Consider the following 65,383-nt stretch of genomic DNA (forward strand, 5'->3'; position numbering starts at 1 on the left):
CAGGAGGGAAAGGGAAAGGGAAAGAGATGTCAAAGACTAATTTTTCCATCTTCACCTCTCTGCCTCAGATGAGGCACCTTCTCCTGAGTCATTTACATGATATAACCACTATAAAATGTAGATCAAGACCCCTCTAGGAGGGAATGTTGAAACATAACTTGTGACCTGGCTCAGGACTTTACTAGACCAGTCCTCTCTCATACATATCTACAGCGTTCCCCCCCCACACACCTTTCACCCACCTCTGGTCTGTGAGAGAATCTTGCCAGAGGCCACAGGATGACAGATGGCCAGGATCTGGCTGTTGAAGCCCACATGTCCTCCTAGCTGGGTTGAGGTCATGACCCTAAGTGACTCCAAGTACCCCTGGGCAGCCAGCATGTAGGATGCTCTTTTCCATGGCAAAAAAGTTTAGAAATTAAAAAAAATTTCCATTACCCCCCCCCAATTGAATCTGGTAATCAAAGGAGTTCAAAGACCTAGAAGGGAAGGGACCACGTTTCTTTTTTTAAGGTAATAATAATGATGATGACTATTATTATTATATAGCATTTTATATATTTTTTCACTTTAATTAATCAATCAAGAAGCATTATTAAGTGCCTATTATGTTTCAAGCACATTGAGAGGTTCTTAAGATACAAATACAAAGAATGAAAAAAAATTCCCTCTTCACAATTAGCTTACATTCTCATGGAATTATTCAATTCTATTTCACTAATTTTCAGAAGTTCTGTTGTTTATTTGTTTGTTTTTTTAACTTCTTATGCTAAGCTGTTAATTCTCTTTCCAAGTCTTTCCTCCAGAACTCTCATTTCTTGTCCTATTCTTTCCTCTAGAACTCTCATTTCATTTATATCATTTTATAAACTCTAGCTTCATTTTTTCTAGGAATTCTAATTGATCTTATGGTCAAGCTGTATTTTTCTTTAAGGCTTTAATTGTATGTGTTTTAGAGTTGTTCTCCTTCTCTGGGTTTGTATCTTGGGGATACCTGGCATTATAATAGTTGTTTTTCTTTCTTCTCTTTTTTTTCTTTTGTTTATTCATTTTTCCAGCCTTACTTCCAAGATTAGGACTTTGTATTGGGGTCAAACTCTGCACCCTTCTAACACAACTGTAGTGGCCTTGTATGATAATGGTCTGTCTCATCTGGTATCCTGTTACTGGGGTCAGAGCCTCAGTGTGATAGCCTTCTTTAGCTCCTAAAGTCTAGCTCCACAATTCCAGCCCACAACCATTCCTCAGTTCCTTCCATGATCACTGGGTCAACTTTGTGAGCTTGAGCTAGAAAAATGACTCACTGTGCTTTCTCTTTAGATTTCTGATCACTACTTGGACTAGTATTCAGCTAACATCTTCTTTTGAATAGTTGTCAGGGGAGTTTGACTATATTGCTTTCACCTATACCACCAACTTGGCTGGTTTGCATTCTAATGAGGGAGGCAAGGACATATAAAAATATATACAACATAAATTCATAAATATAAATATATGCAAAGTAATTAAATACAAAGTTGTTTTTGAGGGGTGGCATATGTCCTTACAGCTACTCTATAAGATAGGTGCTATAATCATCCCCATTTTACAGATGAGGAAGTTGAGGTTCAGAGGGGTAAGTGATATGCCAAGGACCACACAGCTCGTAAACTACTGAGTCAGAATTATATCTTGGGTTTTGCTTACTCTTAGATGGGTATGCTAGCCACTATACCTTGTTTCCTCTCCTAGGAGCCTGACCATTGGGAGAAGCATCATAGCTAAGTATAACAATAACAACTGTCCTGTCACACCCTTTTCCCTCCTAGATCCTTCCCTCTGCCCTCATAGGGGCAGCTAGTTGGCACACTGGCCCTGGAGTCAGGAGGACCTGAGTTCAAAACTGCCCTGAGACACTTGATACTTACTAGCTGTGTGACCCTGGGCAAGTCACTTAACCCTGATTGCCTCTAAAATCCAAAGTTATCTCTAGTCATCCTAATGTATGAACCCAGATGGCTCTAGAGGAGTGAGGCTGGTGACTCTGCACAACCCTGCCTCAATTAAATCCAATTCATTGCAAGTCATGACATCACTCCAATGTCATGGCCCTGTGAGAAAATAATGGGGATCTTTGAGACCCAGAGAGCCTGGCTGACCTTTCTTAAGGAGAATTTCAAAGGAAATGTAGATTGAACTTCCTGAATACCTAAAGGAAGTTAGCTCATGGACCACCCTCCTCAGGTCCAGTAAACCAATAGATTTGATTGATGCTAGCCAATTAGCTTTGAGCAGTGTGGAAGGGCTGCCTCTCCTCCAGACCTACACAATACTTCCGCTCTAGCACATGCTCTTGTTTTTTAATGCTCAGGGAGGCAGGACACAGATTTTTTTCTGTCTCCTAGATCGGCCTTCTAATTTTTCAGAGCCATGTGCACTGTCTTTACTAATATTTAATATGCTTTAATAAATGCTTAATGCCCCAAAACTGGTGTAGTAGCCTCTAATTTATAAGTAGCTATATATTAGAACCCCAGCTAAGTTTCCTTAAAATTTGGGACAGAAATAGGGAAACCCCATATAATTTTAAATGCTGGGGCAACAAGGTGGCACAGTGGATGGAGCACTGGCCCTGGATTCTGGAGGATCTGAGTTCAAATCCAGGCTCAGACACTTGACACTTACTAGCTGTATGACCCTAAACAAGTCACTTAATCCTCATTGCCCAGCCCCCCCCAAAAAATGTTTTTTAAATGCCACAGACCTCTTTGAGAATGAAGGACAAACAACAAAAACAACAATCCATAGCCATTATACCAGGAACCAAAATGGGACTTGGGGGAGGAGAGCTGGAATAATTTGCTAATGCTGCTCTAACAATTGGATCTTCTCTAGAGAAAAGACCCCTGATGCTGCTCCATATGATCGGAATTCCCCAGCCCTCCCCTCCTAAAAAAGAAATAAACCCCCTCAACCTACCAGAAGCCCAGGATTTCCATACAATTCATTACTGAGGCATGGAAAACCCCAGTTAGAATGCACAAGTCCCCTGAGAGGATGTCTAGCTGTTCACACCTCATCCAGATGAATTTTCTCTCATTATGGTGGCACGAGAGAAAGAGTCCTGACCTGGGAATTAGGACCTGGTTTCTAATCCTTATTCTGCCAATTGTAAACTATGGGACTTTGGACAAATCTTTGACCTCCCTTGAGTCTTGCTTTTCCCATCTGTTAAGAGAATCGCATAAAATTAAAACATAAAGAAACCCTGGAAGTTATCTAATACCATCCCCCATCATTTTACACAAAATGTAGTAGGACTTATCCAAAGTCAAACAGCTGTCTCTGCCCTACCTCCAGGGTGGAGGTGTTGGAAATATCAAAGGTGTATGGAATGGAAAAGTCCTTTGTAAATTCCACCTTTTCCTCTCACCAAGACCCTCCCTACCCTCTCTGATAATGATATATTCATATGCAAAGGGAATTATATTATATTATATTATATTATATTATATTATATTATATTATATTATATTATATTATATTATATTATATTATATTATATTATATTATATTATATTATATTATATTATATTATATTATATTATATTATATTATATTATATTATATTATATTATATTAGCAAGGACAGAGACTAAAATAGTCAAAGACAAACACAGATAGACAAGCCAATGAATAGACAGATAGACAAAGGCAGATAAGAGACCTGTTAGAATTCACTTCAGGGCTATTCAGTAGGGAAACCACTTCCTGGTCTTGCTGGGGCAACTGAGAAGGAAAGGAATCCCCATTTCCAACTCAAACTAGTGCCACCCCAGGGCCTTGGGAGCAGAAGTTTTGGCACAGTTTCCATTCAGTTCCCTTATCTCTCAGACTAATTATCCTGAAAGAAAACAATAGAGACACACAGATACTATCTGCTCAAACCCAAATAGTTGGGAGCCACAGATGCTACCCTGACCTTCATAAATAACTATACAAGCATGCCAAGCTTATCAAAGGAAACCAAATGGATCATGGGAAGTGAAAAACAGTTTGTTCTTGATCGTTCCTGCCTTTGGGGGGGGGGGGGAAACCTTCTCTCCTGCCATTGTTCTATGCCAGCTCCCAGACTCAGGTTAGAAATTTACCTGCTCCAGGATAATTGACTGATATCCTCTTCCTGATTTCTCCCTCCCTAGGAAATAGAGAGAATGGTGGCATTTGAACAGAAAACAGTGGCTTTGTCCCAAAGAGTGAACTTGAGTGGTAGAGTTTCAAATCTAAGGGCTATATGAAATGTGTACAGAGCACTTCTGATGCCACCCATCCAAGGGAGACAGGCTAGGACACTTACTTCCCAGAAAGCCTGAATAGATCATCAGTACAGGGATTCTTCTGGCTAGCCACGTGGTGAATAGGAGGCTCATCACCTGTTCTACAACAGTCCCACACATGATCCTGTGGAAACTGTCAGTTAGGAGGTTTCCTGGGAGGCCTAATGAGAACAGGTCAATAGCAGGGTTTGTACAGAAGGGAGAAGATAGAGAGGAACATAGTGGCCAAAGAATGTGGAATCCTAGAATTCAGAGTAGCTTCCAGTATAAGTCAGGAGATCAGATCATTAGACACTTCCTCACTGAGGCAGAAATCCCTGTCATGCTTGACTCAGATCCTCAGCCTGGAGGCTCTTCTAAAAGAATAGTCCAGGGGCAGCTAGGTGGTGCAGTGGATGGAGCACTGGCCCAGGATTCAGGAGGACCTGAGTTCAAATCCGACCTCAGACACTTGACACTTACTAGCTGTGTGACCCTGGGCAAGTCACTTAATCCTCATTGCCCCACCTAAATAAATAAATGAATGAATGAATGAATAGATAGATAAATAAATAAATAAATTTTAAAAAGGATAGGACAGCTTTGGCCCTGATCTTAAACAAGTAAGTAGCAATAATAAAATTGTCTGAAGTAGGGGTTATGTTCAGAGTGTTTAGTGTGTTCAAAGGTCTTTGATGCAAGTAGATTTGTGTTTAAAAGGTTTGACTAAAGAAGGTGTGAGGGTTAGGGGTTTAGTGTTCTGAGGTTTTGCTGAGTGCTGCCTGTCCATACCAGTGCACAGCCTCAGAGGTCTCCACTATATTGGTGAATTAGCAGAGCCTGAGAGGAGCAGTAGCTACCATCACACCTTCACTGTGAATTCCAAATCATAAGTTCTGTTTCTATTGCATCTTTCTCAGAGTTTTATTCAAGAATCATGTGGCTAGGGGGCAGCTAGGTGGCACAGTGGATAAAGCACCAGCCCTGGATTCAGGAGGACCTGAGTTCAAATTCAGACTCAGACACTTGACACTTACTAGCTGTGTGACCTTGGGCAAGTCACTTAACCCTCATTGCCCCACCCAAAAAAAATCATGTGGTTAATTCTGGAGAGCAATCTGAAACCATGCCCAAAAGGCTATAAAACTGTGCATATGCTTTGACCCAGCAATACCCTTCTGAACTTAGTCTATATCCCAAAGAGATAAAAAAAAAGGGAAAAGGACCCAAATATACAAAAATATTTATAGCTGCTCTTTTTGTGGTGGCAAAGAATTGAAAACTGAGGGGATGCCCATCAATTGAGGAATGGCTGAACAAGTTGTGGTATATGAGTGTAATAGAATGCTATTGTGCTGTGATGAGCAGGCAGATTTCAGAAAATCCTGAAAAGACTTACATGAACTGATGCTGAGTAAAATGAGCAGAACCAAGAGGACATTGTACACAGTATCAGCAACATTGTGTGATGATCAACTGTAATCAACTTAGCTCTTCTCAGCAATACACTGAGCCAAGACAATGCTAAAAGACTAATGATGGAAAATGCTCTCCACATCCAGAAAATGAACTATGGAGTCTGAATACAGATTTAAGCATAGTATCTTCACTTTCTTGTTTTTTATTTGTTTCTTTTTTCTTGAGATTTTTCCCTTTTGATGTGACTCCTCTCATAACATGACATATGTGGGAATATGTTTAACATGATTGTAATATATAACCTATATCAGATTCCTTGCTGGCTTCAGGAGGGGCAAGGGAATCTTACAAAAATGAATGCTGAAAACTATCTTTACGTGTAATTGAAAAAAATAAAATACTATTGAAAAAGAATCATGTGGTTATCTGGCATAGGTAGATGGATTGAAAGGGCTTCATATAACTTCAGAAGGATGGAGGGGTTGCTTTTGAGGGGACCAATTTATTTTAAATGGGGATGAAAGGCTTTTCTATCATCTCCTCTTCTCTTTTAAGAGGAAGAAAATATGTCTACTTTCCTAAAAGACTATAGAGTTATATCGAGGGTAGTGAACCAAAAGCCCTCTAGCAAGTAGGAAGCCCTCTGGTGGAGAGAGAGTTGCCAATGGTTTGGATTTTAAGGTGGCCCAATTCCAAATCAGAACGGGTGGTCAGAAGACTAACATTCTGACTGGGGGAACACAAGTGTCCAAAGTTGCACACCTAGTAAATGTCAGAGCCAGGACTACACCTTAGGCTTCCTGACTTCAAATGAAATCTTTTTCAACATGAAGATACTCTTTCACCATCTGCCAAGCTAAGATAGGCATGAATTTCTACCTTCTTTTTAAAAATAAAAGTATTTTTTTATTTTCCAGTTACATGTAGTTAAATGTTTTCAACATTTGTTTATATAAGATTTCAAATTTCAAATTTTTCTCCCTCCTTCCCCTCCCTCTTCCCTTCCCCCAGACAGCAGGCAATCTGATATAGGTTATGTATATATATAATAACATTAAACATATTTCTGCATTAGTCATGTTATAAGAGAAGAATTAGAGCAAAAAGGAAAAACCTCAAAAAAGAAAAACAGCACCAAAAACAAAAGAAATAGTATGGCCCAATCAGCATCCATATTCCACAGTTCCTTTTTTTTCTGGACTTAGAGAGCCTTTTCATGAGTCCTTTGGAACTTTCTTGTTCCATTGGATTGGTGAGAAGAATCTAGTCTATCACAGTTGATCAGTATATAATGCTGATGATATTGTGTATAATGTTCTCCTGGTTCTGCTTATCTCATTCATCATCAGTTCATGCAAGTCCCTCCAGGTTTCTTTGAACTCCTCCTACTCATCGTTTCTTACAGCACAATAGAATTCCATTACATTCATATACCACAACTTGTTCAGCCATTCCCCAGTCGACAGGCAACCCCTCAATTTCCAATTCCTTGCCACCACAAAAAGAGCAGCTATAAATATTTTTGTACATGTGGCTCCTTTTCCCTTTTTTATGATCTCTTTGGGAAAATGACCCAAAAGTGGTATTGCTGGGTCAAAGGGCATGCACGGCTTTATAGCCCTTTGGGCATAATTCCAAACTGCTCTCCAGAATGTTTGGATCAGTTCACAGCTCCACCAACAATGCATTGGCGTTCCAATTTTCCCACAGCTTCTCCAACATTTATTATTTTCCTTTTTTGTCATATTAGCCAATCTGATAGGTGTCAGGTGGTACCTCAGAGTTGTTTTAATTTGTTTCTCTCTAATCAATAGTGATTTAGAGCATTTTTTCATATGGCAATAGATAGCTTTGATTTCTTCATCAGAAAACTGCCTGTTCATATCCTTTGACCATTTCTCAATTGGGGAATGACTTGGATTCATATAAATTTGATTTAGTTCCCTATATATTTTAGAAATGAAGCCTTTATCAGAAGTACTGGCCATAAAAATTGTTTCCCAGTTTTCTGCATCCCTTCTAATTTTGGATGCAATGCTTCTGTTTGTACAAAAACTTTTTAATTTAATGCAATCAAAATCATCCATTTTGCATTTCATAATATTCTTTATCTCTTGTTTGGTCATAAACTGTTCTCCTTTCCAAAGATCTGAAAGGTAGACTATTCCTTCCTCTCCTAATTTACCTATGGTATCACCTCTTATGTCTAAATCATGTACCCATTTTGACCTTATTTTAGTATTAGGTGTAAGATGTTGGTCTATGCCTAATTTCTGCCATATTATCTGGGACATCTTTTGGTAAAATTCAACCTAGAGTCATAGTCTTAGATGGTCTTAGACAAAAGGCCACTTGAAGACCCTGTATTACTCTTATTTCACTGTACAGACAAGAAAATGGGGACTCAGAGGAGAGAGGGGGAGGACCAGGGGACCACAGAGTTAATAGCAGAGCCAAGACTAAAATCCAAGGCTTCTAATTTCCCATTCAGGGATCTTTTCACTGAGTCTCAAAGCCTTGGGCGGCCAAACAGAAAGAAGCTACTGATGCCACATAGTGTGCCCTCTCTTGTTGTTGCTGAGTCGTTTCAGTCATGTGTGACTCTTCAGAATCCCATTTTGGGGTTGTCTTGGCAAAGATGCTGGAGTGGTTTTGCCATTTCCTTCTCCAGTTCATTTTACAGGTAAGGAGCTAAAGCAAATAGGGCTAAGTGACTTTCTCAGGGTCACATAGATAGTAAATATCTGAGGCCAGATTGGAACTCATGAGGATGTCTTCCTGATTCCAAGCCTAGTGCTCTATCCTCTTTATCACCTAGTTCTCCATGTCATCACCACAAAATCCATTATCCATTTTAAGAAAAAAGCACCTTGGAATCATAAAATTTCAAAGGTAGAAAGAACCTGGGGACAGCAGCAGATAAAGCACCAGCCCTGGATTCGGGAGAACCTGAGTTCAAATCCAGCCTCAGACACTTGATACTTACTAGCTGTGTGACCCTGGGCAAGTCACTTAACCCTCATGGCCCCACCCAAAAACAAAACAAACAAACAAAGATAAAAGGAACCTTATAGGTCATCTAGTTCAACCACTACTTAGAGCATTGATCCCTTCTACAACACCCATGAAAAGAGGTCATCCAGCCTCTGCTGAAAAATCTTCCTCCAGAGGTAGGGAAGCAGGGGAGAATCATCACCTCACAAAGCAATCCATTCCACTGATGAAAAACTCTAACTATTAGAAAATGGGGGCATGGTGGGGTGCATGAACCTAAAATCCTGCTTTCCTGTAAGTTCTTTGCAATGATCCTAGTGACTTCCTATTTCTTCTATGGAAAAATAATACCCACTCCCTTGGCCAGAGGCAACCAAAAGAAAATACATTCATTCCAGAGTAAGAGATGCAAACAGTTTAATAATATATAAGCAATGCCATGTAAACCAGCCTCTTTCTCTCTCTCTCCTTCTTTGTTCCACCCATTATTTCCTGAAATGACATGAGTGTCCACACAGAACAGAACCATGGAACATTGTAAGTCAGAAGAGTTCCATACAGAGGGGAAACTGAAACTCACAGGAGATGAAGGGACTCAACCAAGGTCACACAGTGAGTCAGTCAGTGACGGAGCAGAAAACCAGAAGCTAAGTATCCTGACTCCTAATTCAGGGCTCTTTGTTCTGTTTCGTGCAGCTTTTAAGGCACTTAGGGTGGCAGAAAAGGAGAGATGCCTCAGAGAAAGACGTATTTGAAGGAGAAGGCAGCATGAGTCCAGTGTGACGGGGAGGATTAAGGAATAGTTTGATGGGTTTCCCAGCAGATATGGAGGCTGGTGTTATGACTGGAGGTGATGATGTGATGAAAAAAGAGGAGAAATTGGGCCAGAAGGTCACTGGATGTGCTGGTTGATCCAATCCACAAAGGCTGTGACACGAGTGTAGACTCCAGGTCTGTGGAAACCACCACAAAATTCTCCCCAACTCACTATTCCAGCCTGGAGCCAGGAGCCCTGCACTTTACAGGCCAGGGCTCCCCCAGAGTCACCCTGGAAGACAAGAGAGAGTCTGTTAGCATGGCTCAAGGAACAGAGAAGGTACAAGAGGATGGGACTCCTAAACTCAATCTAGAGTTAGGGGAAGGACCACGGACAGGAGCAAACCCAGAGAGCCTCTCACCTGGCAGGGATTTTTGCCAGCTCTACCAGCACAGATCATGTTATCAAGGATGATCCTCTGAGATTCAGGAACGGAGGAATCCAGATGGTATTGGTGGTCACAGGTAAGGGCATCCATCACAGGGACCTGCACCTTTTTCAGGGTGTAGGGAGAAGGCAGATGCACTAAAGAGGGAAGAAATAATGAAGATTTACTGCTGGCTTAAAGTAGAGGGTGGGATAGTTCTGGGCACAATGTCTACCCTGTGAGACTATGGGTGTATGAACCAAGATGAGGGTGCAGAAGAGTCTTGGAGCTAACACCTGCACTCTAAGAGAAACTGATGATTGGACACCAGGGTCCACGGAGAAGCATGGGCAGGGGTGGACTGTCAGTGAGGGGGGTAATCATTTAGAGCTGAGGGTTATTTTAGAGATCACCTAGTTCAAACCCTTCACTTTACAGAAGGGGAAACTGAGGTCCAAATGGGGAAAATTAAACACAGGAAATAGACATACAGGTAGAAAGCAGCGAAGTTTGGAGCCCAGGTGCTCTGATGCCAAATCCAGTGCTCTTTCCACTATAGCCTTTATCAATGACCTTAGACCTAGTGCTCATGAAGCCAAGCACTCAGACACAGGGGCTTCTGCAGAGAACCAAGACTCATCAAAATATTTTTCATTAATAAAGAAATCATGGAGGGCAGCTAGGCAGCGCAGTGGATAAGGCACCAGTCTTGCATTCAGGAGGACCTGGCTTCAGAGCCAACCTCAGACACTTGACACTTACTAGCTGTGTGACCCTTGGCAAGTCACTTAACCCCCATTGTCCCACAGAAAGAAAGGAAGGACAAGAGAGAGGGGGGGGAAGGAAAGAAGGAAGGAAAGAAGGAGGGAAGGAAGGAAGGAAGGAAGGAAGGAAGGAAGGAAGGAAGGAAGGAAGGAAGGAAGGAAGGAAGGAAGGAAGGAAGGAAGGAAGGAAGGAAGGAAGGAAGGAAGGAAGGAAGGAAGGAAGGAAGGAGGGAGGGAGGGAGGGAAGGAAGGGAGGAAGGAAGAAAGGAAGAAAGGAAGAAAGGAAGAAAGGAAGAAAGGAAGAAAGGAAGAAAGGAAGAAAGGAAGAAAGGAAGAAAGGAAGAAAGGAAGAAAGGAAGAAAGGAAGAAAGGAAGAAAGGGAAATGTCATCTTGACAACTTTTTCTGCTCTCTTCACCACAGTCCCTGGAATGCCTAGTCTTGGCCTTAATCCTGGCCCTGTACCAACTCTGGGAAACCCCAGGACCCCACTTCCCCCTGCCCCAGTGCTCACCTCCAGATTCAATGTTCCCCCAGCCAGTCACCCAGCATTCCATGTCTGGGGTGAAGGTCTGGAAGGCTTCAGGGAGTCTGATGATTTGGATAGTCTTGTTCAGTTGTACAGGGGACTGGAGCTTTAGCAGGGCCATGTCAAAGCCTTCCAAGTGATTATTATAGTTAGGGTGAATGATGATCTCTTCCAGGGGCAACAGGTGGTCATTTTCATATAGATTCTGTTGTCTCAATTGGATCATAAAGTCTGAAGGTTCATTTTTAGATCTAGAAGAAGGAAAACAATATTCCTTAGAGGGGCTACATATGTCCCAGTCCAAGAATCCCAAGTCTCCTCTGTGCCCTCTAGCTCTCATCCATGGAACTAGTAACTTGAACCCTCCTGGAACTCCCATGACCTCCCACCACCATAATAAAGGAAATTTCTCTAGCTCTCCTGCCGACTCTCCTTCTCTTTCTTCTGCATGTCCCATCTAATACTAGGAATAGTACCATACATCTGTTAGGTACTTTGCAGATGAGGAGATTTTTCATCCAATAGCCTACTGAAGAAGTCAAGGTAGGGACTGGTATCCCCATTTTTTAAAAAAGAGACAACTGAGGCCCAGAGAGGGGAAGTGACTTGCCCAGAGTCATACAGTGAGCTAGCATGCGGCACAGTCCGAACTACAATCTAGCTCTCCTTTCTCTGAACCCTGAGGTTCTCTCTGTCCCACCCCCAATTCATGCCCCGCTGCATGAGAGGGAGGAAGGTGACTCACGTAACAATGCAGTGTGCGGCAGTCAGAATCCAACTGGGGTGAATGAGAGAACCCCCACACGAGTGTCTCCAGAAACCATTCCAATTCTTCCTCAGACTGATCTGCCATGGCCATTCTCCTTCCTGGGCATCACTGCCCCCAACAATCTTAACCTCTTTCTTTACTGGATGGAGAAATGGGTGCTTGTGTAAGAAGACACATAAATGCTGTTAACCCAGTCCTTCCCCCCAGGCCTCGTACAAATGCCAGTGATCACCCCTGACTCTGAGACGCTCTGCCATAGGCTGATCAGTGGCTCACCTCCCAGTACACAAAATAACAGTAGCCAACATTCCTAAAGTATATTAATCCTCTCAATTGCCCTTTCTAGAAGTTCTGTCCATTGATGATACCATTTGATCCTTACAACAACTCTATGGAGATATATATTACAGGTATTATCTATCATTTTACAGATGAAGAAACTTAGGCTGAATGGTTAAATATCACAATCAAAATTTTTTTAATTTTAAAAATAAAAAGAAATAAAAAAGTTAAAATAAAAATAAATAAATAAATATCACGAGCAGAAAAAAGATTGAAGATAGGTCTTTCCTTACCCACAGTCTAGCACTCTCCACTACCACTTTCTGCCAATGCTTCAAGAAGTATTTATTAATCACCCACTATTTGCCAGGTACTGTGCCATTTGCTGGGAATGCAAGGGCAAAGAATGAAACTATCCCAACTTGGAATGAGCTCACATTCACACAGTAAGAAGCCAGAGAGCCTATCACCTAGCAATTAGTCCTGCTGTAAACAAACTACCCCATCCCTAGGAAAGAGATGAACCATTCTCCCTTGGTACCCAGGAGATATTCTCCATGAGATCGCCAAAGGGCTAAGCACTGGAAACAGGAATCCCAATGGTCGGATGGGGCTATAATTCACCTTGATTCAGAGGGACTGAGTTTCCCAGGAGGGGAAGGGTCAGAAGTAGCAGGCAAATCATCTGGAGGGAGAGAAAAGGGAGAGGGCTCAGGTTAACAGAGAAGGGCCCTGGGTGCTGGAGTCTGGGGTGGAAGAAGAGTCCTCCAGCCCAACGTCTCCATCTGATTGAGCCTGAGCCTGGTAGCCAAGGTTTGAAAAAGGAGCAGGGTCCTTACCTTGATCAACTTCTCCAGTTCAGTGCTTCCCCCTTGGTCAGCACCCTACTTGAGACACTGACAACCCAATATTTAAAAGAAAGAGGAAAAAGACTGCCCAATGAGGCACTTGGCCCTCTGGGGATTGGAGTGATGGGGAGGGAGGTAGAGCAAGCTAATGCTCAGTGAGATTCTTGGTGTTCCCATCTCCTCCTTTTCCATCCCCGCCCCTCTCCTGCTCCTCTGACCCTCTCCCCCATTTTCTGGATGCTTCAAAGTCTTGGCCTCTGGCACTGATCATGACTAGGTCAAAAGTATTTAGGGATTCCTAACTGTTCTGCTCAGGCCTCCCCTAGCTCTATGTTGTGTTCTCTGTTTTTAATTTTTTTAATTTTTTAAAGTAATAAACATTTTTATTTGTAGTTTTGAGTTCCGACTTTTATCTCTCCTTCCCTCTCTCCCCTCCCCCCCGCAGGTGGTAAGCAATCAGATATAGGTTATACATGTACAATTATGTAAAACATTATAATATTAGTCATTTTGTACAAGAAAACTTGAATAAAAGAAAAAATGAAAGAAAGTGAAAAATAGCATACTTCAGTCTATGTTCCATCAACATCAGTTCTTCCTTTGGAGGTGGATAGTATGTTTCAACAATTCTTTGGGATTGTCTTGGATAATTGTATTGTTTAGAATAGTTAAGTCATTCACCATTCTTCATCAAACAATATTGCTGTCTCTGTTCACAACATTCATTTGGTTCTGCTTACTTCACTATACATCAGTTCATACAAGTCTTTCCAGGCCTTTCTGAAATCATCCTGTTTGTCATTTCTTTCTTTCTTTTTTTTTTTTTGCTTGTCATTTCTTATAGTACAATAATATTCCATTACTATCATATGCCAGAATTTGTTTAACCATTCCCTAATTGATGGGCATTCCTTTGATTTCCAATTCTTAACCACCACAAAAAGAGCTGCTATAAATATTTTTGTACAGATAGGCCTTTTTCTCTTTTGAGGGATGTCTTTGGGATATAAACCTAGCAGTGGTATTGTTGGATCAAAGGGTTTTCACAGTTCTATAGTCCTTTGGGCATAGTTCCAAATTGCTCTCCAGAATGGTTGGATCTTTTCACATGCATTCTTCTCTCAAAGCACTTGTTATAGATATGTATAATTAGGAAAGTTATCTATGAGAAGCATATCATGTTGGATAGACAGTTCTTGGAGCGTAGGGAGCCTTGTTTCAAAATCCACATTTCACTCCTATTCACTGTAGCCCCACCCCCAGAAGTTACTTGATCTCAGTAGAATGCACAGTATAGTACAGTGTCCCAGGCATTCTCCAAAACCAGAAATTACAGAGTAACAGCCAATCTATGATGCAGGGGGGTGATTCACTTTGCAACTTCCCGAATAGAACAATTCATAAAGCCAAAGAGTTTGTTAAGTAGACATCTGTGTTTGTGTCTTAGTCCCCTACCTAAGACTGTGAGCTCCATGAAGACAACAGCTCTCTCTTATCTACATTTTGAATATTCCCCAGTTACCATCACATACATACTCTGTATGTGATGCCCATAATAAACACTAATGAAATAAGTATTGAATGAGTAAGCAAATGAAGGAATAGGATCATACAATTTCAGAATTTAGAGTTGGAAGGGACCTGAACATTCTTTTATTCCAGGCTCATTTTACAGAGAAGGAAACTGGGGCCCAGAGAGAGAAGGTGGCTTGCCTACGGTCACAGCAGTAATAAGCCAGCATCTAAACTCAGCACCTCTAACTCAATGCACTCTCTCCACTATACCTGGCTGCCTCCATATCCAGTCTCACCATTTTGCAGAACAGAAAACTGAGCCCCAAGGATACTAATTGCCCTACCCACAGTCATCAAAGTTTGAAAGAGCCTGTGAAATCCCTTTATCCCTATTTTGGCCCATCATGATTCTCATCTACTCCTTCCAATGCCCTATGGGTATCTCAACATGTCAGAAATAGAACTCGCCTTAAGAAATGAAATCTGCTGTGTGACCCTGGGCAAGTCACTTAACCCTCACTGCCAGAGAGAGAGAGAGAGAGAAGAAAATGAGATCTGTCTAACCAAGCCTTTTTGCATATCTGTCCATAGGGAGCTAGAAGAGCTCCAAGATGGCCAGCCTACAGAAAACACTTAATAAATCCTTTTTCATTCATTCATTGATACATTTGTATATTTATTCATTCATTCCAACAATGCTAATCATAACCCAGCGGTGCTAGACCATGAGCCTCTTTCCCATGTCCTTTCCTCTGTTCACTATTATAATCTACCCAAGGTACTGAGGTCCTTCTTAGCTTTCTTTTGACATTTCAAAAGTATCAACTGAGAATGCAGACTTTCCATCAGTTACAATAACAATAATGTATTTATATAGCACTTTAAAGTGTGCAAAGCATTTTACCATTATCTCTTTTGATCTTCACAACATGTCTATGTAAAAAAAATTATTATTAGCAACTATATCTAATCTGGAAAAATTATAATAATTGGATTTACATGAAAAATTATGATTATATGAAAAATGTTAAGTTTAGAAAAATTACAATTGGGCCATAAGTCCTGCTGCGGTCACCATTAAAATGTAGAAATATTTTGACTGACTAGGGCTAATTTGGGGGGCTAATCTGACTGGAGGACTAATCTGGGGACTTTTGACTGTTTGGTTATCTGATTGCTATTAATTTAATATGGGCCATTTATAAAGTTCCACCATACTGCTCTACTCCCAAATTGATAAACTAAAGATTAAGAAGGCTCTTAACAAAATAATCAAAGCAGAGTTTATTTATGAGATACTATTTCAAATTAAGAATACAGGGAAATAAAATGTACAACCTGACTGCATTGCGGTGCATCTCTTTCCACTGCCTCTCTTTCCCACCTGCTGCACTTCAAACTTTTTGAATACAATAAGGGCCTTAGCCGCAAGAGGTCCTTTATTCTAACTCTGAGCCCCTTTCACTTTGTAAATCCCCCTGCTTCTAACTTTCCTCTCCTTACTGCCACCATTGAACCCCTGTGTTTCTCTTTCACCGACCTTCTGTCTGTCTGCTCCGTCAGCCTGCCCTCTGCTGCCTTTGCCGCCCCTCTAATCTTGTCCACCTCTCTTAATCTTGTCTGCCGGCCTTTCCTCCTTGCTCCTAGTCCTTACTGTTCATCTCGTCCCCCCTTCTCCTTTCTAATCTCATCAGCCGCCCTCTTGAGCTCTTCTCAGCCTCCTATTTCCTTGTCCAATCGAACCCTTTCTCTGCCTCTCTCAACCGCCCCAATCTCTCTAATCTCCTCAGCAAACCCCCTCCCCCCCCCCCAATCTAACTCCCAGGTCTATATATACCTTTTCTTCTCTCCACTCAACTCTCAGGGCTTCCTGCGCCCCCACAGACCAAGCTAATCTACCAACCAGAGCTGCAGCTGGTGGGGGAGGGGGTGGGTGCTCCAGCTTCACGTGCCTCAGCACAGGCTACGCCAGAGCCCAGCATCTCTCAGATACCTCCTCTCAGGTCAGAGAGAATTGGGTTTTTTTTCCCCCCAGCTGTCTGACCTGGCATCTTGTACAGCCCATGGGGCTTTATGGCTCAGCTGAAGCTGAGGAGGAGGGGCACCAGACCCTCCCACACAGAAGAGACCCTGAGGGCCTAAGGCTTTCCAATCTCAGCCCAAAGGTAGGGTCCCCAAATCAAAATAAATTTCCACATCTAGAAGGTAGGTACTGTTAATATGTATATATGGATCACCTGGCTTTGATAGAAGTACCTTATTATCCAAGGGGAGTTTTATGAAACCCTGGATTAATAAGATTAATAGGAGCAAAATGTCCTTCAACTGAACTCTAAACCTGAACCCAGATAGCTAGAAGATGAAAGACCCTACCTAGTAACTTCTTTTCCCTCAGGATAGTAAGTCCCTATCTTATGGTAACATCTGGGCATCCTCAAACTTGCCAAACCCTTTTTTGGAATCCTGTAGTCTTATCATGATGCTTCTGTATTCCCTCCATACTTGTTATAACTGAAATTGTTAAATGGCTTTTTGTTTCTGGGTTAATTTCTGTATCATATTATTGAAATTTACAATGCCCTATAATCAGTGGACTAAAACCATATATACCCTCAGAAATGGGGAGTCCCCCGAGCTTCTCTCTTAGAAAGGGAGTCTCCACATGATCATGTTGTAAGTTATCTTTCTTCTTGGGACAACAAAATATTAAATTGATATTATGTTTTTCTGTCTGTCTCTGATATGTTTCATAGGAGGACAGGTATCATGTTCTCTGACCTGATTCATTTGTAGGAGATATTATAAGATATTATAATTTCTCTGATCTGTTTTATTAATTTTGTAGGAGAGATTAAACATTATTTCTCTGACCTGTTTGTAGGAGACAGGCAGATACAAAAGCTATATTTTAATATTCAATAGTACTATTATAATCCCCATTTACAGATGAGAAAACTGAACCATACAGAAGTTAAGGCACACATCTCTTAAGTATCTGAGAGCAGGTCGTCCTCCTGACTACAGTTAAACCTCACTCTTGTCATGTTATCACCCTTTTTACTCAATTATATCATAGAGAGAGAGGTAGAAGAGACCTCAGAAACATCTGGTTGAATACCATCATTTTACAGATAAAGAAACTGTGGCCAAAATTATGCAACAATTAAGAGTAATTGGATTTCTTGTCATTCTTTGTCATTCCTTTCTTTGTGTTTAATAGTCCACTCATATCCAACATGAGGTTCTCTTCCCATTTGGGTGATGCTCAATTTAAATTCTTCAGAGACTACTATGGACCATGGCTCCCGAATATACAACAGTACTAGAAGGATATTAACATTGAAAGGATGGGCCTTTATTACAGAGAGAAACTTGAGGTTATTTAAAAAAAAAAAAACTTTGTGATATCTCAAAGGCAATTCAGCCCACTCTTGTCCTTCTGGTCAATTTGGGACCCAATTCACTATCCATGATCAATGCCTGTCCAAGATATAAGTAATAATGAAGAAGACCTATAGGTCATTCATTCAAATACGAGTCATTATCTGGAAAATAGGCCAATTCTTCATCCATTTGTCCTTGCTGTATGAATAATTAGGCCAAATTCTGAAATAATTATGTCTCTTATTTCAGAGACTTTGCAATGTTCAAGGTCTTGTTCGAATCAGTACAATGTCATTGAGAAACAAGTGTGTCTGGAGGATCTCACCATCAAGATAGAGTCCCTCCTCAATGTGGCTTCTAGGTTGCATCTCCTTCACAAAAGTGTGCAACACATTGGGCTAGCTCACATCCTCCTGTTGGATGTTTCACTGGATATTAATGATCAGAAGAGAGAGTCAAGTCATCTGTTATATTTTTCAAAGAATCTTGAAACTCTATCCATATTACTATATAAGCACTTAACTGATGAGATATGCTCCTTTCTCTCAATCAAAGAAAAATTGGGAAATGCCAAAGACAGAATATTCATCACCTAAAAAAATTAGAATAATTTTAAAAATAATGATTATGGCTAATAGTTTACCAAGAAAATCTCCAATAACCTGTAAGGGAAGTATTACAGATATAGAGAGGACAGTGAGGTTGGAGCTTGGCAGAACTAACATAAAATTCAGTTATTCCATTACTGACAAATATTTACACTGAAGACTGAAGTAAAGCCAGCTTCACCTAGCCTTTCTTTTTTTCACCCTAAATTTATTTCATTCCCATAAGGAAACATTATAAGAGCTGAGGAAAACTTTATTGCCTTAGCCTTCACCTAACTCCTGTGGGAGTTTTTGGGTGGGTTCTCCAAACTGGTTAGGGGACACAGACTGATCATTGGGAATTGCACAGGGGTTAAAAAGAAGGGAGAGAAGGGACTTAACAAGAAGCTTCACATATTATAAATTCTCAGTTACTCCATGTGACATTTTATTTAAAATGCAATTATCTGAAACTTATTTAATTCAAGTAGTGATAGTTCAAAAAGCCTCTCTGAATTTTCTGGAACCTCTAGACACCCAAAAGTTTCAGTTACAACATTTGCCCTTCCTTTCTGATTCTCTACTAAACTTTTCTGGAAACTTCTATGCCCTATACTTGCTTTCCCTATTTGATTTCCTGGTTGGTCCTTAGTGTATCCTTGATGTCAAGGATGAGAAATTGGTCTGATTTGCCTAAGCAGAAACTTGGACTTTTCATCAACTTTCTCTGATAAGGGTACAAGATACAGAAACAATAAAAATATGACTAGTAGCCATTCCCCAACAGATAAATGGCTAAAGGCTATGAACAAACAGTTCTCAAAAGAATTGCAAAGGATTCACAATCACATGAAAGAATGTTCCAATCACTAATCACTAAGAGAAATGAAAATCAAAACAAACCTGAGGTTTCATCTTATTAGCAAAAAAAAAAGAAGCAACACTCAATTTTGGAGGGCTTTGGAAAGATAGGCAGTGGTGATATTAGTGGTGGATCTATAAAAGCAATTTGGAATTATACTAATAAAGATACTAAAATATCCAGATGATTTGGGGTGTTTTATTGTTTGTTGTTTTTGTTTGTTTGTTGTTGGTTTTTGCAGGGCAATGAGGGTTAAGTGACTTGCCCAGGGTCACATAGCTACTAAGTGTCAAGTGTCTGAGGCTGGATTTGAACTCAGGTCCTCCTGAATCCAGGGTTGGTGCTCTATCCACTATGCCACCTAGCTGCCCCCCAATTTCTTTCAAAGAATGTGACCTTATTGCATGGCCTTTCTCTCTCAATTTGGTCCTCACCATACCCCCAGACTATACAAAGCCACCTTAAGATACAGGACAGATAATCTCAGTCATGTCTGTCTCTATCTTTGGTGTTTCAAGTCCCATTTCCATGAAGAGAGCATTAGGGAGAGTGGGAAACCTACATGTTCATTGTAAGGTAAGCAATGCCAAGAAGATACTGAACTGCCAATCAATCTATTCCCACTCCCAAAGCCTGGCATAGGATTTAAAAGTCAAGTTTTGTTTGTTTGAGATGAGATATAGTGCCCTGTTCAAATGCAAGTCCCATTCAGAAGGGCAGAAGGTGAGCCCATCTTCTCATTGGGTTGTGTTTCTATATGCCTGGCTGTCCCTGATGCCACTTGAAAGCCCCTTCCGTCTGCTTGCATCCCAGCTTGTCCCAGAAAATTCTTGCTATTTAGCCACTTATCCCTGAACTTTCCTGGTTCTCTGAAACATTTATACAACTTCCTGGAGGATCCATGTGGTTACCTGGAGCATATAATTCCCTAGGGTTACTGCTGGCTGTTTCAAAGAGAGCAGAATCTGTGGACAAATAGTAGCCCCACCAGGTTCTCTGGTAGACCATTTCCTCTCTCCCCAGTGGTGCTCAGGTGTAAGAATTTGTTGTAAATCATCAATCCTCTTTTTTTTTCTTTTTTTTTCTGGGCAATGGGGGTTAAGTGACTTGCCCAGGGTCACACAGCTAGTAAGTCAAGTGTCTGAGGCCAGATTTGAACTCAGGTACTCCTGAATCCAAGGCTGGTGCTTTATCTACTGTGCCACCTAGCCACCCCTATCAATCCTCAATCTTCAATGTGGTTTCTAAGGAGGGACAGGTACTCAGGACAAGGTTTAACTGAGCCATGAAAATGTCACACCTTATTAAGAAGATCAATGCCAAAAGAACCAGTCAAAGGAGCAACTACTACCCCATACAACAACTGAGCATAGCTAATACCAAGCAGAGTCCATATACTCACTCCCACCCTGGTTAGTTTCTGACTGCTTTCTCAGCCCACTTTACTCATTTTCATCCAAGTCATGCCTAATAGAAGTTTCCTCCCACCCCATTAAGGCTTTGTCATTGGACTTCTCTTTTTCTTTCATTATCATCTCACTTGGTAAGCTCATCAGTTCCCATAGGTTGAATTATCATCTTCAAAGATTGATTTGCAGATTTTTATATACAGAACCAATCTCTCTCTCTCTCTCTCTGTCTCTCTCTCTGTCTCTCTCTCTCTCTCTCTCTCTCTCTCTCTCTCTCTCTCTCTCTCTCTGTCTCTCTCTCTCTCTCCTGGTTCTGCTCACTTCACTCTGCATCAGTTCATGTAAGTCTTTCTAGGTTTTTCTGAGAGCATCCTGCTTGTCATTTCTTATAGCACAATAGTATTCCATTACAAGTGTAAGGGGCTAAAATTCTAGCTAGTCTGTCCAAAATACCTAATGAGTGGTCACCAATAAATCATAAGCTTTAGCAAGAATTTAGACTTTTAAGCATTTATTAAGGAGAATAAGAATTTGGTGAAGAGAAAGAGAAAGGCCTAGATTCATCTATCTATTAAAGGGAGAACACATTTCTAGCTCCACTCTCCATCAGTGTCCTGAGGAAAGAGAGCGAGAGAGCCAGCCTTGCCCCCTCTTCTTCCAACAAGCAAACCACTTCCTGACGCCAAAGAAAAGCTGTATGGCCTTGCCCTTAGAGGCTTTCTCCTCATGGTGGAGCTTTCCTAAAGTAAGTTTCCAGCAGGTGGCGTCATTCCAGTCGTTACACAAGCATATGTTTTTTCAACCCTTCACGAGTTAATGGGTATCCCCTCAATTTCTAATTCATAGCCCCCACAAAAAGATGGTATAAACATTTTGTGCAAATAGTTCCTTTCCCCTTTTTAAAATCTCTGTGATACGTATCTAATAGTGGTATTGCTGGATCAAAGAGTATCACAGTTTTATAGCCCTTTGGGCATAGTTTCAAATTCTGGCACCCTATTCTAAGCATGTTCTTTCATTCTGTTAAAGATTGTATCAAAGATATGACTTTTCTGTGACTGAGGGCATAATCATGAGCCACTGACTTGATTTATAATTACACTTCCAAGGGCAGAAAAACTGTGAATTTGTCCATGGCTGCCCTACCAGAATCATGTGACTACCCTGTAGTGACACCTCGTGTTCATCAGAAATCCACCTTCCTATAACTTCCACCCTTTAATACTAGCCCTTCTCTCTGGAACCAAGAAAAACAAATCTGAGTCCTCTTCCATATTTCAGCCAGTTAGACATTTGAAGATGGGGCCCTAGTCTCCATGTCAGACTTCTCAACCACCTTCTCTTGCCTCCGTTCTGCCCTGTATCTTGCAGTCCAGAACCTGTTCCCAGATCCCCTTGCTCTTAAGGGTCCCAAAGCAATCAGGAATAGAGAGGAAAAGCAGGGAAGGTCATGTTTAAAGTGTTTAACTCCTGTGAGTGTCATAGTCAGAGAATGTGGGTAGCAGCTGGAATGTATTTGGAGAATCTAGCTGCAGTAGAAGCTTGCTGTCTGCCTAGTGCCTGGGTGATGGAAGCAGATGGGGCTCCATCCTCCTCTTGAGTTAACAGAGCCTGATAAGAACTGGCAGTTCCAGCCCCTGACCTGTGAATCCCAGGCTCTGGGCCTGGTTTATACAGCAACTCTCCAGTGATTTTGCTCAAGGGCCTCTTAGTTTTCTGGAACAATGTGGTGTGAAGTGAGGGTTCATCTCTGTGCATTTTCAGAGGGTGCCCTCTCCTACTTTTGAGATGAAAAGATAAACTTTAACTGTGGGTTATTCCTTCTGTCACCTCTCTCTGTTACTATGCAGAGCACTTAGCACAGTGCATGATGCATACTAAGCACCTAATAAATAATCCAACAAGGGGGCAGCTAGGTGGCTCAGCGGATAAAGCACCAGCCCTGGATTCAGGAGGACCCGAGTTCAAATCTGACCTCAGACACTTGATACTTACTAGCTGTGTGACTCTGAGCAAGTCACTTAACCCTCATTGCCCCACAAAAAAAAAAGATTAAATAAAATTACTATTAATAAATAAATAAATGATCCAGCAAGTAGACTCCCTACCATTGGCTGGAAGGAAGGAAGATATCTAGTTCTTGAAGGTGTTGCATAGTAATATCTGCTGCTGTGGGTGTAACAATGTATTCTTGTACCCACATACATGGGAATTTTGCAGGATGTCTTGGAAATATAGTCTAAAAGGTTTTAAACTAAATGCATTGAGAATGGAAAAGATTGACTATATCAAAGCTTTAATAACTTAAAATTGTTTTCTCTATTGTCTTCCATCATTAGAAGAAAAACTTCTCAAGAGCAGAGATTGACTTTCTTATTGCTTCTGCTTGTATCTCTAGTGCATAAGACATTCTGTGGAACATGGCATGCACTGAATAAATTTTTGTAGTTTTGGCTTATTGATCTGAACTCTGACCTGGTCAGACCACATCAGGAAAATGATAACTAGTTCTGGGCACTACAATTTTAAGAAGTACATTAATAGGCTGGAGAGTATCCAAAGGACAATAATAAGGATTGGGAAGAGCCTCCACTCTATGTCATATAAGGATAAATGAAAAGGAAATGAAGGGGGCAGCGAGGTGCTGCAGTGGATAAAGTACCAGCCTAGATTCAGTAGGACCTGAGTTCAAATCTGACCTCAGACACTTGACAATTACTAGCTGTATGATCCGGGGCAAGTCATTTAACCATCATTGCCCTGCCCCTCCCCCAAATTAACCAGACCTCCTGTTCCAGGGGTTCTGAGATAATGGTTATGGAAGGCAGAAGATGGAGTGCCACAATGATAGTTCCAGGTGGGGCCAGGGTGATGGGCTGGATGTATTTGGAGAAAGGCACAGGTCATCTGATCTTCAACAATGCAATGTCTCTTCCATGAAGGGCATCCCCACCATAAATGGGGTGCAACCGTATCTGACTCACAGGAACTAAGATGGAATAGTAGGGCTTGGTATAGAGGAATTGCTCCCCCAGTTGGATCTGCAGGTCCTGGGGATTCAGGGAGCTGTCAGGAGGAGAGTAACGAAGTCAGGAAATAGTAGGCAGGCAAAAAAAAAAAAAAAAAAACCCAGGTCTGCGGTCACAAGGCTGGAGGTCAAGTCAAAGCCCTGATCTTTACTTGCTGTGCAACTTTAGCCAAGTGCCTTGCCCTGTAACCTGTAAAACACTGATAAATGACACTTGTGTGACCTACCTTACAGGTTGCTGAGGAAAGCACTTTGAAAACCTTCAGATGCTCTTGTCAGTGAAAATGATTATAATCATGACAAAGATGGTCTAACAAATGGACCAGAAACTTACCCTCTCTTGCTGCAGGCAGATTCCCAGAGTCACTCAATCAAGGCATTTTCAAGGGAAAAGATTCAGAGAATTTCAGGGCTAGAGGGCACCTAAGATATCACCAAATCTCACCCATTCACTTTACAGCTGGGGAGACTGAGACCCAGAGAGGCACAGTGACTCACTCAGGGTCACAGCAGGTCATTGGTGAAGCTTGGACAAGAATCCAGATATCCTGACTCCCAAGCCAGGGTTCTGTCCTGGTTGGACCTGGAACCACATGCAGGCAGTAGCACAAAGGACCTGGTAATGGGAAGAATACTGGGCTTGGAGTCAGATGATGTGGATCCAGATTCTAGCTGCCCCTTGTATTTCTTGTATGACCTTGGACAGGAGCCTTCACTTTTCTGGGTCAGTTTCCTTTTCTGTAAATGAGAGGGTTGGCCCAGGTGATGGTTTTGAGGTGCCCTTTTAAGCTCTGAGCCTCACCATGCCCAGCTCTTGGGAACTCTAGTAGGGATTGTGCATGTCTATAATGGAGAGCAGGATTGGCCCTTTTTTGTTTGTATTAAGGCAAGAAAAGATGGAATGGAATACTTATAGGCATGTGTGATCTTGAGGAAGTCACTAACCTGAGATTCTCACATTTCCCTGATGTAAAATGAGAAGGCTGGATTTGATTCTCTCAGTCCTGAGGTGTTTGTTTGTTTGTTTTGGCGTGGCAACAAGGGTTAAGTGACTTGCCCAGGGTCACACAGCTAGTAAGTGTCAAGTGTTTGAGGCCAAATTTGAACTCAGGTCCTCCTGAATCCAGGGCCAGTGCTTTAGCCACTGTGCCACCTAGGTGCCCCAAGTCCTGATGTTTCCTTATTCTATAATGTCATCCCCATCCCTCCTGTTCAGTGACAACTTCATCTGGGAAGGAGCAATTCCTGCTAAGGAGCATTAGCTCATGTCCATCCCCTCCCTCACCTTGCCTACTCTGCCTGGGAAAGGGGTGACTCACCTGGGCACACAGTGGGCAGCAGTCAGTACCCACTGGTGACTGATGAGGGAGCCACCACACACGTGCTGGCCTTGCTCCCGGAGGCTCACCTGCCATGGCCACTGCACCTTGCTGGCATCCCAGCCGCCCACAATACGAGGCTCTGGTGACATGCTGTTTGCTGCCAACAAACATGAGCAGCTGTGAGAGTACCCAAGAGGCTACCCACTCCCCTGATCCCTCTCAACCACCCTGTGTGCCCTGTCCTTGGAAGAGGATGCACAACAGGGCTTAGAGTCAGGAACCCTGGGTTCTACACTACTACTGAGTCATAGTATATACCCTTTGGCAAGTCACATCCCCATTCTCTAACTCAATTTTTAATCTGTCTTGTGGGGCAGCTAGGTGGTGCAGTGGATAAAGCACCTGTCCTGGATTCAGGAGGACCTGAGTTCAAATGCAGCCTCAGACACTTGACACTTACCAGCTGTGTGACCTGGGCAAGTCACATAACCCTCATTGCCCAACCAAAAAAAAAACCCACAAAAATCTGTCTTGCTTATTTCACAGGTAAGACACTGAATATTGAACACAGAATGTTAAGGCTAGCATCTATTCTAATCCCCTTATTTTACTCAAGGAAACTGAGCCCCAGAGAGGGGAATGAATGTCTTCGGGGTCACACAGCTAGTTGGGGACAAACCCAAGTCTTCTTATTTGGCAGTCCAACACATTTAGATGAGCATAAAAGTGGAAAACAAATGAGAGTGACCTGATTTCTCCACCTCCTCCCACTCTCCTCCCTCCCCCACCAAAGGGCAGATTCAGGATAGGTCAGCCTAAATACCCTAAATACCACTCTCTCCTGGATTCTGGACTCCCATGGGGCTATGTTCCCCATTCCACTCACTACCTGTTCCTCCCACCCTGCCATGATCTTGGGAAAAATCCCAGGGTTTAGGAGAATATCTGAGTCAGTTCCTAGGGCTTGAAGGAACAGGTGTTTAGAGGGCTGGAGGCAGGGTTAGGTGAGATGGGAATGGGTGAGGCAGGCCTGCTAGGTTCCAGGTGTGAAGCCTACCCCTATGAACAGGAGAGCAGGACTTACTCAGGTATACTCTGTCATCCCTCTTTCCCTTCAGCACAGGGCCTTCGACTTTGAGAGTTAACCTGACTGTCTGGAGTCACACTTACCCTTTTCCCCTAAGAGGAGAAGACCCAAGAGTAGTGAAGATAGCAGCATCTGGCAGGGGAGAGGGAGCAGACATTAGTGGGCCAGGATCTACTGTGTGGCCCTCTTCTGAAGTGCTGGTTTAATAGATTTGATCCATGACTTCCAAACCACCACCGCCAATGATCCCGCCAACTCTTGCTCTCTCTCCCAACCTACCACCCAAACACAACAGGTATGAGAAGCCCTATTGCCCTGGGTTCTCTCTTGGTGTCACAGCATATTGAGAGGACCAGAGCTGCAGAAAGGGCATCATTGAGTTATTGCTACCAGCAAACCATTGAACAGAGAACCCTATGGTTTTGTCTCCAAAGCCCCCTCCCACAACTCACACAGGTTCTTCAGAGTTTCTTGGGGAGAGGCAGGGGGGAGACCAGTTGAAAGCAGCTGGCTGGGATTTTGAGGTCTCATTTGTTATATAGACTGGGAGGCTGATGCCATATTCAGTCATTAGGACCCCGCCAGAATGGAGCCTTTGGAAAACCATGGGGGAGCTAGCTTGCTTCTGTGCCCCACAACCAGCCTTCACTGGTCTACCCATCACAAAAATTGCCCTTCCACTCCCTTTACCTGTCTGCGGAAAAGTCTTTTCCCAATAGGAATAGCCATCCGTGAGTCTCGCTAGAACTCTCAGGTCTTGTTCTGTACTCTCACTCAAAACAGCTCACTTTCATTGGGTTCCCTTGGGACCTTGACTTCCCCCTCCCACACCAGCTCTGTTATTGTTGGAAACAATCACTCTTTCCTCCTCCTTTTCTCACCACCTTCTCTTCCTTGACTGAGCAAATGAGACCAAAGGAGGAAGAGTCACAGCTCCCAGGGGGACTGGAAGTCTGGGACAGGGTTGGGGTGTGTTGAATTCCTAGGTTCCTTGGGAATTGGGGAGAACATTGTGAGTGGATCTGAAGAGAAGAGAATCTTCCCTGACTGGGAGTTCTGGGGAGAAGAACAGGCAATTTGAGGATCAAGACTCCTTTTAAACTAGGAGCTCCCTGAAGGCAAGAATAGTGGTATTTTTTAAAAGAATAGTGTTTTATCTAAACTTGTTCCCTCTGGTGCTTACTACTTGTGTGACCTTGGACAAGTTAGTTAAACTCCCATCAGCTTCAGTTTCTTCATTTGTAAAAGGAAGTGTTAGATTGGGTCAAGTGTTCTAAACCTATGGCTTGTGAACTTAAAAAAACTTCTTTTGGATAACTGCTTTAATGGAATTGGTTTCCTTTTTAGTCCTATGTATTTTATTTTATGTATTTAAAAACATTCTGAGCAGTCCATAGGCTTTACCAGACGAAGGGACAAAAAAAGTTAAAAACCCCCAGATTAGATTGTCTCTAAATCTGCAATCCTACATAAATATGCCCGAAGTAAGGTGTTTGTTTTTTTACAATATCCATAAAATAAATATAAGGTCATTTTGGAGGGTGAGATAGTAGTAGTTGAGAGGAAACAGTAAAGATCTTTTGCAGGAAGTGGCATTTGAATGGAAATTTGATGGTAACTAGGAGTTCTAAGAGACAAAGGTGAAGAGAGAGGGCATGCAAGGCATGGGGAAGAATCTGTGTAAAGGCACAGAGATAGGAGATGGAGGGTTGTGCCTGAGGGGCAGCAAGGAGGCCAGTTTGGCCCAACTGAAGAGTGAATGAAGGGGCTAATGTTTCAAGAAGATGAAAAATTAAGTTGGAACCAGGTTGTGAAGGGCTTTAAATCCAAATAGAGAAATTTGTATTTGAACCTAGAGGTCATAGGAAGTCATGGTCTAAGATCAATCTCTATTCCTCTCACTTCATCCATCTGAGTCCTGACAGCTCCATTAGAAAAAGAAGCTTCTGGTGGCCCCTGCTCTGGAAAGCAGGCCCTGGGTGCTTCCATTCTAAAGCAGAACCCCAGTCTGGGAGCTAGGAGAACTGGGTTCTCATCCCAGCTCCAGCCTTCAATTTCTGTATGACTTGAGACAGGATATGGCAGTTGTCTGAGTCCAGATCAAGGGATTGCATTCAGCTTCCATGGTGTTACATGAGTAATTGAGAAGGGAGGAGGATTAAAGAAGGTCCGGGAGCGTCTGAACAGAGTCCTAACCACTTCCTCCTCATTACCTCTGGCAAGTTCTGAGGGTTGGAAGGAAGCCAGCAGTGGAGAAGCCTTGCTGGCATTCTAGGAGAGGAAAAGAAGGAGAGAAGAGGAGAGGAGAGGACAAGACAGGAAAGGAGAGAAAAGGAGAGAAGTGGAGAAGGGAGAAGAGAGGGGAGAAGGAGAGGAGGAGAAAAAGAATAAGAGAAGAGAGAGAGGGAATGAGAGGAAGAGTGGAGAGGAGAGAAGAGAGGGCAGAAGAGAAGAAGAGAGGAGAGGAGGGAAGAAGAGAGGTGAGGTGGGGAGAGGAGAAGAAAGGAGAGCTTGATAGGGAGATACAGAGCCTAGACAGATTGCATCAGAGAATCTCATTTGGAGGATACCAGAAACTAGGGGATCCTCTTTTGTTGGGTCCTCCCCTATCTGACTTAAGAGATAAAGGTATAGGTCACCTGGGTGTCTATTCAACAGTTATAGCTTTGGGTAATCCAGAAGTGAAAACATTTCAAGCAAAACAAAATCACAGTTAGTTTAAACAGGAAGGGCAGCATACGCTGCTCCCATCCCTTTTTCTCCTCGGCCACTGCCACCATCCTGGTTCAGATTGTCTTCCTTTTAAGCCCAGTAACTGTTGCAATGGCCTTCTGGTTGGTTTCCCTGACTCAAACCTTTCTTCACTCCAATCCTTCCTCCCCTGAGCTGTCAAATTCTTCCTAAAGCAGAGGTCTGACCATGTTACCTCCCCCTTGCCTTCCCTTTCCTCATTCAATACACTCCAGCGAAACATCAAGGATAGTCAAACAGTAGCCTTCTCTAGTGCAGAGGGGAGAGGGAGGGAGCAAAAGAGAAACATGAAAGACATCAGGTTCACAGGAACATAGGATAAGGGGAGGGGAGTAGGCCATAAAAGATAGGAAAGGCAGGAAGGGGCCAGGTCATGAAAGACATTAATAGCCAAATAGAGGATTTTCTATTGGATTCTGGTGGTACTAGAGCTACTACAGTTTACTTAATAGTCACATTTGTATACCCACCTCCATAGGGCAGAAATGTGCTCCAACACAGATCCTCGTATCTGGGCAAGTGGTCACCAATGTCAGAGACACGGTGTCTCTGATAGCCCCTGTCAGAGCCCGGCGTCACCTCCCCAACCTTAGATTCAGTTTCAGGGCGACACTATCTCATCCATCCTTCCCAAATGAATCTACCCTTGCCCTTCATCATGAGGCAGCTACAGGATCCACGCTGGACACCTTTGCCTGTGATCAGGATTGCTTCAGAGGCACCTATTCCTCCCCATGCATGGGGACCATCCCGGAAGACTCCAACTGGATTCTCATTAGGTAACCAGCTAAGGGAAGCAGCTTGGCACAGCAGAAGGATCCCAGGACTGCTGATGTCCCTTTGAACCCTACAATATATGATTTGGCATCAGAGAACCTGAGTTTGAATTCTAATTCTTTCACTTACTATCTATGTGATTTGGGGCAAGTTACTTAACCTCTCTTGGCTGTACTTGGTGGACTTTGAGGTCCCTTTGAGCTCAATATCTAGGATACCACGAGTCCTTATAGCTCTAAGTCTATGATTCCAGGTCTCCTCTTTGAAACAAATTGGACCCAGGAGTTGTCTTCTCTGTTGTATGGCTGCCAGTGTCTCCAGGCAGGGGCTGAAGAACAAAAAGTTCCCAGGATGAGGTGGGAGCTGCTGTGATGGAAGTAGATAGAAGAGATCAGCGGTGGCAGAGGCAGAAAGGCTGACAGACGGGGGGCAGCCAGCTGGCGCAGTGGATAAAGCACCGGCCCTGGAATCAGGAGAACCTGAGTTCAAATCTGGCCTGAGACACTTGACACTTACTAGCTGTGTGACCTTGGGCAAGTCACTTAACCCCCTTGCCTGCCCCCCCCCCAAAAAAAAGAGAAAGGCCAACAGACTAAAATAGCCAAAGAGGTAGACAGATGGACAGATGCTCACCCTCCTCCCCTTGGAGTGGGGCTTCTATGGAACAGTCATCAAAAATGAGCAAGCATTTATTATTTTCAACCTCTTTTCTTCTCCCCATTTCTCCTCCCCTCTCTTTTCCTCTCTCATTCTTTTTTCCTTTCTCTGTTTTCCTCTCTTCTTCTCTTCTCTATTCTCCTTACTTCTCCTCTCCATTCCTTCTCTCCCTTCTCTTTTCCCCGTCCTCTCTTGTCTTCTTCTTTCCTCTTTGCTGTTCTCTTCTTCACTTTTCTTTTCTTCTCTCATCTCTTGTCTTCTCCTCTCCCCTCTCCTCTTCTCCTCTCCATTTTTCTCCTCTCTTCCTCTCCTTTCTCCTTCTCTTTTCTCCTCTCCTCTCTCCTCCTCTCCTCTTCTGTCCTGTCCTCCCTTGTTCTCTCCTCTTTTTTTTTGGCAGGGCAATGAGAGGTAAGTGGCTTGCCCAGGGTCACATGGCTAGTAAGTGTCAAGTGTCTGAAGTCGGATTTGAACTCAGGTCCTCCTGAATCCCGGGCTGGTGCTTTATCCACTGTGCCACCTAGCTGCCCCTCCCCTGATTCTTCTTCTTCTTTTTTTTTAGCGAGGCAATTGGGGTTAAGTGACTTGCCCAGGGTCACACAGTGAGTAAGTGTCAAGTGTCTGAAGTCAAATTTGAACTCAGGTCCTCCTGAATCCAGGGCTGGTGCTCTATCCACTGCGCCACCTAGCTGCCCCACCTGCTTCTTTTTTAATGTGGGTTCAACAGACTTCCCCCCCAATCCCCCAAAGGGGTCTATGGATTGATTTCAAGAGGTCCATGAATTTGACTGAGAAAAATTACATCTTTATTGTCACTAAACTTTAACTTAAATTTATCATTTCCTTCACTTACATATGTAGGCATCAAACCACAAAGAGTGTCCCTGACTTTTTCAATGCTGGAAATCATAAATATTTTCATATCACACTAGAATTGTTGGACATAAATGGAAATATTATTTATATTCATCACCACTTAGAAACTATTGTAGTTATCAGACCTGTAGCTATTATATTGTATGTAATAGCACTCTTTATGGCTATAGACTGTATTCAATGTAGCCCTATTTTATTTTATGCATTTAAAAGTATTCTTCTGAAATGGGAGTCCATAAACTTTGCTTGCCTCCCCAAAGGGGTCCATGCCACAAAAAAGGTTAGTCATCCCTACTGTATGTGGAAATGGAACTTTGAACACAAAGACAGAGTCAGACAGAGATAGACAGAGAACAGAAGTCTTGTAATTCCAGTAGAGAGATCTGTAGATTCTAGCATCTGGTAGGATTGGATTGAGACACCAGAAAGAGATGCCATTTCACAAGGGAATAGCCTTTCAAAATCTGGGATGACAGAGTTTCTCTTTGGTGACCTTTGAGGTGAATATTTTCCTTATCTGTCAATTCAAGATAATAACACCCGTATAGCAGTACTCAGTGCCCCCTTACATGTAGATGCTATAGATTCCAGTTACTTTCTGGGTCAGCACCAGGGTTATGCTGGTTAATGTTTAATAATCAGCTCCCTGCCAAAAAGTGCACATTAACAGACTTTTATTCTTCATCATTGATTAACATTTTCTCTATCTTTTAATTTTTTTTGCAGGGCAATGGGGGTTAAGTGACTTGCCCAGGGTCACACAGCTAGTAAGTGTCAAGTGTCTGAGGCTGGATTTGAGCTCAGGTCCTCCTGAATCCAGGGCTGGTGCTTTATCCACTGTGCCACCTAGCTGCCCCCTATCATTTTCTGAAGTCTTTATAATCAACAAAACAATAGACCAAGCCCTGGTTTATAGCATTTGCTGGTTACTGAGGTATAAATGCTTGCAGTGAAAATTTGGTTCTCTAGCTTGTAGCTAGCTGGTTTGAGTTGGCTCCAGAATACCTCTAGACTTTGAGTCCACATGAAACCTTGGGTCAGGCATCTCCACTAATGTATATACATTTACAAAGCTAACAGACCTATTAATCCAAAGTGGAAGACATTTAATTAAATAACAAAGCAAAATAAGTGATAAGTTAAAGTTGCCCATACACATGAGGCATGCCCAAACTGCAACGATTAGGGAACTCATACATATGTGAAAAAATGAATGAAAAAGTATTGAGCTGTGTGGCCCCGGGGAAGTCACTTAACCCCAACTGCCTCACCAAAAAAAGGAAGAAAAAGCATTAAACACTTAGTAGGCACTGTGCTAAGGGCCAGGATGCAAATTGCCATTTTCTTTCCAGGATCATGATGGATCAAGGTAGTCCTGGGAGAGTGAGATTTGCTAGAAATTTAAGGGCTATTTCATTCCTAAGTGACCTTGGATGGGTCTATCAGACTCTCCAGGTCTCCATTTTGTACCCTATAACATGACAGGATGAGTTAAGGAAGCAATATGGCCTAGTAGAAAGAGTGCATAGAGTCAGAACCCTTGGGTTTAAATTTTGGATGACCGCGTTGTGTGATCATGGGTCACACAGTCATTCATTCAGCCCCTAAGTACCGATGAAGGGCAGGGTGTTGTGGTGGACACCCGGGAACACAAAACGTTTAAATAAGACAGGGTCCTTGCCCTCATGGGGGTCATAGTTGAAGTAGGGGGCTGACACACAGACACCATATATCTACTTTTGGGGGTGGGGAGGAAGACTGAATCTGTGATTTCATCCATAGGCTAGAACTCCAGGTGTGCCAACTCCTTCCACCAGTACAGCTTGGTACCCGCTCTACAATTTGTGGTCTGGGAAAACTCCCTGAACATTGGGCTGAGGAGTTATGTGGGCATGGCTAGGGTCATGCAGTAGCATTTGCCAAGGGCAGGTCTTGGACGTTGGTCTTACTGATTTTGAGGTCACTGTGCTATCGTTCTCATGGATAATTATGTTACACAAAATTACATAGAAGAATGCAAAACAAGCCGGTAGATGAGATCTGAGCAGGACAGACATAGGATTACCTTTGGCCCAGCCCTAGTGGGTCCCAGAAGCTGAGACTTTGAATCATGCAGGAAAATAGGGGTGAGGGTCAGAGGAGCAGGTAGGGGTTGTGTATAGGAGAAAATGGAAATACAGGAATCTAATTGGACCTGACCTCTCAGGGGGTGTCCTGGCTCCACCCGCTTGCCCTTTCTCATGTCTCTAACTCCTGAGGAAACTCTCCTCTATTTCTTCCGTCTGGTCCTGGGTGTTTAAATAGGAGACTGACTGAAGGAGAGGACTGAGCTGGAGAGACTGGTCATGGTAAGGATCCTGTTCCCCTCCCAGACCTTGAAAATTGGGCTGAAAGAGTCCAGGTTTCAGCCCATCAGAGCAGAGATGCTGCATTGGGGGCGGGGTGGGGGGGGTCCATCCCAGATCCTGGAACCCAGGGCCCGAGTATTGTTGACTCGAGCCTTCTCCTCTTTCTCCCCCTCCAGATGTTTTACCTGCTGCTCTTGACCCTTCCCCTCCTGGGAAACTCTGTCCCTCTTATTCAAGGTAAGTTATGGCTCTATCCAACCCCTACCTGCCCCCTGGGATTCTTGTCTCTGGTGTCCAGACCTGTGATGGATGGCCTCATGGGGAATGTCTCCTGCGAGTCAGGGGCGATGGTTCAGCTCTTCCCTAGAGATGGGCAGGTTGTATAGGGCAGAGCGTGTTGTTACAGTACAGGACGTGTGGTTTCTTCCCATGGGAATGGGAGCCCATTGCAAATTGGGATAGTTTCATTTTGCACTTACATTCTCAATATCTAGCATGGTGTCTGACACACAGTAGGTACTTCGAAAATACTTCTTAACTGATTGGCAGAAAGATATTAGGGAAAGAATGTTGGACTTGAGATCAAGAAAGATCCAACTTTAAATCCTGCCTTTGATGCGGAGTGGCCCTAGGCACTTAACCCTCTTGAGTCCCAACTTCCTCATCTGGAAAAGAATAACATTTGTAGCACTTATCCCTGTAGGGTTGTTGTAAGGCTCAGATGAGATAATGTGTGGCCAGAGCTCATGGAAATGGTACCACAAGGGTCAACGTGCTTAAGAAATGTCAGCTACCATTCTTTTGATTCCTGGAAGATGGGCGACACCTCAGTTGCCAACCAGTTCACAGCAGAGAGTCTCAGAGCCAGGGGTGATCACTGGCATTTGTATGAGGCCTGGGGGAAGCACTTATGTGTCTTCTTACACAATCACCCATTTCTCCATCCAGAAAAGAGCGAGGTTAAGATTGTTGGGGGCAGTGACGCCCAGGAAGGAGAATGGCCGTGGCAGATCAGTCTGAGGACGAATTTGAGTAATTCCTGGAAACACTTGTGTGGAGGCTCTCTCATCCACCCCAGTTGGATTCTGACTGCTGCACACTGCTTTTATTTGTGAGTCACCTTCCTCCCTCTCATGCAGCGGGGCGTGAATTGGGGGTGGGACAGAGAGAACCTCGAGGCTCAGAGAAAGGAGAGCTGGATTGTAGTTCAGACTGTGCCACATACTAGCCCACTGTATGACTCTGGGCAAGTCACTTCCCCTCTCTGGGCCTCAGTTATCTCTTTTTTTTAAATGGGGATACCAGCCTCTACCCTGACTTCCTCGGTTGGCTACTGGATGAAAAATCCCTTTCTCATCTCATACCTGGCAGATAGATGTATGATTAGATGAGGAATGCAGAAGAAAGAGGAGAGCTGGCAGGAGAGTTAGAGAACTTCTCTTTATTATGGTGGTGGAGGCTGCGGGAATTCCAGGGAGGTTCAAGTTCCTCGTTCCATGGTTGAGAGCTGGAGGGTACAGATGATCGTGATTGAGTCTCGAGATCCTTGGACTGGGACATATGTAGCCCCTCTAAGGAATATTGTTCTTCTTCCTTCAGATTTGGAAATGATACTGCAAGTTACATGATTCAATTGAGGCAACAGAATCTATATGAAAATGACAACCTGCTGCCCCTGGAAGAGATCATTATCCACCCCAAATACGTTTATGCCAATGAAGGCTTTGACATCACCCTGCTAAAGCTTCAGTCCCCTGTACAGCTGAACAAGACCATCCAGACCATCAAACTCCCTGAAGCTTCACAGACCTTCACCCCAGACATGGAATGCTGGGTGACTGGCTGGGGGGACATTGAAACTGGAGGTGAGCACTGTAGGGGCTGGGGATGGGAGAGGTGGGGGCCTCTGGGATTTCCCAGGGTTGGGACAGGCCCAGGGCTAAAGCTAAGACTAGACAGTCCAAGGACTGTGGTGAGGATATCAGAAAAGGTTGTCAAGATGACATTTCCCTTGGTTCTTTATTAATGAAAAATATTTAGAATATTCCAGGTTCTCTCCTCTCCTACACAGAGCAGAAATGGTGTGTCCTAGATTCCCCATCTCTGTCCCCAGATTCCTGTGCCTTGATGGTCAGACCTATGGGCAGAGGCACTAAGTGTTTTGAGACAGGTCTTGTGGAAAGAGTGTTGGGTTTGGAATCAGAGGCACTAATCCAAACTTGGCTGCTTGCTACTACCTGTGTGACCATAGATAGACAAGTCATTTCCCCTAAAGAGGGGGGAAAGGGGTCCCAAAGGGGCCTCGGTTTCTTCCCTTAAAAATGAAAGGTGATCTCTAAAATATCTCTCGGCTCAAAGCGACTGTCCCATGCTAAAAGATAGTCTGCCTTTCTCTATGCTCTCTGTGGAAGCTGGTGTCCAGGCATCAGAACCCTCCAGGGCACACATTTTACCTTATTTCATTTTTAATTTTTTTCTTATTAGAATCAATTTATTTATTTAGACTTTTCCCCGAGTTACGTGTAAAAACAAATTTTCACATTGATTTTTTAAAACTTTGTGTTCCAAATTCTCTTCCTCCCTCCCTCTCCACCCCTCCCTAAGAAATCAAGCAATTCAATATAAGTTATACCTCAGAGCACACATTTTCTCCTTCCAGACTACCATACCCTTGTCCTGATGTAGAGGCTCCTTGTCCCACAAGGTAGAAACACTACTCCCAGACCCATTTGGTTCTCCTCTCTGAGCCAGCTGAAACATTCTACTATCTCTTCCCTCTCCAGTAAATCTGCCCTATCCCTACACCCTGAGAAAGGTGCGGGTCCCCGTGATGGATGCCCTTACCTGTGACCAGGAATACCATCTGGATTCCTTCACTCCTCAATCTCAGAGGATCATCCTTGATAGCATGATCTGTGCTGGTGAAACTGGCAAAGATTCCTGCCAGGTGAGAAGCTCTGTGTACCTTCTCCTCCATGTGGTGTCTTCTCTGAGTCTAGACGGAACCTAGGGGTCTTGTTCTCTTGTGTATTCTCTGCCGCTTGGACCATGCTAACAGACTCTCTCTTGTCTTCCAGGGTGACTCTGGGGGAGCCCTGACCTGTAAGGTGCAAGGCTCCTGGCTCCAGGCTGGAATAGTGAGTTGGGGAGATCTTTGTGGTATTCTCCACAGGCCTGGAGTCTACACTCGTGTCACAGCCTTTGTGGATTGGATCAACCAGCACATCCAGTGAACTTCTGTTCTAGTCTCTCCCTCTCTTCCTTCATCACATCATCACCCCCAGCCATAATTCCAGCCTCCATGTCTGCTGGGAAACCAATCAAACTGTTCCTTAATCTTCCTCATCAAGCTGGATTCATGCTGCCTTCTCCTTCAAATGCCTCCTTCCCTGATGTCTCTCTCTGGGCCACCCTGAGTGCCCTGAAAGCTACAGGGAATAGAGTAAAGAGCCCTGGATTGGGAGTCAGGACACCTGACTTTTGGTTTTCTGCTCCACCACTGATTCACTGTGTGATCTTGGTTGAGTCACTTCCTCTCTGGGAGTTTTCGTTTCTCCCTATGTAAACTGTATGAGGATGGAACTCTTCTGACTTATAATGTTCCATGGTTTGGTGAGTCTGCTCAGCATGGACACTTGTATTATTTCCAGGAATGATGGGGCAAAGAAGGAGAGAGGAAAAGAGACCGGTTTATATATGACATTGTTTGTGTCTCATTAAAGTGTGATTTTTTACTGTGAAATTAATATGTTTTCTTTGGGTTGGCTCTGGCCAAGGGAGTGGGTAGATGGAGGGAATACAAAGTTATGATAATCTTTGGAAGGATGTTACAGGGAAGCAAGTTTTAGGTTCATTTGAGGGAAAAGATAATTTTTTTTTGGTGAGGCAATTGGGGTTAAGTGACTTGCCCAGTGTCACACAGCTAGTAAGTGTCAAGTGTCTGAATCTGGATTTGAAGTCAGGTCCTCCTGAATTCAGGGCTGGTGCTCTATCCACTGTGCCACCTAGCTGCCGCCCCCCAAAAACAAAACACAAAATCTTTATTATTTGAGTTACTCCCTGAAAATAAGCCATTTCCCCCTCTTCAAATGCCACAAACCTTTCTTTTCCATAGGAAGGCGGACATCAGAAAGTAGATATCCGTCTACCCTCCTAGAGCAGGTCAATTTCTAATCTGGGTTTGATGGGAAGCCAACATGGGAGAGAAGCTCTTAGAGAAGGGCAGAAGTCATTAGGAACAAACTTGGTCTTCACCTCTTGTGGCACAGTTAGGCTTTCTTGCTAAGTTGGATGTCAGCTGAGAATCACTAGTGGAGATCTGGATGTTATTTTGGCTTGGATGATATGTGTGGATCACAATTCCCAGTGACAACTAAGGGAGAATATTGAAAAGTCATCCAGGGGTAGCTAGGTGGCGCAGTGGGTAGAGCACCGGCCCTGGATTCAGGAGGACCTGAGTTCAAATCCAACCTCAGACACTTGACACTTACTAACTGTGTGACCCTTGGCAAGAGCCTCCTTGGCTATAACCATTCAACTCTCTATGATTATTTCCCAAAAGATATCCCAAGGAGTTCAGGGAGGTGCAGACTTGGGCCCTTCTCCACTCAAGCTTAGTTTAGGGGATTAGAGAAGAATATCCTTGTATACCTGGACTTATTCTGTCTATGGCATTTACCGATTGTGCAACTTTGAGAGCTTCTGTTCCCCAGACCAGGATGTTACTCTTCAGAAGACTCCCTCTGATTTGGGATTTGTCCACTTGGACTCTCCCAATCCAACCCAGACCTGGTTCACTATCAGTAAACCAGGAAGCCTCCTACTTGCTGGAGGACCCACCGATAGAATTACCCCTATAATTCTGTCTATATAACTATGTAGTCTTCTAGGAAAGTGAAGGTTTTCTTTTCCATTAAAAAGGAGGGAAGAAGTGAATAATGTTTCACCCACAATTAAAATTTATATTGTCTCATCAAAAATAAAATACAAACCGGGGGCAGCTAGGTGGCACAGTGGGTAGAGCATCAGCCCTGGAGTCAGGAATACCTGAGTTCAAATCAGGCCTCAGACACTTGACACTTACTAGCTGTGTGACCCTGGGCAAGTCACTTAACCCCAATTGCCTCACCAAAAAAAAAAAAAATACAAACCACCTTCTGAAAGCATTTAAAGTCTTTGCATTCCACCTGTCTATGCCATATAACCCCGGAATCTTTGTATGGGCCAATCATTTTGTTCCCTAGTGGCAAGCTAGGAAGATGAACACTTGTACTCCTCCTGATGGGACAGGAGCTTCAGGCCTTCTCTCACCTTGAAAAGGTTCTACTGTTTCTGCGAGAGATCCTAGTAGTGGCACCAGGGGTTTCCTGTTGTTAGCTGCCTATCTTTCCAGCAGGGCACATAAATGTGGCCAGTGTAGACAGGGCTCTGTCCTTCCTTCTTTGCATTTCTTCTTGTCTCATCTTAGATCAAGAACTACCGGACTAGATTATGACTGTGTGAGCTTCAAAATGTTTGGGAGAGTGAGCATGGGATCAGATAGCAGGAGTTGATGGCAGATTTTGTGGATGGCCAATCCCAGTAAGGAGGGAAATCTTAAGAGACCTTCTTGTTTTCTTTGTTTGTTTTCAATGTGATATTCTATATTCATCTGTCCATTGTCTTCCTTGGTATTTCCCCTCTATCAGAAGCAGTACACTTTTTTTTTTTTTGGTGGGGCAATGAGGATTAAGTGACTTGCCCAGGATCACACAGCCAGTAAGCGTCAAGTGTCTAAGGCTGGATTTGAACTCAAGTCCTCCTAAATCCAGGGCTGGTGCTTTATTCCCTGCACCACCTAGCTGCCCCAAAGTAAACTTTTTTTTTTTGGTAAGGCAATTGTGGTTAAGTGACTTGCTCAGGGTCACACAGCTAGTAAGTGTCAAGCGTCTGAGGTCAGATTTGAACTCAGGTCCTCCTGAATCCAGGGCCAGTGCTCTATCCACTGCACCACCTAGCTGTCCCTTGAGAGACCTTCTGGAGCCAGCATAGAAGAGGGTGAAAGGCAGCTGAGAGGGAGGAATAGGGGCTCATCCTAGCATTCTTTTTTTTTTTTTTTGGTGAAGCAATTGGGATTAAGTGACTTGCTCAGGGTCACACAGCTAGTGTCTGAGGCCAGGTTTGAACTCAGGCCCTCCTGACTCCAGGGCCAGTGCTCTATCCACTGTGCCACCTAACTGTCCCTCATCATAGCATTCTGAAGTGAACTTCATAGAAAAAAAAGCTATGTGGAAATTGTTGTAAATTGGAGCCCACTCTCTTCAGGGACCAAGCTAGTTAGAGTGCGCCCTTAGGAGCTGTGAAGAAACTTTGGTGCTTCTGTCCTTCCTATATCTTCTCAGTAAATATCCCTCTGTAAAAACTAAAATGGGACAGATTGGTGGCACAGTAGAAAGAAGGATGGGGCTGGAGTCAGAAAGACTCAATTTCAGGGGTTCAAGTCTGGCCTCGGACACTTACCAGCTGTGTGATCCTGGGCAAGTCACTAAACCATCTTTGCCTCCATTTCTTCATCTGTGAAATGAGCTGGAGAAGGAAATAGCAAATTACTCCAGTATCTTTGCCAAGAAAACCCCAAATGGGGTCATGAAGAGTCAGACATGGCAGAAATGACTGAAAAACAACAACAAAAATTTAAAAAATGAAATCAAGGCAAAGTTGCTGCACAAACAGACCTCATGATATAGAATACATAATAGAAGTGCGAAGGCAGCTACTACTCCCTCTCAGATTTTGCTCACTCATCAACTGAGCACTGAGAAGCATGCACAGGTATAGACAGGCAGCACCTGCAGCAGCAAAACCCTTTGACCACAAATTGAGATGCAGCAAAACCCCAGAACACAAATTCAGCTTCAGTCCATCCAGCTAGCTGTGGGTATGTCCTCTGAGCACACTACCCTCTGTAGGGAAATCCCTAAATTCCCACATCTTTTGCATCAAAACCTTTTAGACAAGCAGCTACTTGCACCAAAGCCCTTCGAACACACTCCCTGTAGCTAAATTCTCTGAACACCTACTGTGCAGAAATCCTGACACTACATTATTTCTATTTGCTTGTTTAAGATCAGTGCCAAAGTTAGCCTGTTCTTCTCTGGGAAGATCCTATAATCAGGAGGCCCAGAGCCAAGCATAGAAGGAATTACTGACCCCATCTTATGACCTGACCTCCTGACCTTCTATGGAAACAGCTCTGAATTCCAGACTTCCACATTCTTTGGTCACCATGCTCCTATCTTCTCCCTTCTTCACGAACCTGTTGCCCATGTGTTTCTCATCAGGTCTTCCAGGAAACCCCTAAATTGTCAGATTCCACAGGACCCTGTGAGGGACTTTTGTAGAGTAGGTGGTGAAGGGGGAGCTTATTTTGGTATGAAGTGACCCCTGGGAATGATGCCTGCCCCTTCTGTCCCTACCCCCAAAAGTGTGTTGTTTTGACCAGCTTGGCAAGATTTCTGAAACTTTTTTTTTGGCCAGGCAATGAGGGTTAAGTGACTTGCCCAGGGTCACACAGCTAGTAATTGTTAAGTGTCTAAGGTCGAATTTGAACTCAGGTCCTCCTGAATCCAAGGCCAGTGCTTTATCCTCTGCTTTATCCGACCTCAGACACTTGATACTTACTAGCTGTGTGACCCTGGGCAAGTCACTTAACCCCAATAGCCTCACACACAAAAGAAAAAAGAAAAAGAAACCTATGTTCCCTATCATTCCATTTTACAGATAAGGAAACTGAGGCTTACAAAAAGAAAGGTAACTAGAACAAGGAAACAAAGAGAATTAGTAGTAAAGACAAGAGTAGAATCCAGGTTCTTGACATCCCATACAGGGACCTGCCCACTGGATCTTAAGGCCTTGGGCAACCAGAGAGAAGGAAGTACCCACTGCCAGGCAGACATCCCAATTCTGTACCTAATATTATCATTATCTCAGATGGTCTGGTCCAAACACTATGTGGAGCATGAATCTCTTCGATAGTACCCAGGACAAATAATTATCCATCCTATGTTCAAAGACATCCTGACAATTATTCTTAGTGGATAATACTATACATTATGCCTGAATACAGAAAGATCTGAGTTAAAACCCTATCTCTGACACTTAGTAGAAATGTGACCTTGGCCACACCTCTTATCATCCCCAGACCTTGTCTGTAAAATAAGTGTTGGACAGGATGGTCTCTTAGGTTCCTGCTATCGCAAAATCTAGTATCCTGGGACCTAGCAGAGAGGCACAGCTCATTTCTGTATCTTTAAGAATTATCTCTTTGGGGGCAGCTGGATGGCGCAGTGGATAGAGCACTGGCCCTGGATTCAGGAGGACCTGACTTCAAATCCAGATTCAGACACTTGACACTTACTAGCTGTGTAACCCTGGGCAAGTCACTTAACCCCAATTGCCTCACCAAAAAAAAAAAAAATTATCTTTTTCCTCAAATGAACCTAAAACTTGCTTCCCTGTAACATCCTTCCAAAGATTATCATAACTTTGTATTCCCTCCATCTACCCACTCCCTTGGCCAGAGCCAACCCAAAGAAAACATGAGAAAGGGCAAGCGGGTAGAGCCAGGACACCCCCTGAGAGGTCAGGTCCAATTAGATTCCTGTATTTCCATTTTCTCCTATACACAACCCCTACCTGCTCCTCTGACCCTCACCCCTATTTTCCTGCATGATTCAAAGTCTCAGCTTCTGGGACCCACTAGGGCTGGGCCAAAGGTAATCCTATGTCTGTCCTGCTCAGATCTCATCTACCGGCTTGTTTTGCATTCTTCTATGTAATTTTGTGTAACATAATTGTCCATGAGAACGATAGCACAGTGACCTTAAAATCAGTAAGACCAACGTCCAAGACCTGCCCTTGGCAAATGCTACTGCATGACCCTAGCCATGCCCACATAACTCCTCAGCCCAATGTTCAGGGAGTTTTCCCAGACCACAAATTGTAGAGCGGGTACCAAGCTGTACTGGTGGAAGGAGTTGGCACACCTGGAGTTCTAGCCTATGGATGAAATCACAGATTCAGTCTTCCTCCCCACCCCCAAAAGTAGATATATGGTGTCTGTGTGTCAGCCCCCTACTTCAACTATGACCCCCATGAGGGCAAGGACCCTGTCTTATTTAAACGTTTTGTGTTCCCGGGTGTCCACCACAACACCCTGCCCTTCATCGGTACTTAGGGGCTGAATGAATGACTGTGTGACCCATGATCACACAACGCGGTCATCCAAAATTTAAACCCAAGGGTTCTGACTCTATGCACTCTTTCTACTAGGCCATATTGCTTCCTTAACTCATCCTGTCATGTTATAGGGTACAAAATGGAGACCTGGAGAGTCTGATAGACCCATCCAAGGTCACTTAGGAATGAAATAGCCCTTAAATTTCTAGCAAATCTCACTCTCCCAGGACTACCTTGATCCATCATGATCCTGGAAAGAAATGGCAATTTGCATCCTGGCCCTTAGCACAGTGCCTACTAAGTGTTTAATGCTTTTTCTTCCTTTTTTTGGTGAGGCAGTTGGGGTTAAGTGACTTCCCCGGGGCCACACAGCTCAATACTTTTTCATTCATTTTTTCACATATGTATGAGTTCCCTAATCGTTGCAGTTTGGGCATGCCTCATGTGTATGGGCAACTTTAACTTATCACTTATTTTGCTTTGTTATTTAATTAAATGTCTTCCACTTTGGATTAATAGATCTGTTAGCTTTGTAAATGTATATACATTAGTGGAGATGCCTGACCCAAGGTTTCATGTGGACTCAAAGTCTAGAGGTATTCTGGAGCCAACTCAAACCAGCTAGCTACAAGCTAGAGAACCAAATTTTCACTGCAAGCATTTATACCTCAGTAACCAGCAAATGCTATAAACCAGGGCTTGGTCTATTGTTTTGTTGATTATAAAGACTTCAGAAAATGATAGGGGGCAGCTAGGTGGCACAGTGGATAAAGCACCAGCCCTGGATTCAGGAGGACCTGAGCTCAAATCCAGCCTCAGACACTTGACACTTACTAGCTGTGTGACCCTGGGCAAGTCACTTAACCCCCATTGCCCTGCAAAAAAAATTAAAAGATAGAGAAAATGTTAATCAATGATGAAGAATAAAAGTCTGTTAATGTGCACTTTTTGGCAGGGAGCTGATTATTAAACATTAACCAGCATAACCCTGGTGCTGACCCAGAAAGAAACTGGAATCTATAGCATCTACATGTAAGGGGGCACTGAGTACTGCTATACGGGTGTTATTATCTTGAATTGACAGATAAGGAAAATATTCACCTCAAAGGTCACCAAAGAGAAACTCTGTCATCCCAGATTTTGAAAGGCTATTCCCTTGTGAAATGGCATCTCTTTCTGGTGTCTCAATCCAATCCTACCAGATGCTAGAATCTACAGATCTCTCTACTGGAATTACAAGACTTCTGTTCTCTGTCTATCTCTGTCTGACTCTGTCTTTGTGTTCAAAGTTCCATTTCCACATACAGTAGGGATGACTAACCTTTTTTGTGGCATGGACCCCTTTGGGGAGGCAAGCAAAGTTTATGGACTCTCATTTCAGAAGAATACTTTTAAATGCATAAAATAAAATAGGGCTACATTGAATACAGTCTATAGCCATAAAGAGTGCTATTACATACAATATAATAGCTACAGGTCTGATAACTACAATAGTTTCTAAGTGGTGATGAATATAAATAATATTTCCATTTATGTCCAACAATTCTAGTGTGATATGAAAATATTTATGATTTCCAGCATTGAAAAAGTCAGGGACACTCTTTGTGGTTTGATGCCTACATATGTAAGTGAAGGAAATGATAAATTTAAGTTAAAGTTTAGTGACAATAAAGATGTAATTTTTCTCAGTCAAATTCATGGACCTCTTGAAATCAATCCATAGACCCCTTTGGGGGATTGGGGGGGAAGTCTGTTGAACCCATGTTAAAAAAGAAGCAGGTGGGGCAACTAGGTGGTGCAGTGGATAGAGCACCAGCCCTGGATTCAGGAGGACCTGAGTTCAAATCCGACTTCAGACACTTGACACTTACTAGCCATGTGACCCTGGGCAAGCCACTTACCTCTCATTGCCCTGCCAAAAAAAAAGAGGAGAGAACAAGGGAGGACAGGACAGAAGAGGAGAGGAGGAGAGAGGAGAGGAGAAAAGAGAAGGAGAAAGGAGAGGAAGAGAGGAGAAAAATGGAGAGGAGAAGAGGAGAGGGGAGAGGAGAAGACAAGAGATGAGAGAAGAAAAGAAAAGTAAAGAAGAGAACAGCAAAGAGGAAAGAAGAAGACAAGAGAGGACGGGGAAAAGAGAAGAAGGGAGAGAAGGAATGGAGAGGAGAAGTAAGGAGAATAGAGAAGAGAAGAAGAGAGGAAAACAGAGAAAGGAAAAAAGAATGAGAGAGGAAAAGAGAGGGGAGGAGAAATGGGGAGAAGAAAAGAGGTTGAAAATAATAAATGCTTGCTCATTTTTGATGACTGTTCCATAGAAGCCCCACTCCAAGGGGAGGAGGGTGAGCATCTGTCCATCTGTCTACCTCTTTGGCTATTTTAGTCTGTTGGCCTTTCTCTTTTTTTCTTTTTTTTTGGGGGGGGGGCAGGCAAGGGGGTTAAGTGACTTGCCCAAGGTCACACAGCTAGTAAGTGTCAAGTGTCTCAGGCCAGATTTGAACTCAGGTTCTCCTGATTCCAGGGCCGGTGCTTTATCCACTGCGCCAGCTGGCTGCCCCCCTGTCTGTCAGCCTTTCTGCCTCTGCCACCGCTGATCTCTTCTATCTACTTCCATCACAGCAGCTCCCACCTCATCCTGGGAACTTTTTGTTCTTCAGCCCCTGCCTGGAGACACTGGCAGCCATACAACAGAGAAGACAACTCCTGGGTCCAATTTGTTTCAAAGAGGAGACCTGGAATCATAGACTTAGAGCTATAAGGACTCGTGGTATCCTAGATATTGAGCTCAAAGGGACCTCAAAGTCCGCCAAGTACAGCCAAGAGAGGTTAAGTAACTTGCCCCAAATCACATAGATAGTAAGTGAAAGAATTAGAATTCAAACTCAGGTTCTCTGATGCCAAATCATATATTGTAGGGTTCAAAGGGACATCAGCAGTCCTGGGATCCTTCTGCTGTGCCAAGCTGCTTCCCTTAGCTGGTTACCTAATGAGAATCCAGTTGGAGTCTTCCGGGATGGTCCCCATGCATGGGGAGGAATAGGTGCCTCTGAAGCAATCCTGATCACAGGCAAAGGTGTCCAGCATGGATCCTGTAGCTGCCTCATGATGAAGGGCAAGGGTAGATTCATTTGGGAAGGATGGATGAGATAGTGTCGCCCTGAAACTGAATCTAAGGTTGGGGAGGTGACGCCGGGCTCTGACAGGGGCTATCAGAGACACCGTGTCTCTGACATTGGTGACCACTTGCCCAGATACGAGGATCTGTGTTGGAGCACATTTCTGCCCTATGGAGGTGGGTATACAAATGTGACTATTAAGTAAACTGTAGTAGCTCTAGTACCACCAGAATCCAATAGAAAATCCTCTATTTGGCTATTAATGTCTTTCATGACCTGGCCCCTTCCTGCCTTTCCTATCTTTTATGGCCTACTCCCCTCCCCTTATCCTATGTTCCTGTGAACCTGATGTCTTTCATGTTTCTCTTTTGCTCCCTCCCTCTCCCCTCTGCACTAGAGAAGGCCACTGTTTGACTATCCTTGATGTTTCGCTGGAGTGTATTGAATGAGGAAAGGGAAGGCAAGGGGGAGGTAACATGGTCAGACCTCTGCTTTAGGAAGAATTTGACAGCTCAGGGGAGGAAGGATTGGAGTGAAGAAAGGTTTGAGTCAGGGAAACCAACCAGAAGGCCATTGCAACAGTTACTGGGCTTAAAAGGAAGACAATCTGAACCAGGATGGTGGCAGTGGCCGAGGAGAAAAAGGGATGGGAGCAGCGTATGCTGCCCTTCCTGTTTAAACTAACTGTGATTTTGTTTTGCTTGAAATGTTTTCACTTCTGGATTACCCAAAGCTATAACTGTTGAATAGACACCCAGGTGACCTATACCTTTATCTCTTAAGTCAGATAGGGGAGGACCCAACAAAAGAGGATCCCCTAGTTTCTGGTATCCTCCAAATGAGATTCTCTGATGCAATCTGTCTAGGCTCTGTATCTCCCTATCAAGCTCTCCTTTCTTCTCCTCTCCCCACCTCACCTCTCTTCTTCCCTCCTCTCCTCTCTTCTTCTCTTCTGCCCTCTCTTCTCTCCTCTCCACTCTTCCTCTCATTCCCTCTCTCTCTTCTCTTATTCTTTTTCTCCTCCTCTCCTTCTCCCCTCTCTTCTCCCTTCTCCACTTCTCTCCTTTTCTCTCCTTTCCTGTCTTGTCCTCTCCTCTCCTCTTCTCTCCTTCTTTTCCTCTCCTAGAATGCCAGCAAGGCTTCTCCACTGCTGGCTTCCTTCCAACCCTCAGAACTTGCCAGAGGTAATGAGGAGGAAGTGGTTAGGACTCTGTTCAGACGCTCCCGGACCTTCCTTAATCCTCCTCCCTTCTCAATTACTCGTGTAACACCATGGAAGCTGAATGCAATCCCTTGATCTGGACTCAGACAACTGCCATATCCTGTCTCAAGTCATACAGAAATTGAAGGCTGGAGCTGGGATGAGAACCCAGTTCTCCTAGCTCCCAGACTGGGGTTCTGCTTTAGAATGGAAGCACCCAGGGCCTGCTTTCCAGAGCAGGGGCCACCAGAAGCTTCTTTTTCTAATGGAGCTGTCAGGACTCAGATGGATGAAGTGAGAGGAATAGAGATTGATCTTAGACCATGACTTCCTATGACCTCTAGGTTCAAATACAAATTTCTCTATTTGGATTTAAAGCCCTTCACAACCTGGTTCCAACTTAATTTTTCATCTTCTTGAAACATTAGCCCCTTCATTCACTCTTCAGTTGGGCCAAACTGGCCTCCTTGCTGCCCCTCAGGCACAACCCTCCATCTCCTATCTCTGTGCCTTTACACAGATTCTTCCCCATGCCTTGCATGCCCTCTCTCTTCACCTTTGTCTCTTAGAACTCCTAGTTACCATCAAATTTCCATTCAAATGCCACTTCCTGCAAAAGATCTTTACTGTTTCCTCTCAACTACTACTATCTCACCCTCCAAAATGACCTTATATTTATTTTATGGATATTGTAAAAAAACAAACACCTTACTTCGGGCATATTTATGTAGGATTGTAGATTAAGAGACAGTCTAAGGGGGCAGCTAGATGGCGCAGTGGATAGAGCACTGGCCCTGGATTCAGGAGTACCTGAGTTCAAATCCGGCCTGAGACACTTAACACTTACTAGCTGTGTGACCCTGGGCAAGTCACTTAGCCCCAATTGCCTTACTAAAAAAAAAAAAAAGAGACAGTCTAATCTGGGGGTTTTTAACTTTTTTTGTCCCTTTGTCTGGTAAAGCCTATGGACTGCTCAGAATGTTTTTAAGTACATAAAATAAAATACATAGGACTAAAAAGGAAACCAATTCCATTAAAACAGTTATCCAAAAGAAGTTTTTTTAAGTTCACAAGCCATAGGTTTAGAACCCTTGACCCAATCCAACACTTGCTTTTACAAATGAAGAAACTGAAGCTGATGGGAGTTTAACTTGTCCAAGGTCACACAAGTAGTAAGCACCAGAGGTGAGATTTGAACTCAGGTTCTATGATAGTAAAGCCAAGTCTCTTTCAAGGGTACCATACTTCCTCCCTTGTATTCATGTGGTATCCCCTATAAAGTGGACACTCTTTCACAGGGTAGGGGTTGTGTCCAGTATGTGTCTGTATCCCCAATGTCTATCATTGCATCTAGTAGGCACCCAATAAAAATGCATTTTAATTGATGTGAATGAAGTAACAGCATACAGCGATAAAAGGAAAAAGGTCAAAGGAATGCTGGAAGGATGGGGCAGAATGGTTTGAGGTCAGGAAAGGGCAGGGGGGTAAGTTATGAGGCTGATGGTGAGGTAAAACAGAATGTTAGCTTCCCATAGCATCCCAGAGGCACCTATCTGATTGGACCCTAATGACTTGGGTATGCAATCTGTTCACAAGGGTGGGAAGGAGGGTCACTTGGGGTAGAGACTGGATTGTGGCTGTAGGCAGATTCCTGGGGTTGGGGGGGAGGGGACATGCAGTCTTCACTGGGCTCAGTGCTGCCCCTCTTCTTGAGGGGTCTTTCCCTGGGTCCTTTTCCACATTGTTCTATCTGGGCAAAGGGTAGGAGTATGCTGGTAAAATTTTAACATCCAACTTCTGGGAGGAAAAAAGTACAGACAACACATTTCTTAAAGTTTAATCTGCATAATTAACATTTTCTTAAGTCTAGACAATCCACACAACAAGGAATCATGCCCTGATTTGTAGCATTTACTGATTTCCAAGGCATAAATGTTCACACTGAAAATGCCAGTGAGCCTGTTCAAGCTGTGACTCACACACTCTTGGCTGTGAGTGACAGCTTTGGCAGGATGCACAAGCCTGGGCCCACTCCTTTGATCATAACCAAAAGGGAGATAAGGGCAAAATGGTGGTGACTTTGATGACATACAAGGAACACTTCAGAATCTGTCTTGGCTTTGAGCCTACAATCAAAAGCTGGAGCAAAAAAAAAAAAAAAAACCTGGGGCCAATTCAATTCTATAAAGTTTTATTCATCACTCCGTATATGCAGAGAACTACTAAATTGGGTAGTGAACAGGGGAACAAGTTTAGATAAAACACTATTCTTTAAAACAAAAACACTATTCTTGCCTTCAGGGAGCTCCTAGTCTAAAAGGAGTCTTGATCCTCAAACTGCCTGTTCTTCTCCCCAGAACTCCCAGTCAGGGAAGATTCTCTTCTCTTCAGATCCACTCACAATGTTCTCCCCAATTCCCAAGGAACCTAGGAATTCAACACACCCCAACCCTGTCCCAGACTTCCAGTCCCCCTGGGAGCTGTGACTCTTCCTCCTTTGGTCTCATTTGCTCAGTCAAGGAAGAGAAGGTGGTGAGAAAAGGAGGAGGAAAGAGTGATTGTTTCCAACAATAACAGAGCTGGTGTGGGAGGGGGAAGTCAAGGTCCCAAGGGAACCCAATGAAAGTGAGCTGTTTTGAGTGAGAGTACAGAACAAGACCTGAGAGTTCTAGCGAGACTCACGGATGGCTATTCCTATTGGGAAAAGACTTTTCCGCAGACAGGTAAAGGGAGTGGAAGGGCAATTTTTGTGATGGGTAGACCAGTGAAGGCTGGTTGTGGGGCACAGAAGCAAGCTAGCTCCCCCATGGTTTTCCAAAGGCTCCATTCTGGCGGGGTCCTAATGACTGAATATGGCATCAGCCTCCCAGTCTATATAACAAATGAGACCTCAAAATCCCAGCCAGCTGCTTTCAACTGGTCTCCCCCTGCCTCTCCCCAAGAAACTCTGAAGAACCTGTGTGAGTTGTGGGAGGGGGCTTTGGAGACAAAACCATAGGGTTCTCTGTTCAATGGTTTGCTGGTAGCAATAACTCAATGATGCCCTTTCTGCAGCTCTGGTCCTCTCAATATGCTGTGACACCAAGAGAGAACCCAGGGCAATAGGGGCTTCTCATACCTGTTGTGTTTGGGTGGTAGGTTGGGAGAGAGAGCAAGAGTTGGCGGGATCATTGGCGGTGGTGGTTTGGAAGTCATGGGATCAAATCTATTAAACCAGCACTTCAGAAGAGGGCCACACAGTAGATCCTGGCCCACTAATGTCTGCTCCCTCTCCCCTGCCAGATGCTGCTATCTTCACTACTCTTGGGTCTTCTCCTCTTAGGGGAAAAGGGTAAGTGTGACTCCAGACAGTCAGGTTAACTCTCAAAGTCGAAGGCCCTGTGCTGAAGGGAAAGAGGGATGACAGAGTATACCTGAGTAAGTCCTGCTCTCCTGTTCATAGGGGTAGGCTTCACACCTGGAACCTAGCAGGCCTGCCTCACCCATTCCCATCTCACCTAACCCTGCCTCCAGCCCTCTAAACACCTGTTCCTTCAAGCCCTAGGAACTGACTCAGATATTCTCCTAAACCCTGGGATTTTTCCCAAGATCATGGCAGGGTGGGAGGAACAGGTAGTGAGTGGAATGGGGAACATAGCCCCATGGGAGTCCAGAATCCAGGAGAGAGTGGTATTTAGGGTATTTAGGCTGACCTATCCTGAATCTGCCCTTTGGTGGGGGAGGGAGGAGAGTGGGAGGAGGTGGAGAAATCAGGTCACTCTCATTTGTTTTCCACTTTTATGCTCATCTAAATGTGTTGGACTGCCAAATAAGAAGACTTGGGTTTGTCCCCAACTAGCTGTGTGACCCCGAAGACATTCATTCCCCTCTCTGGGGCTCAGTTTCCTTGAGTAAAATAAGGGGATTAGAATAGATGCTAGCCTTAACATTCTGTGTTCAATATTCAGTGTCTTACCTGTGAAATAAGCAAGACAGATTTTTGTGGGGGTTTTTTTGGTTGGGCAATGAGGGTTATGTGACTTGCCCAGGTCACACAGCTAGTAAGTGTCAAGTGTCTGAGGCTGCATTTGAACTCAGGTCCTCCTGAATCCAGGACAGATGCTTTATCCACTGCACCACCTAGCTGCCCCACAAGACAGATTAAAAATTGAGTTAGAGAATGGGGATGTGACTTGCCAAAAGGTATATACTATGACTCAGTAGTAGTGTAGAACCCAGGGTTCCTGACTCTAAGCCCTGTTGTGCATCCTCTTCCAAGGACAGGGCACACAGGGTGGTTGAGAGGGATCAGGGGAGTGGGTGGCCTCTTGGGTACTCTCACAGCTGCTCATGTTTGTTGGCAGCAAACAGCATGTCACCAGAGCCTCGTATTGTGGGCGGCTGGGATGCCAGCAAGGTGCAGTGGCCATGGCAGGTGAGCCTCCGGGAGCAAGGCCAGCACGTGTGTGGTGGCTCCCTCATCAGTCACCAGTGGGTACTGACTGCTGCCCACTGTGTGCCCAGGTGAGTCACCCCTTTCCCAGGCAGAGCAGGCAAGGTGAGGGAGGGGATGGACATGAGCTAATGCTCCTTAGCAGGAATTGCTCCTTCCCAGATGAAGTTGTCACTGAACAGGAGGGATGGGGATGACATTATAGAATAAGGAAACATCAGGACTTGGGGCACCTAGGTGGCACAGTGGCTAAAGCACTGGCCCTGGATTCAGGAGGACCTGAGTTCAAATTTGGCCTCAAACACTTGACACTTACTAGCTGTGTGACCCTGGGCAAGTCACTTAACCCTTGTTGCCACGCCAAAACAAACAAACAAACAAACACCTCAGGACTGAGAGAATCAAATCCAGCCTTCTCATTTTACATCAGGGAAATGTGAGAATCTCAGGTTAGTGACTTCCTCAAGATCACACATGCCTATAAGTATTCCATTCCATCTTTTCTTGCCTTAATACAAACAAAAAAGGGCCAATCCTGCTCTCCATTATAGACATGCACAATCCCTACTAGAGTTCCCAAGAGCTGGGCACGGTGAGGCTCAGAGCTTAAAAGGGCACCTGAAAACCATCACCTGGGCCAACCCTCTCATTTACAGAAAAGGAAACTGACCCAGAAAAGTGAAGGCTCCTGTACAAGGTCATACAAGAAATACAAGGGGCAGCTAGAATCTGGATCCACGTCATCTGACTCCATGCCCAGTATTCTTCCCATTACGAGGTCCTTTGGGCTACTGCCTGCATGTGGGTCTGGGTCCAACCAGGACAGAACCCTGGCTTGGGAGTCAGGATATCTGGATTCTTGTCCAAGCTTCACCAATGACCTGCTGTGACCCTGAGTGAGTCACTGTGCCTCTCTGGGTCTCAGTCTCCCCATCTGTAAAGTGAATGGGTGGGATTTGGTGATATCTTAGGTGCCCTCTAGCCCTGAAATTCTCTGAATCTTTTCCCTTGAAAATGCCTTGATTGAGTGACTCTGGGAATCTGCCTGCAGCAAGAGAGGGTAAGTTTCTGGTCCATTTGTTAGACCATCTTTGTCATGATTATAATCATTTTAACTGACAAGAGCATCTGAAGGTTTTCAAAGTGCCTTCCTCAGCAACCTGTAAGGTAGGTCACACAAGTGTCATTTATCAGTGTTTTACAGGTTACAGGGCAAGGCACTTGGCTAAAGTTGCACAGCAAGTAAAGATCAGGGCTTTGACTTGACCTCCAGCCTTGTGACCGCAGACCTGGGTTTTTTGTTGTTTTTTTTTTTTTGCCTGCCTACTATTTCCTGACTTCGTTACTCTCCTCCTGACAGCTCCCTGAATCCCCAGGACCTGCAGATCCAACTGGGGGAGCAATTCCTCTATACCAAGCCCTACTATTCCATCTTAGTTCCTGTGAGTCAGATACGGTTGCACCCCAATTATGATGGGGATGCCCTTCATGGAAGAGACATTGCATTGTTGAAGATCAGACGACCTGTGCCTTTCTCCAAATACATCCAGCCCATCACCCTGGCCCCACCTGGAACTCAGATCCCACTGAACACCCTGTGCTGGGTGACCGGCTGGGGGGATATCAGGGAAAATGGTGAGATGGGGGCTGGGGTTGGAGTGGCCCATTCATACCCTTAGACACAGGACAGGATTCCCCCTGCCCTGCCCCACCATATACACCTACACATAAGATATGATATGAGCAGTACCAGGAAAGGCATCCTTGAATCAAAAAGGTTCAAGGGTACCCCTTGGGTTCCCCAAAGGAAGATCCCTTCCTCCGTAGTGCCTAAAATTCCATCCTTAGCTTCAGTACTTTGCGTTCAGCATCTTTTTCTAAGCTCCTCTGTTTAAGTAGAAGCTCCCCTGGAAGAAGAACTTGGTATAATAGTAGCAATAAGTACCCTAGTATGGGTTAATTGGTCCCCTAGAAACAACAAGACCTGGGAGAGGAAAAAAATATGGGGAAGTGGAAGGGTGTCATCACTACTCATGAGCTGGCTGTGTGCCCCTCCTCCAGCATGAGCTCCAGCATGCCAGCTACCCCCACAGTGGTCACGGAAGACCTTTGCATTGTGAGCCCCGGCTCGACATCTCCTGCCCTTACCCACAGTGCCCCTGCCTCAGTCCTATCCACTGCAAGAGGTAAACGTGCGCATTGTGGATACCCAGACGTGCCGATCCCTCTATGATCCGGAGCCCATTAAGAATCAGATGCTGTGTGCCGGCTACCCCCAGGAGCGTAAGAGCTTCTGTGATGTGAGTCACTCCAAACCCCTCCTCACCAGAAAGCTTAGCTCTCATCTTAGACAATTTATCATAGGTATATTTAATTCCCAGGGTGTACTGGTCTGCTCTGGTGTTTCCAGCTCCCTGCAGTCTGCGGTCACAGGGACCATCCCTAAAGGCCCCCTGAGCCCATAGGACCATAGACCCTAGAATCTGAAGTGGATTTAAAGGTCACCTCCCTAATTTTTCTGATGGGCTGTGAAGTATGACAGAGGCCAAGAGGAGGGGAAAGGACTTATCCAACGTCACACAATAACTTAGTGGCTACAGCTAGACCCAAGGACATGTCTTTTTATCCCTAGTTCTGAGGTCTACTCACTTCACTTCAGTACCTCTAACCCTGTCATTAATGATGATTAATTAATATCAGCCTAATCTTATTTGAGTCACTTTGTACCACCTCCATTGAGATGATACTTGAACACTTAACAGAACATCTTCCTCACAACAGGCCTGTGAAGCAAATAGAACCTCCATCCCACTTTGCAGAGAAGAAAACCAATCATATGCCCCTTCCTAGTATTGTGAGTGGATTGGTTGGGAAATCAGGAGACTTGAGCTCTGAGTCAGATTCTGCCACTCACTTACTGGGAGATTAACAAAGACAGGATCCCAGATCAAAAAGGAGGACCAGCTAGACTGCAGGCAGACTTGGGATTCCGGCCAGCTTTTCTGTTCTGCCTAACAACCCCTCCCCATTGACCCCTAGAGTTTTTGGAGTGGGATAGAGTCCCCTTTCCCTACTATTACCAGCAATCCTGGTCTAAATATCCCCTTCCTTCTCCTTAGCTCATCTGATGATAGAGAGTAAGAACGCCTTTTTAAAATTTTAGTTAGCATTTAAGGGAAATAAGATTTATCCAAACCAATCCACTGTTGGGGAAGCCAGGTGGCTGAACTGTGGACACAGGAAGTCAACAGATGCCACTAAATAAAATAATCTTTTGCCCACCCCGAGACTACCTGCAGAAGCACATAAAAGAAAGGAAAGGGTAATCCTTTGGGCTGGTGTTTCTAAACTGGTCCTTATAACCACAGCTATTAAAATGACTGTGTGGAAAGACAGGAGAGTAAGAAAGTATGAAGCATGAGGATCCTGAGTCCTTTATTTTTTTTAATTCCCTTGGGTGTGCCTGTCTCAGAGTTCCCTGAAACAAAGCCTAGAATTGATGAATTACAGAGCACTTGGATCTTATTCCAAGAGACCTCTTATCTGTGCAAACTTTCTGGGATAGGGCCCTGTAATTCCCACCCAACCCCAATCCCTTGCACACAAATACCTTCTTGCCTTGAGGGAAAAATAGTTCCTGACCTTCTAGCTGTACCTGTAACCCAATTCTTGGTTCTATTCCCATGGAAAGCTAATGCCTGACTTGTCCCTCCCACGAGGTTCTGCCTCCTAAGACCATAAGTCCCACACATTTCTCAAGACTCTAATTTGTTTCTGGGAAAGGTTGCTCAGATTTCTTCCTCAGGAGGACTATTCAGCGTGGTCCTCAGGAGCTCCCAATAGCCTATGTACATGTCAAACCAGACCTAATCTCTTATTCAGTCAGACCCCAATGCAATTCTTAAAACACTAAGGAAAGTGTCATCTTTTCAGTGATGTGACACCAGGAAAGTCCATTCCTCTCTCTGGGCCTTGTTTTCTTCTATCCAGTTATCTGTCCATATCACAAAGGGGTCTGGATGGTAGAAGATACAATGGATGGAGCAGGGTTTTGCAAACTGGTGAAATGCTGTTCCTGTCTTCTCCCTCCTCCTAGGGTGACTCTGGGGGTCCTCTTGTCTGTCAACTTAAAACAAGAAGGTGGATCCAGGTGGGTGTGGTGAGCTTCACCAGAAGCTGCACTCAGCCCCTGCTGCCAGGTGTCTACACCAGGGTTTCCTCCTACGTATCCTGGATCCGTCAGTACGTAACTCTGCCCTAAGAGTCCATGTGACTTCCCTCTGAGCCCTGGTGACCTCAGAATCAAGACATGGTTTTCAATTGCTGGTCTGCCTGTGCTCCTACTGATTCAAAGAAGTTTTCCTTCTCCCCATCCTAGTCCCTCCTGTTTTCCTCAGTTCTCCTTCTATTCTCTCTCAAATGTCCCCAGTTCCATGTACTTGTCTCCATCACAGCCCTATTCATGCCCTGGCCCCAGACTTCAGGAAGGGAAAAATGCCCTGGAGAGGAAGGGCTCTCAGGAAAAGAAAAAAGATTTGGCATACAGGCATTTACTGGGAGAATTGATGGGTAAAGAAGGGCCAGTCCATAGGTGGTCCCTGGCTGTGGGCTGAACTGGCAACAAGATGAAGGAGGAGAAAGAAAAAAGGGCAGGGAGAATGGACTATTGATGGAGCAGGTGTAGAGACTGGGGTCCCACTGTCTTCTATAAATTGATTAAATTGTCTACAAAGAAACTCCATTCTGGATCTGCTCTATCGGCCATCGAATAGCCAAGTATTTCCTGAATGCTCCCAACAGGGACTGTGAGTGAGCCTCACTCAAATGGGAACTTTGGAACTATTCATCCTCGGGCTCCTTCCTCAAAGCCAGGGCTCCCAGCCTATGGGATTTGAGTGTCAGGATGCAAAGGGCAAGAGGACAGAAATGAGTAGGCATTGAAGGCAGAGAAGTAGGTTGGCCATATTGTTTCACCTTGTCCTTCCCTAATTCTTCCTTTGTGCCTAGTCCTGGGCCTTGCTACTGAGAGAGAGCTATCTTTTTCACTGAACATTCTTCCTTGATAGTAGATACAGGAGGGGCAGCTAGGTGGCGCAGTGGATAGAGCACCGGCCCTGGAGTCAGGAGTACCTGAGTTCAAATCTGGCCTCAGACACATAACACTTACTAGCTGTGTGACCCTGGGAAAGTCACTCAACCCCAATTGCCTCACTAAAAAAAATAATAATAATTAATTTTAAAAAAAAAGATAGTAGATAAGGGGCAGCTAGGTGGCACAGTGGATAGAGCACAGGTCCTGGATTCAGGAGGACATGAGTTCAAATCCAGTCTCAGATACTTACTAGCTGTGTGACCCTGGGCAAGTCACTTAACCCCAATTGCCCCGCAAAAAAATTAAAATTTTTAAATTTTTAAAAAGATAGTAGATACGAATTGGGGCAGGGGAGCCCCAGAATGATATTGTCAGCCTGGAACCTGAGGGACAGCTGGGAGGCATAATAGATACAACACAATTTATGGAATTGGGAGGATCTGGATTCAAATCCCACCTCAGACAATTATGAGCTGTGTGACCCCCGACACACACCAGGCACAAGGCAGCTAATTGGCACCATAGTGCATAGAGTGTCGGGCCAAAGGCAGGAAGGCTCTTCCTCCTGAATTCACATCTGGCCTCAGACCCTTACTAGCTGTGTGATCCCGGACAAGTCACTTAACCCTGTTTGCCTCAGTTTCATCATGTGTAAAATGAGCTGGAGAAGGAAATGACAAACCACTCCAGTATCTTCGCCAAGGAAAACCCCAATTGAGTCATGAAGAGCTGGACATGACTGAAATGATCGAACAACAACAAACAACAATGACCCCGGACAAGTCATTTCAAACTGTCCGTTTCCTCGTCTATAAAATGAAGTGGCTGAACACGATGACCGTCAAGGTCCCATCCAGCTCCAAGTCTATTGATGCACCCGGCACATGGCTGGTTCTCATCTGCCCTCTGAGAAACATAAGGACCCAACGCATCTCCTCTGTGCCAATGCCACGGGCTCTGATCCAATGGCAACTGTACAAACTCACACAAAAGGTCAATGCAGGAAGACATCCCGGATGCTAGAGTGGTGAAGCAGCTTCCGGAGCTGTCCCAGGGCCAGAATCACATAGAGCCTTCCCTTCCAACATACACTTTCTGGCTTGCTGGAGGAGTAGCTGTTGATCAGAATTTCAGCATAAACCAGCCCCTTTCCTGTTGCTGGTTGACATAGCCTAATCCCACAAGGGGCTGAGACTTTACCTGGTCCCTGAAAGATGGGGAAGAATTGGTTAAAGCAGGGGCTATGATATGGATATTCCACTTGGAAATAACCTAGTGAGTACAAGGGATTGGCAGGAGACTAGTTAGTCTGAAGGAGTGGACATGGGTGCAGAAAAGAAAGGGGTGGGAAGGTTAGGGCACAGTCTAGAGCTAGTAAAGTCAAACTGGAATTCCAGTTAACTTGGGTGGGAGGGCAGAATTGGGATTAAATTCATTTATTCATTCATTTATTCAACAAATATTTATTAAGCACTTGCTCTTGTGCTGGTCTCTGTACTAGATGCAGGAGATACACAGACAAAAATTTTTAAGTTCCTGCCCTCAAGGAACTTACATTCTGTTAAGTCAGAAACTGAATTACCTGGCTTCCAGCTGCAGGTCCAAGAGGAGGTGGACTGAAGCTTTGAGTCTATAAATCAATTGAACAGGGCCATGACTAAGAAAAGCCAATAGAGACAAATACCAGATCACTGAGTCACACCTGTTCTAGTAGGAGGGGTACAGTAGCTAGGATAAGGATGCAGAAGGTTTCCTAGACTATCGGTCTCCTCAGTAATCCTTATGTGTCTATCGTTCCTGGAATAACAGCTCTGGGTTCTTTATCCAAAGAGGTGTCCCTCTTTTATGGGTACATGCTTCCAAACAGAATACTGGGGAAATCTCTCTCTGGAAAACAGACTCATTTAGTTGCTACCAACCCTTCATTCAACAAACACTAATTAAGCATTTCCTGTGTACAAGTCCCTTTTTTAGGTACTAGGGAATACAAAGAGATATAGAACAAAGACCATACTCTAATGGAGTTTAGAGTCTAGAAAAAAGAAAAAAGACATTTCTACACATAGGGACAATACAAGGCCAGACTACACATCAGGGATGTACAAACATAATGGTCTTCATAAGAAAAGGACTGTGGGATTATCATCTCCCTTATGCTGGGTAACTAGAATTTTATAAGAAATCCAGTTCTAGGTCTTAGGCTTCTTGAAGCTTTCAGGTTTCCTGGGAATTCCAGCTGTACCTTAGGGTCAAAATGTCTTGGCCCCAAGTCTTCCTTTTAATAAATTTGTAAAGAAGCAGCCAGACAGGGGCAGCTAGGTGGCGCAGTGGATAGAGCATGGGCCCTGGAGTCAGGAAGACCTGAGTTCAAATCTGGCCTCAGACACTTGACACTTCCTAGCTGTGTGACCCTGGGCAAGTCACTTAACCCCAATTGCCTCATCCAAAAAAAAAAAAGAAGAAGAAGCAGCCAGACAAGCAGACGGGCAGGTAGATAGACATAAAGACAAGTGAACATACTGGCAGTTAGACTGGCAGACAGATAGACAGGTGAGCTGGCAGGCAGCCACAGAGACAGGCTGAGAGGCAGTCAGCTAATCAGACAAACAGTTATATATTTGGACAGACAGTATAATGGGCAGTCAGTCAACTAGCATTTATTAAGCACCTACTATATGCTAGCCACTGTGCTAAGTTCTGGGAATACAAAGAAAAGAAAAAACACAGTTCCTGCTGTCCAGAAGCTCAGACATACAAAACAGGGAGAGAGAATAAAGATGGATGGAAGAACAGACATATATAGACAGATTGCCAAGATGGCAAGCAGAAAAGCAGTTTTGTTTGTGACTCCATGGGCTTTCCAGAGGGTTGGGTTTGCCTCCTAGCAGAAATCTTGACTTGGCAATCTTCAGGACAGTCTCTGGTGTCTGCTTCCAGTTGTCAGGATTGAGTGTATACTGAGTCCCACCCACAGAGATTCCAAGTCTGAGACCACTGATGAGAGCGCTCTGTCAGCTCTCTTCCAGCAGGAAGAGAACACCTATCAGGGAGCAGACCCAGCAGGAGCAGCTCCATGAGAATCGATGGCCCTGGAACTTGTGAGTCATGCACTGCTCTTTACATGTGTGCCCTGGCCACACATATACCTCACATGATTGCCCCTCTACATACACACGCTGCCCAAATCTGTTCCCTACATATGTGCCCTTTCCCACTCATGATGTATGCACTTGTGGCAGAACATATGCCAGGTTCGTGGAGGAAGTTTTTCCTTGATACTTTTCTTACTAAACCTTTTCATTAAAACCCTTTGCTTTGAACTAATTGTGTCTTCCGGCCAACTAATGAAGACAAATATATCAGTGGGGGCTTGTGAGCTGTGAATTTTCAGTAGAAGAAGAGGGTAGGAATGGGGACAAGACTCCCAAATAAGAGAGAACATAATTAGACCTTGTGTCCTGCTCTCTTCATTCTAAGGCTGAGACAGAGGGTCTCGTTCCTCTTATCTAGGCCAAGTTAACAGTGCCTCTCACTGGGAACTGAGTTCTCAAGGGAAAGCCAGACTGAGATAAAGAACAAGATACCTAGGTAATAGGCTCAAATCCCAACACCCACCTGGGAGGCAAAAGACCTAGGTTTGTTAATAGATTTGACCTAGGGTCTGGGAGAAGAATATCTGGGCTCAGCATGAGCTTCATGTGGCATGCTGGAAGGCAAGATGCCTGGATTCTCTGATGGGTTCATTTTGGGAGATAGAGAACATGATAAAGTGTTTTTCAAACATTATGACATTTGATCTTTCCAACAATCCTGTGAGATGTATTGTCCCCCCCCCCCTCCTCGCATTCTCAATTAATGAGATTAACTGAGGCTCAGAAAAGTTAAAGTTCACAGACTAGTATCAGAAGATAGAAACCCAAATCATCTCACTTCACCAATCTGACTCAGTCCTACCCCCTCTTCCCCTCCTTCTACAACAATTGGACCATATGCTTTTTGAGCCTGGGGTCTTTGTTATTTGCTTTTGTTGCCCCAGCCTCAGTTACCTCATCTGTACAAATGAGGGGGTTAAGCCAGGGGATTTCTATCTAAGGTCCCTTCCAGCCCTAACGATTCTGTGACTGATTCTGCACCTCACCCCATTCCTTACCCCATGATGGACTGTGAGGTCCCTGAGGGGAGAAATAGGTTTTACTCATTTCTTCATGCCATTTATAGATCATAGGATTAGAGATTTAGAACCAGAGGGGACCTCAAAGGGCCATGTACACAAACTCCCTAATCTTAAACATGAGGAATTAAGGGCAAGAAAGAATAAGTGAATTGCTTGGGGTCACAAAGCTAGAAAGGAGCAAAAGCAGAATCTGAACCCAGGCCTTCCTGATTCCAAGTTCAGTATTCTATCCACTATGCCTCATCCTCCCACTACCACCATCAAAATTTTATACAAGGCCCTGCACATAGTAGGTACTAAATAAATATAGCATGTCCCAAAAGTCTTAGTGCAGTTTTAAGCTTTAGACACTTAAAATAATACCAGGTTTTGGGGGCAAGCTAGGTGGCACAGTGGATAGAGCACCAGCCCTGGATTCAGAAGGACCTGAGTTCAAATCTGGTCTCAGACACTTGACATTTACTAGCCATGTGACCCTGGGCAAGTCACTTAACCCTCATTGCCCCACAAAAAGAGAGAGAGAGAGAGAGAGAGAGAAAGAGAGAGAGAGAGAGAACTAATACCAAGCTTTGATAACTATTAAAGCATAAAAACTTCACTAACACTTTGGGGACCACCTGTATTTGACTTTAATTGAACTGATTTCCAGGAATATATGTATTTCACTCAAGACCCAAAAAATGAATTGTGGCCAGAAGAAAGCTCATTAAGTCTCTTTCTCCCCACTTCTTACTGTCCTTCCACGTCCTTCCTCTGCTCCCTAAATGGGAAGCATTTATGAAAGCTAAAGTTGCATTCCCCACTCCTGCTTTGACTGCTTCCCTAAATCTGTCATGGGGAGAGCTGCAATAACTCTGGAACTTAGTTCATGGCCCTAGGCACTCAATCAAGCCACCAATTAGAACTATTCCCAGAATCTGGGTTCCATGAAGCAAATACCAACCCGGGCTCCCCATGCCCCGAGGCTCCCAATCCTCAACCTATCACAGAAAACATGCCTCCTGCCTCCCATGCCCCAAACCTAAACCTGTTTCAAAGGCATCCTGCCCGGCAACAAGAGCCATCATGAACTGGTCATAATTCCCAGGCAATCTGATCCACAGTTCACCCTGACCCTGACCTAACAGGAACTTTCTACTGTACTCAGGACTCTTTCCCTATTGCCCCACTCCTTCCTCCAAGCTGAGCCATCAGTTCCCAGAGGGAAGGACGATATGGCCCAAGGCTGAGCAGTACTCACAGATAGAAGGCAGAGAGCATCCACACATCTTTACTTTGAACATAGACATAGTGACCTTTGCTCGGGGTTTTCCCATCAGCAATGGGAGCCTGGGGCTAAATCAGCTCAGCCCCATTGTTCAGTGCCTGAAATGAATATCTAAACCCTAAGAAATAGTGTGTTTCAAATTGGTATGAAGAGGACCCAATAGAGAATCTCTGCCCTGTATATACTCCTCCTTTCTTTATATCTCCTACCTACCTACCATTCTGGGATTTCCCCAAGGGTCCTTTGTCTTCTTCTATGACTGAATATTAGGCTTCATTTTTCCTGAGGATATAAGAAGGAAAAGAAGGGGTAGACCCTAGCAATCACATATTGGGGACTCTCCCATTGCACTCACATAAGATTCATCTCAGACACAGCTCTCCTCCCCCTTTAAGATGATACAATTCACCAAATATTCTTTTCTTTTTCATTTAACATATTCTCCTTTATTTAATTTTTTAATTTAATTTTTTTGTATATTTGTCATACAAGGAAACAGAGTAAGAGGAAAACCAGGGGTAGTATCACTAAAACCCAAGGAGGAGAGAGTATCCCGGAGGGGAGGATGGACACTAGTGTCAAATACAAGAGATAGTGAGAAAGAATGAAGACAGAAAAAGTCTTTATCCCTGCCCCCCTACTGGACTGCAAGCTCCCCAAAACAGGAGTGAAGTTTAATCTTTTCTGTCCCTCACTCATAGTTCTTTGGCCCCCAGTCATTACCTAATCCTCTCGATTTCCTCAGTTTACCCCCTTTTGTTTATGGGGTAGAGGGCAGCCCCCTGCCCCCCATGGATCACTCATCTACAAGCCAAATCTATACGGTTTTTCAAAAACTCATAATCAGAATTACATAAGTCAGGTTACAGATCAAACTACTTAGAGGGCTCACAATGGACCAGATTTGAGAAGGGAGATTTACATGTCACCAAGGTAACCAAGAAAACTAAACACAAACATCATGAAACAAAAGATCAAGGTAATACAATAATTATCATCAACATTAACATCAAGTCTTCTTGTATCCCTAGTAAGTGGGACAGACTCTGTCCTATGAGGAGGAAGAGGGGGGGAAGAGCTAATGCAGATATCAACAGAGAAATGAATTAAACATTCTCCATGAAGAGAGCTTAATTATGTGCAGACGGCACAAAGTGATTGAAAAACCTCTGTTCCAACCACCCCCTCCCCACACAACATACCTTAACTCCTCTCCTGAGAGTTTAGATCTTCATAATATTCTGCCCATTCCATTGAAGTCTCCAGTATAATTTTCCTGACTGGCTCACTCCAAGTCCCTCTTCCTCTAAAAATTCAAGGATAGAAAGTAGCCAATGAGGAGAGAGAGAGAGAGAGAGAGAGAGAGAGAGAGAGAGAGAGAGAGAGAGAGAGAGAGAGAGAGAGAGAGAGAGAAAAGATCCAGGAAAAAGATATTTGGCCACTCTCCTAACTCTGTCCTTCAGTTTTCTCTAAGAAACAGCCTTAACTTCCAGCTGAAGAGAAATAGTACAAGGGGCTCTGCTAACCAGGCCTTAGAATCTGACATGGAACATATATAACCTATATCAGATTTCTTGCTGTCTTGGGGAGCAGGGAGGGAAGGGAAGGAGGGAGAAAAATTTGAAACTAAAAATCTTATGAAAATGAATGTTGAAAACAATCTTTATGTGTAACTGGAAAATAATAAAATACTTTTATGATTGAAAAAAGAAAAGAAAAGAAAAAATTATATCACACAAAGTCTTAAAAAAAGAAGAATCCGACATGGAGATCATTCTTGAAAGGTGAGACATCTCATGGGACCACTGGCCATTTCCACAATTCCCTATACATAAGGCCACCCTGATATTGGGGGAGAGCTGTGGCCAAAATCCTGGGATACTCTTAGCTCCCATCATAAGGACCTGGGTGACCTACCAGGCCTGGAGCCAAGGAAAATAGGGGGCCCAGGGAAGACCAGACAGGGAAGAGAGGCCAGAAGAGGAGATGAAGAAATGGAACAGTTGTAGAGATGCCTATGGAAGACTGGGAGAGAAAGTGAGTATTTGATTGGCAAGAAGCCATGGGAATAATTCAGACCTCTAAGGTCCCTTCCAGCTATAAATCTATAATCCTATGAATTTATGGTGGAAGATGGCAATAGAGTAGAGAGAGGAGACTGCAGCCGGTTCTAACACAGCACAGAGAAAAAAGGCTGCTCAAGGCTCAGCCAGTATAATGCTAGATCCAATCCTTATTAGGAAACAGCAGTATAAAGCCCAAGTAAATGTGGACAGGCACATCCAACTAAGCAGCTAACCACTCCAATCTGGACTTAGTGGTCATGATGTGACAGGCTACTGGGTCACCAGTCACCCTAAGAGACACAGACACAGACAGATAGAGAAGGAAGGAAGAATTAGGGTTATGTGGGGAAAGACATTGCAAAAAATAAATTTTTTTTTAAATAAGGAAAGACATTGCAAATGCAGATTTGGACAGAAAGGGCCACAAGACTGAAGTGGACATGGACCTTTCTTACTCTTCCTGACACTATTGTCATTCTAACCCATGTCTACAGATAATAGACATTAAACCAAGAAGAGAACCAGCCTGGTATCAGGAAACCTCAGTTCTGGTATGGCTCTTCTGATACCCTGATATGTGACTTTGGATAAGTCACTTGTCCCTTTGCTGGGCCATCAGTGAAGTGAGAGAGTTGGGAAATATTATCTGCATGGTCTAAAACCTCTGACACATACTGACTATATTACCCTGGGCCAGGCATTTAGCTTAACAGTACCCTGGCTCTGATATCTATGGTTCCCAGGATGGCACTTTTGTAATATCCTTCCTGAGCTCAAGAGCCTACAGTAGCAGCAGCACCCTGTGGCCCAACATATTCCGTCTAAATTCTTCAGCCAAATCCTCTACCACCAGGCTCTTATCTTTTTCACTCCTCCTTTTATTGTTCCCAGACCCGGATTCTGAGACATTCCCATAGCATTTCATTACCATACAGTGTGTTCATTCTCTCTTCTGTGCCTCATTCACATGCTCATCTTCTCCTTGGGATTCCTTACCCCCCTTTTTACTTCCCTCCTTGGTCCCTTCTGATGTCCATAAATACCTTCCTTCTATTTTTCCTTTTTCTCCAAAAACTCAGGATCTGCTCCCCCTATAAAGCTGATTTTAAAAACTCACCTTTTGGGGCCTTCCTTGACTTTTC

The 65,383-nt window shown here is 44.0% G+C and overlaps 3 protein-coding genes and 1 pseudogene across 3 annotated transcripts; 2 read left to right on the top strand and 2 right to left on the bottom strand.

Moving 5' to 3' along the window:
• Positions 1 to 9,600: 9,600 nt before the first annotated feature.
• LOC122752984 (tryptase-like) lies at positions 9,601 to 12,920 on the bottom strand. Its single transcript, XM_044000027.1, has 5 exons — positions 12,860 to 12,920; positions 11,930 to 12,092; positions 11,170 to 11,435; positions 9,887 to 10,050; positions 9,601 to 9,756 (listed from the first exon to the last, which is right to left on the bottom strand). The coding sequence occupies exons 1-5, from the start codon at positions 12,918 to 12,920 to the stop codon at positions 9,601 to 9,603; spliced, it is 810 nt and encodes a 269-aa protein (XP_043855962.1).
• A 9,205-nt stretch (positions 12,921 to 22,125) lies between these two features.
• On the bottom strand, positions 22,126 to 29,057 carry LOC122752989 (annotated as a pseudogene).
• Positions 29,058 to 33,859: 4,802 nt separating this feature from the next.
• On the top strand, positions 33,860 to 36,916 carry LOC122752994 (tryptase beta-2-like). The gene is made up of 5 exons (XM_044000053.1): positions 33,860 to 33,920; positions 34,632 to 34,794; positions 35,283 to 35,548; positions 36,467 to 36,630; positions 36,761 to 36,916. Exons 1-5 carry the CDS (start codon positions 33,860 to 33,862, stop codon positions 36,914 to 36,916), a joined length of 810 nt encoding a protein of 269 aa, XP_043855988.1.
• A 12,978-nt stretch (positions 36,917 to 49,894) lies between these two features.
• LOC122752999 (tryptase-like) lies at positions 49,895 to 55,903 on the top strand. Its single transcript, XM_044000063.1, has 6 exons — positions 49,895 to 49,933; positions 50,493 to 50,541; positions 51,554 to 51,713; positions 53,003 to 53,277; positions 53,797 to 53,942; positions 55,739 to 55,903. The coding sequence occupies exons 1-6, from the start codon at positions 49,895 to 49,897 to the stop codon at positions 55,901 to 55,903; spliced, it is 834 nt and encodes a 277-aa protein (XP_043855998.1).
• Positions 55,904 to 65,383: the final 9,480 nt, after the last annotated feature.

Source organism: Dromiciops gliroides, chromosome 1 (genome assembly GCF_019393635.1).
Source record: "Dromiciops gliroides isolate mDroGli1 chromosome 1, mDroGli1.pri, whole genome shotgun sequence".
Classification (NCBI taxonomy): domain Eukaryota; kingdom Metazoa; phylum Chordata; class Mammalia; order Microbiotheria; family Microbiotheriidae; genus Dromiciops; species Dromiciops gliroides.

Bases quoted from the DNA above. Each gene is read 5' to 3' on its own strand.
- LOC122752984 (XM_044000027.1), bottom strand. From the start codon at position 12,920: ATGATTTGCCTGCTACTTCTGACCCTTCCCCTCCTGGGAAACTCAGTC. The intron at 12,093-12,859 runs GTGAATTATAGC...TTCTCCATCCAG, and splicing joins CTCAGTCCCTCTGAATCAAG to TAAAGAAAGAGGTTAAGATT. The intron at 11,436-11,929 runs GTGAGTCACCTT...TCCTTCTTCTAG, and splicing joins GCCGCACACTGCATTGTTAC to ATCTAAAAATGAACCTTCAG.
- LOC122752994 (XM_044000053.1), top strand. From the start codon at position 33,860: ATGTTTTACCTGCTGCTCTTGACCCTTCCCCTCCTGGGAAACTCTGTC. The intron at 34,795-35,282 runs GTGAGTCACCTT...TTCTTCCTTCAG, and splicing joins GCTGCACACTGCTTTTATTT to ATTTGGAAATGATACTGCAA. The intron at 35,549-36,466 runs GTGAGCACTGTA...TTCCCTCTCCAG, and splicing joins GGGGGACATTGAAACTGGAG to TAAATCTGCCCTATCCCTAC.
- LOC122752999 (XM_044000063.1), top strand. From the start codon at position 49,895: ATGGCTATTCCTATTGGGAAAAGACTTTTCCGCAGACAG. The intron at 53,278-53,796 runs GTGAGATGGGGG...CCTTACCCACAG, and splicing joins GGGGGATATCAGGGAAAATG to TGCCCCTGCCTCAGTCCTAT. The intron at 53,943-55,738 runs GTGAGTCACTCC...CCCTCCTCCTAG, and splicing joins AGCGTAAGAGCTTCTGTGAT to GGTGACTCTGGGGGTCCTCT.